Consider the following 72,089-nt stretch of genomic DNA (forward strand, 5'->3'; position numbering starts at 1 on the left):
ATGAGTGCATGGCTTGCAATAGTTCAAGGTCCACATATACCTTACAAAACTGTTGATAATGAGAAAGTTGTCAAGAGTGAAACTGAGTGGACAGAAGATGACCTCAGAAAATTGCAAAATAATGCTTCGGCTATCAATATGCTTCACTGTGCTCTAGATGCTGCAGAATACAATAAGATTTCAGGTTGTGAGTCAGCACAGGAGATCTGGAAGAAACTGGAAGTGACTTATGAAGGCACAATCAAGGTCAAGGAGTCCAAAATAAACCAGCACATACGATTGTATGAACTGTTTGAGATGACTGACAATGAGGACATTTCAGCAATGAATGCCAGGTTTACCAACATAATAAATGAGCTCAAAAGACTCGGGAAGAACTTCACTGAAGAAGAACAAGTGAAGAAAATCTTACGAAGTCTTCCCAAAAGCTGGCAAGCTAAGAAGACAGCTGTAGAGGAAGCTCAGGACCTGACCACATACAAATATGATGAGTTGATCGGTTCCTTGCTGACCCATGAAATTTCCATGAAAAACTTTGAAGCTAAAGAAAAATCTGAGGATAAGAAACAGAAATCACTAGTGATGAAAGCTGACTCCACAGAAGCTGAGTCAACTGATGATGAGGAAATGGCCATATTTACTAGAAAAATGAAAAACCTGTTCAGAAGAAATGAAAGAAATAGTAAGCGGCCATACAAGAGAGGAGACAGATATAAAGCTGAGTCTGGTGACACCAGATACAAAAAGGACAGCTCCAAGCCTATCACATGTTATGAGTGCCATCAAACTGGGCATATTAAGTCAAGCTGTCCTAATCTGAAGAAAGATAAGAATGGAAGCAAAAAGGCAATGGTGGCCACGTGGAGTGACAGTGATGAGTCAACATCATCTGAAGCTGAGCAAAATGAAACAGCCAACATATGTTTCATGGCAGATGATGGAGCTGACCAATCTCAATCTGAGCAAGCTGACCTCTCTGGAGATTCTGAGCAGGAGGAAAACAACAATGAGGTAACATCCTTACTTTTGCTTAGAAACGAAATGGTAAATTCCCTGAGTGACTTATATACACTAACTAAGAAGTGTAACAAAAAGATTAAGGCACTCAGCAGGCGCTGCGACGAGATTGAGGAGGTCAAACTGAGTGATCTTCGATATCTCCTCCAAGACAACTCAACATTGCATAGCAACATAGAAGTTATGCACAAGTTTGTCTTGGAAGTCCAATCAGATTCAAAGAAACTGAAAAAGGACGTCACCACCTTACAGAACCAAATAAAAGGTTCAACTAAGAATAAACCCCATACTGAGTACTCAGGTACTGGTCAGCATAAACAGTTTACTCAATGTAGCTGTTGTGGGAAGAAAGGACACACAAAAGCTGTGTGCTGGCATAACAAACAGACTGTCCAATGTGACTTCTGTGGTAAGAAAGGTCATACTACCAAGGTATGCTGGCATGCTCAGCACAACAATGCTGACCACACTCAACATCACCCTCAAAGGGTAACTCAGTGTGGCTTTTGTGGTAAAAGTGGCCATACTACAAAAGTATGCCGTCACAAACTAAAATATGACTCTGCATCTATTTATACTAAAAAGATAGGACCCAAAAGGAATTGGGTACCTAAAGATGAATAGTTTAAAATGCAGGTCAGCTTGACATGCGTGGAGAAGTCAAAACTTTGGTACATAGACAGCGCATGCTCAAGACACATGACAGGTGATGAAACTCAGTTCATCACACTAGAGCTTAAACGAGGAGGTAGTGTAAGCTTTGGAGACAACAAGAAGGGTAAGATAGTTGGCTCAGGAACTATCGGAGGCAACCCCAGAATTGAGTCAGTCTCCTTAGTTAAGGGTCTCAAATATAATCTTCTAAGTGTAGCTCAGCTTTGCAAGAGTGGAAGAAAGGTTATATTTGATGATACTCAATGTCAAATACTCGAGGGAAAAACAAACGATTTGATTTTAACAGCCCCTCGTGTAGAAAATGTTTATATGTTGAGTTTAGAAAAACAATTTTCAAATAATATATGCTTAGTATCTAAAGACGACAACTCCTGGCTATGGCATAGGAGACTTGGGCATGTCAGCATGGACCTCCTTGCCAAATTAGCTAGAAAGCAATTAGTTATGGGATTACCCAAATTAAAAAATGAAAAAGATCAACTTTGTAATGCTTGTCAGCAAGGTAAACAAACCAAAAAGTCTTTTCATAGTAAAAATGTTGTCTCAACCAAAAGACCATTGGAATTACTACATTTGGATCTTTTCGGACCTATCCAGCCACTCAGCATGGGAGGTAAGAAATTTTCCTTAGTTATTGTAGATGATTTCTCTAGGTATACTTGGATCATCTTGCTGAGTAGCAAAGATGAAACATTTGAGATGTTTACTACATTAGTCAAAAAGCTTGAAAATGACAAAGACCTAAGAGTAGCTCACATTAGAAGTGATAATGGTGGAGAATTCAAAAACCAAATGTTTGATGAATTCTGTGAAACCAATGGTATTGACCACAATTTCTCTGCCCCTAGAACTCCTCAACAGAATGGAGTTATTGAAAGGAAAAATAGGACAGTAGTAGAAATTGCCAGGACAATGCTGAGTGAAAATAGGCTTCCAAAGTATTTTTGGGGAGAAGCTGTCAACACAGCATGTTATATATTGAATAGGGCTTTAGTTAGACCCATATTAAAGAAAACTCCCTATGAACTTTGGAAAGGACGAAAGCCCAACATTGGCTACTTTCGTGCCTTTGGGTGTAAATGTTTCATACTCAATACAAAAGACAATTTGGCAAAATTTGATGCCAAAGCTGACGAAGCAATCTTTTTAGGGTACTCAACAAACAGCAAAGCATATAGAATTTATAATAAAAGAACTCAAGTTGTAGAAGAGTCAGTCCATGTAGATTTCGATGAAACTGACCCTGCAGGTAAGACAACTCAACCCATGGAGGATGAGCCGAACTCAGCTCATACTAACCTAATTGGAGGTGCTGATCCATCAGCACAAGAGCTGACCAAAGGTAAAGTCGAAACTGAAATTACCTTTGCTGACCAATCTGTCCCTGCAGAGATTGTAGAAACACCTGTTCCAAACAACTCAACATTACCCAAGGAGATAAAAATTCCAAGAGGACATTCAGAAAAGTCCATCCTTGATGATGCCAACAACAAAGTAATGACTAGAGACCAGCTTAGGAAATTCCTTTGCAACGTTGCTTTCGTATCAGTTCATGAACCAAAGAACTTTGCTGATGCTGAGCATGATGAGTATTGGATCAATGCTATGCAAGAAGAGCTTGACCAATTCACGAGAAATGAGGTATGGGATTTAGTACCTAAACCTAGGAATAAAAAATCCATAGGAACTAAGTGGGTTTTTAGAAACAAACTAGATGAGCATGGAAATGTAGTTAGGAACAAAGCCCGACTTGTAGCCCAAGGCTATAGTCAGTAAGAGGGCATTGATTATGGTGAAACTTTTGCACCAGTTGCTAGGCTAGAAGCTATACGTATATTGTGTGCATATGCTAGTTTCATGAACTTTAAATTGTATCAAATGGATGTTAAAAGTGCATTTCTTAATGGCTTTATAAACGAAGAGGTATATGTTAATCAACCTCCGGGTTTTGAAGATCCAAAATTTCCAAACCACGTTTATAAACTCAAGAAGGCCTTATATGGCCTGAAGCAAGCTCCAAGAGCTTGGTATGAAAGGTTGACAAACTTCCTGCTGACCAGAAATTATGTCAGAGGAAAAGCTGACACAACCTTGTTCATTAAGAAAAAGGGTAAACATACCCTACTTGCACAAATCTATGTAGATGACATAATATTGGGTGCTACTGACGAATCTTTGTGTCAAGAGTTTAGCAAACAGATGCAGACTGAGTTCGAAATGTCTATGATGGGAGAACTCAGCTTCTTCCTTGGACTTCAGATCAAGCAAGGTAAGAACGACATCTTCATTAGTCAGTCCAAGTACACCAAGGAGATGTTAAAGAAATTCGATATAGAAGATTGTAAGCCCATATCAACCCCTATGGGTACTGATACTGTCCTATGCAAAGATGAGAAAAGTAAGTCAATAGATAGTAAACTTTATCGAGGTATGATAGGCTCCTTACTTTATCTCACTGCTAGTAGACCTGATATACAGTACTCAGTATGTTATTGTGCAAGATATCAAGCTGACCCAAGGGAATCTCACTTAATTGCTGTAAAAAGAATTTTTAGATATTTGCAGAGCTCAGTTGATGCATGTTTGTGGTATCCAACTTCAAATGACTTCACACTCATAGGATACACTGATGCTGACTATGGACGGGATAAGATAGAACGTAAGAGTACTTCAGGAGGATGTCATTTCCTTGGAAGCTGTCTAGTATCCTGGTTCAGCAAGAAGCAGTCATCAGTTGCTCTGTCTACAACTGAAGCTGAGTACATTGCTGCTGGAAGCTGTGTAGCTCAAGTCCTATGGATAAAGCAACAGCTTGAGGATTATGGAGTAAGAACTGAGACAATAGAGATCAAATGTGACAACAAGAGTGCCATTAATCTATCCAAGAATCCTATCCAACACAGCAGGATGAAGCATGTCAGCATAAGGCATCACTTCATCAGAGATCACGTACTAAAGGGTGAGATCAAGCTGACCTATGTGCCAACAAATGAACAGCTTGCAGATATTTTCACCAAGCCTTTGGCTCGTGAGCAATTTAACATACTAAGGGAAGCTATCGGTATGTCTAATCCTCTTCAATAATTCTAAATATTTGAATAAATGTTGAGTGATTGTCATGCTGACTGATATCAATCTAGTAACTACTGCACATTGAGCTTAATAATCTATGCTGAGTAGATACAAATGTTGAGTAAATATTCTGTGCTGAGTAGATAAACATATTGAGTAATCACCTTATGCTGAGTAGATGTACATGCTGAGTGATTAACGTATGTTGAGTTACTAAGAGATAGAAAATCCATCTATGTAGAATTAAATACTCAGTATTATAAACGATTCATATTCTGGCAAACTGAGTAAAAGCCCACTTGTACCAATGAACAATGACACGTGTAACAAATCATACCTAGAAAAACGCAAGTAATAATGAATACCCATGCGCCGAACCTGTCATAAATGGCAGAATCCTTGTCGATTAAAATCCCAAGAAGAAAACGGCTAGTTCATTAATTAGGAATGATTCAAGACTTTATAAGTAGTGGAAGGATCCCCACTCATTACTCTTTACGCTTAAAATCTTCTGAAATCGAATCCTTCTCTCTCCCTAAACCTTAAAACCTTCATCTGTAACAATGGCTTCCGGCAAAAACGAAATCCCTAACTTCACCACTCAGCTTGGCCAAACCTCTGGCAAACCCACTCAAGCTGACCCCGCCGGTTCATCAAAGCCAGTAGAAAGGAACATGATCAAGGTCCATAAGAAGGTCAACAACTTGGAGGTTCTAAAATGCAGATGGTTCTCTCCAGGATTCATCACTTCTGAGAAACCGTTCTGTGACTGGATCGAGAAGAACAAATGGACCGGTCTCTTCTCACTCACCGGAAAAACATACCCTAGGCTGGTCAGAGAGTTCTATTCCAACATGTTTGTTGATGAAGAAGATGCTGACTATTTGGAGACCACGGTCAAAGGACAGAAAATCACCATAACCCCTGCCTATCTAGCTACTCTGCTAAACTTACTAGACGAAGGAATGGAGTTTAGGACAACAAAAGAAAACGTACCAAAGGAAAAGCTTGACCAGATCAAGGGGTTCTGCAAACCCAAGAATCATAAAGGTGAAATACCCAGCACCTGTATGGGGCAAGAACAGAAGATGGCTCACTACGTGCTGACCAACTTTATCTTCCCCAAGCTAAGCTCAGCTTCCTCTGCCTCCAATTTTGAATAGTGCTTCATATGGCACATGTTGACCTACACTCCACTTAACATGCCCGTCTTTCTGGTTGGGGCTCTTCAACGCAGTGGAAAGAAGCTCAGGCTGGGTTCTCTGATCACTAAGATCATTGAGGACCAAAAGATTGAGACAATCAATGAGACTGAAAGCTGGGGGAATGAGATTACAGCCGCCTTGCTGGTTGGGTTACTGTACAATCAGCCGTTAAAAGGATTTGAAGAGGTTGAAGATGAAGAGGAAGAAGATGTTGATACTGAACAGGTTGAAGAACCTAAGTCAGCTGAGCCTGAGAAGAAGAAGAACAAGAGAAAGGCCATTGAAACATGCTCAAAAGACATCAATTCTGTCCCAAAGAAAGTACGACTAGTGTCTCAGGAAAAGAAAACTAAAGCTGACCAGCCTAAGGAGAAATCTGAGTCGGCAGAGAAAAGAAAGAGGCCAGAAGAGCCTGAGGATGAAGAAGAGGAAACTCCGGAATCCCCTTTGATGAAAAAGAAGAAGGTTCATACCTTAAAGACAGTTGAAGCTAATCCCTTGGATTGGATTGTACCTCCAAAAGGCCATAGAATTGACCTAGACCAAACTCATGCTGAGCTGGTCAAGGATGCTGAGCAAGAAACTCCTGTTGAGGAAGAAGTCAATACCGAGCAGGAACAACCTACTGATGTTGAGCAACATCAGGATAATGCTGAGCGGAGAATTGAGGAAGAAGATCATGCTGAGCTTCATGATGCTGAGCAAGTTGAGAACACTAATGCTGACCATGGGGAGCACTCATCTTCAGATTCCAGTAAAGGTATTCAAGCTGACCCTTCATCCCCAAAAGCTCCGAGACGACAGAGACTCAAGAAGAAGGCACAAAAGCACATTGATCTTCTGGATGATTCCCCTCCTTAAGATATGGATGTTGAACTCTCCAAAATTCAGTTCAAATATTTCTCCCATGATGCTGAGCCTGAGTCTCCTCCAACGGATCTTGTGCAAAAATAAGCCTCTGTTACTCAAGATGAGGAACAAGCCAAAACCTTTGAAAATCCAAATCTAACTGCTCAAGATGGAACAAATCCTGCTTCAACTTCACCCACTCAAGATGAGCAGGTCAATATGACTAACCAAACTCCACCTCCAACACAGCATGTTGATAAATCAGCTCCTGAAGCCAGTCTGCATCAAAGTCCTGTCACCAATCAAGATGATCAATCTGGCAAACAGCCAACTCCACCACCATCAAGCTCAATTCCAGCCTCTGAGACAAATGCTGCTCAATTCACATACTTGAATGCTACTGAGTCAAGACGACGAATCATTGCCTCTGCTCAGTCCTTGCTTCAATATTTGAACCCTCCTCAAGCTGATGCTACTAGATCTTCTCATGCTGAGTCCTCCCAACTATCTGGTATCACTCAGCTTCTCAATGAACTAAGAGGACTCAAGGATCTTGTAAGTGTTATGACCACCGTTCAAACTCAGCAACCCAGGCAAGACCAAATAGCAAAGCTGACTGAATTGGCACTCACAATGGTGAACCATCTGAACTCGCTTGAAGGCAAAATCCAACAACTGTCAGAAGTTAATCCAGAGTATGCAACTTCCATTGAGCTTCAAAGCTCTTTTGCTCAGTTAACTGCAGAACTGACCAAATCAAGCGCAACTGGCAATCCTGAGTATGCTACCTCTGCTGAGTTACAAGACTGCTTTGCCAAGCTAACTGCTGAACTGACCAGTACGTGTGAAGTAGTATCTTCTATCTCTCAGTGCACCATTGACCAACTGAGTGAAGCGGTAAGTCTACTTAACGTCAACAAGGCTCAGATGGATGTTGACCCGGTCTCCAATGGTCAACTCTTGAGTTTTTCCCAAGCAATTATGAAGGCAATGCATATCAACAATGCTCAGCGCATGTTTTATGACTCTCCCATGCTGAAGATGTACCACTAATCTTTTGCTCAGCTCACCAGCTCGCTCACCTAGCTTAGCAAATCACATGAATGCCTACTCAACATGATTAGCAGCTCTCTCCGGATTCCTCGCCATGTCCAAGATGACAGTGTACCTGTAATTGATGGCTTACGTGAAAGCACAAAGAGGCTCCAGCGTTACTCAAATGTCCTCTCCACGCACGCTCGCAATGATACCTTCCTTTATAAACCCGATGATGGCAAAACGGGGGAGAAAAGCCAAGAAGGAACTCAGAGCCAAGAAGGAACTCAGATTGCAGGTAATGCCTCAGGAAGTAAAGATAAAGGCAAAGGAGTATATCGAGCTGACCATTAAGCTCAGGTCAATATGAAGGAAAAGAAGAAGAACTAGATATAGCTTAGTCAATGTTTAGAACTTAGCATAGAATCTTTCCTCATATGTTTTCGCTTAATCTATGACAAGTACCATTTTCTCAACCTGGCTGATAAAATTGAACAAACAAATTAAGAAGTAAAACATACTCAGTATACATTAACACTAAAATACTTATGTAATAAACTGAGTAACAACATACTTCTAATATTTTTGAAAACTGACTTAAATCCAATTAGCTCAGATCTTGACAAATCTAACATTAAACTAAGTCAGTATACACAAATGTCTTAAGGTTAATTCAATTAAATCTTGGAAGGTTTAGAATTAAGTTAAGACAATATGTGCAACCCTTACGGGGGAGTTATTTCAAAAATAAATCAATCATGGGGTAACTTATAACTGAGTTCCATAATTATGTATTTTGCCAACATCAAAATGGGGGAGTTTGTTGAAACACATTTCCACAAGATTTTGATTTGACAAAATCATCCATGATTAAGAGGCAATTAAATTTAAATGCTTTGATTTAATTGTACTAATGTGTTTGTTCAATATTGAGTGCAAATATATATATATAAAGTTAGACAGGACAAAAGTCAGCATAAGCCAAGCTGAGTTGAACGGAACTCAGTATGAAAGAATAGAAGTTGAGTGGAGTAGAACTCAGTATCAGAAGACTCCCTCAGAATTGTATAAACAGAACGGAGCTGACTAAGAAGGAACTCAGCATGGAAGTTGAACATTCGAAGATAACGAATGAAGCTGAGTGACAGTCAGGATAGCATGAAGGATCCGTTCACTAAAGGACAAAGTCTGCCAATCTTCTGCACCAATAATTGAAGCCTCGAGAATACACAAAAGACTAATTCCAAGAAACATTGGTCAATAGATTATTGGTAAAAGACAACTGCCACAAAAAGACAAGTTTGTAGGAAGAAGACAAGGCTGACACCTGAAGAAAACAGAGGAAGGGAATGGCCTGTACAGTCTGAAGCTGACCAGAAGATGTTCCCTAAAAGAGCCGTTTTGGTGTTAACAGCTAAAACAATTCAAATGATCCATCTGCAGATTTCCATCTATAAAAGGACAATCAAGAACCTTGGATCATTGCCGAATTAAAAAGAAGAAAAATCCAAAAGAGAAATCTTCAAAGCACTCAAATACAAAGATCTTACACCAAATCTTCTATTCTTTGTGTAAATGCTAGAGTGATTCTGTGTAATCTTCTAAAGTGTTCTTTACTGAAAAGAGAACAAGTGTTTATCAATTGTAATATTGAGAGTGTATGCTGAGTGCTTGGTTGTAAGCATTCAGTGGTAGAAAAATCTAAGTGCTGGGTTGTAGTACTTAGTAGGAGCTGAGTAGACGAATAGAGGACGTACTCTTGCATACTCACTGCCTTGTAAAGGGTTTGTGCTCTACCTTGAAAGAGCTCAGTATTGGATTGAAAATCCCAGGAGGAACTGGGGACTGGACGTAGGCACAGAGGCCGAACCAGGATAAGTCGTGCTGAGTAACTTCTAAACTCTTTCTCTCAATATATATATATATATATGTGTGTGTGTGTGTGTGCATGTGTTGCTTGTGATATTTACTCAGCATATAAATTGTTAAAACTAAAACTGAGTAAATCTGAGTGCTGAGTTGGAAGCTGACCTCTCAAGAGTCAATTCCCAACTCTCAAGTCAAGCAGTCTTAGTCAGCATAGAACTAAAACTGTCTGACTAATCAATCGGTCGTGCTGACCAACACGTTGAGTTAACAAACTCTTAAAATAATATTAAGTCAGCATAATTAAAAGCGAAAAAGTTACATTAGTTCCTACCCCCTCCCCTTGGAACTAATTACTAGGGACCAACACTTTTTTCTTCTTTATTTAATTTGTTCATAAACCATTGTTGATGATTCTGGAATTGATTGATTATCAATATTGATTGTGTTTATGATGTAAAGATTGTTGAGATGTAAATGGGAATTTTTATAGTTATTGTTCAGATTGATTGATTGATTATTGATAAAAATCAATTGATTTTATGGAATTTCTGGAATCAAAATTTTGAAAAAAAAATAGAAGAAAAGAAGAAGAAGAGGAGAGGTGATTTTATGGAATTTCTGGAATCAAAATTTTGGAAAAAAAAATAGAAGAAAAGAAGAAGAAGAGGAGAGGTGATTTTATGGAATTTCTGGAATCAAAATTTTGAAAAAAAAATAGAAGAAAAGAAGAAGAAGATGAGAGGAGGAAGACGAAGAAGAAGAAGAAGAAGAAGAAAAAGAAGAAGAGAGGAGAGAGAGAAGAAGGAAAATAAAAAATGAAAAAGAGATGGAAAAGATGGTATTTTTTATTTTTATTTTTGATTTTGGGGTTTATTTGTGATAATTAGATAATTAGGGGGGTTAATTTATAAAATAAATAAATATAAGGACCAAATTAACTCTTTTCTCTTTGAATTTTAACACCGTTAGTCAATTTAGCCTCTGTTTGCTAACGGTTTGTAACACAGACCTCTGTTTGCAAAAAAAAAAATACCACAGGGCCGAGTTCGCAAATCCGGTATACCACAGGCATTTTTTTGTACTTATCCCTTTAAAATATATATATAGTTATTTTGAGTATAAGTACTTTATGTAGTTGATAATTGCTTACTGAGATTTCTGTCTCACGTTTTCAAATGTTTTAATGTTTTTAGGTAAGAAAGTAAAGGATGTAGAGAAGGTTACCCCCGATTAAGTGAGGATCAGAAGTTGTTGCTTATTGCTAGAATTATAATTAGAACTTTAGTATTTAATTGTAATATGATGAAGTTGGTAAATATGTTGAGGTTTTAATGTAATAGGAATATGGATTTGTTTAGAATATATCTAAGAGGAAGTTTTGAAAAGTGTGATATTTATGACATTTGGATAATTTGGAGACTATTAGGTGTTGATTGTGATCTTTCTATTTCACGCCCGATGCCGATTGAGGTCGTTTAGGATCGGGTGTGACAAGAACCAACCAGAAGAGAAAAAATACACATTCAGTAGCAAATTAGATTAGGCTGCATTGCATTGCATTCAGTAGCATTTCTCCTGGGACAAGCTAGTAAGATATAAAGTTGTTTAAAGCAACATCACACTTCAATAATTCATACTTTTCAATAGATGGTTAAAATAAGAGCCACAAATTGGTTCATCATCCTACTCAATGGTTAAGGTGAAAAATAATGTTCATGTAAAACCACTTTGAAATCACCAAAGAATGATGCAATGCAATGCAGCCTAATCTAATTTACTAAATGGCATCCATATAATTTTTACATTATGGAAGCAGAAAAACGTCTCACTGGGATAAATATTTAATAATCACCGCTCTTTCAAATCACGAAAATCATCTATAATTAAGCCTATACTGAAACTACCAATAATTTCTCTCTCAATATACAGTATTAAATAATATGAAAGATATTCATTTTCCATTCTATTTCAAAACTTCGTTTTCACTATAACCATAGCTAAAAACGATCACTTTGTGGTTGTCATGGAAACATGAAGAGTGAGAATACGAGTCACCACTCTATACACAAGTAGATAAATGTTTGATTTGATAATCTAATACCAACCTTAATGATCAAGAACTTGTAATTTTAAAATATAATTGATCATACAAATTCATAGAAAAGATACTTATTAATAAGGTTTTGAGATTTTCAAGTAGATATCCTTTGTTGGTTTGCATCCTGCATCGAGAAAGGTCCATGTGGATACTCCGACGATCAAGTTAGTGGAGGGAATAGAGATAAAGCAAACAATGAATAAAGATTTCTAGATAGAGTTGGATCCTTTACAAATGGTGTAGCCAGTCTTATTTACAGGGATTGAGCTATACGGTAAATGACTAAAGTGCCCCAATGTCATTGTGGATTTGGTTAGTTGGGACTGAGTGTTATTAGACGGGTTCTTTGATGGCGGTGGATGTGGGCTTCTTGCTCTTTCTTAATATGTGAACCTATATTTTGTGTCAATTAATCCCCCTATTGATTGGTGGGTGATCGAACCATTAAATGTGAGGGGTTGGAACATTAGTGGGTTGAAACCAAACAGTTTGGGACACATGTCCTATGAATTGTTGCCACTTGCTTGGGATTGAGGGAGGAGGCATGCTCTGGTGCAGCACATGCGTCATTGATGGGGCCAGGAGGGATAGCTATGTTAAAGTGACACGTGGTGGACAAGTTGTGCATGTCGTTTCAGTTTTTATGAATTTTGATATGCTGCCATGCGCCTATAAAAACGAAAAAGTTCATTCTGCAATAAATTTTGCCATTCTTGCATATCTTGGTGTGAAAAGGAGAGACGACGATGGCTAGCTTCTATTCCTACTTGTTTTGCGTTGATCATAGTGAAAGTGGTAGGCGAGAGATTTATCGATACTTGCTGCTTGGAGAGGATATTGATGGAAAGAGAGAGGTCAATATCTTATTCCTATCTCATTCTACTTAGAGATTTTTTGGTCTTTTATGTGTGTGGGCCTTCTTTCGGGTAGTTTGGTAGTAGGTTGTTGATCATTTCATGTGAGACAAGCCGGGCGAAAGCAGTAGGTTTATTGGGGGTTGATTTAAGATAGAGGAACTGAAAGATAGTTATGGCGGAGGGTTATCCAGTGGGTGGAGGTAAAATGTTAAAAAAAGTGGTAGCAAAACCGCAAGGAAGCCATCGGTGGCAAATATGACATAATTTCTGCCCCTGTCCTATTGTCGACGTTCAATCGGGTAGGTTATTGGTGGAGGTAACTATGTCAAAAGATTTGCTACAGGGTGGAGAGACTCTGGTATTTGTACGAGAAAATGTGAAAGAAGGTTTGGCCACACAAAGCTAGAGCGTCGATGTCTGATGCTGCTAGGTTCGACCTGGAGAAGAGGCGGAGTGCATCAAACTAAGAATTTGGAAGAACCATGGAGTATCATAATGCAGAAAGATCTGGGGGGTGATAGTGTGGCATTCCACATTAGGGAACCATATGGGTTGACCAATAGTACTGGATTAACTATGGCGAAGTTAGACAAAATTCGTCCGATGTCAAAATTATAAAGGAATTGGACAAAGTTCGTCTAACTTCTTTACGCTCCATGTAACCTAGGCATTCAACCCGGGTTCTAACAGGAAAGTCAGATGAAAGTCAGATGAACTTGATCTGACTTTCTTGTTGGGAAATTTTAGGAAGAGGGACAAAAAGTACTAGAACACGATGTTGTCTGCTACAAAAATGAAAGGTATAGTCACTGATTTTATCATCTTCATGAAAGTGGGGTTCTGCTAATTTTGCACAAATTGAAGAAATTGAGTATTTTTCGTGTCTTTCTTCTTTCTTTCTCCAATAAACCCAACTTCATTAGGGAAATCTAAAAGTTCGTCCACAATGAAATCACCAGAGGAGGAGAAGTTTTGCAGACACAAATCACCAAAAAAAAAATTGTGGGCTAAATTTGAAAGTCATCTTGATAAGCCCAAAATATACCTAAAATAACATACATAATTATGTCAGTTTCGTGTTAAAACTATGTTAATTATATTCTTTTAGAACGATTTTACGTTTGTATTTGTTTCTATTGTGCAAGGTGCTAAATTATTTGGAAAAATCCAAATATGAGCTAAAACGAAGTAAAAACGAGAGAGAAATCAAGTTTTCAGTAAAAGACGCATACGAGATTCAGAGGCCGCGCTGGAGACTAAGCAATCAACCCAAGGAAGAATGTCAAAGTCTCTGTCGCGATCGAGATTCGCGGCACGCGTTTTCATGGGACATAAAAGCGAATTCCAGCCACTTTCTCCCTCACTCCAAAGCCGCGACAGAGATTCTCAATATCTTTACAGAAACAACAACTTATTCAGACACATTTTACATGTTTTAAATCCGAAACGACGCATCCTTTCATCCGGATAGAGACGGCTCTTCACCTACAGACACGTCCCTTCAACACAACTCTTCAACAACTATAAATAAAGGATACATTTCAGCATTCAAGAGAGTTAGAGATTTTTAGTTTCGATTTTGTAAAAAGCATACTTTTTGAACAAGTTGTTCAAATAGTAAGATACAAGATACAGTTATTATAGTTTACATTAGAGTTTTGTACGAAGACAAGTTTATACTCTGTAGTGACCGAGTAGGTTCTATTCCGAGGATTCAGCGAGAGGAACCAGTGTAGGAGGCGCCCCAGGGTCTGACAGACCTACGAAGTTGAGGAAATGATTGACAACCCGAAACTCAATTAGTTAAAATGCTATCCAAGCTTCTTCTTCTCTGTTAATTTGTGACGTTTCAAATCAAACTAATGAATTATCTTTTCAATATAATTCTTTCTTTACTGTTGTTATTTTAAGTCTGATCTAGCGATATTCTTGAAGTAATTTATTTGGTGTTTTCATAAAAACCTTTATAAATAAATCTTATATTTCCATGAAAACTTTGTTGAACACTTAAACAAATTCGGATTTATATTTGCTCATTGCAAGGGATCGATTAATCGGATATAAACACCGAATTTGATTAAGGTTTTCAGTTTTAAACCGAGAGGAAAGATTGACTACAGTTCAAAGCCTATTAAATTGAATTAATTGATGAATTGATATATCTTAATAATCAGATCAAAGTTATAAGTTGTTTTCTTGCTTGGTGTAAATAAGCATTGAATACTACTTTAATCTAAACATAATTTCTATAAATTGTAATCTAAACTATTGGCAAAATTAGAATCAGAATCCATACCATTTAAACCATTTAACGATTTTTCTATTAACCTCGAGAAAACGAATTTAATCTAAATTATAAGTTTTTATTTATCAAAATGTTCCCTGTGGGGTCGATATCTTTTTATTACTACAAAAGAAAGCCGTGCACTTGCGGAAATCGCTCAACACATCTCTTTTCTAATGTTGGTTCTCAAAGCAGATTCAACGCATTCCATTTCCTTTTCAACCTCCAAACAATTAAAAAACATAAAATCAACAATTCATACGACAAAACCCAAAATATCAATTCATAATTTACTCATTTAAAAAAAAGACATAATACCTAAAAATTAGAAGAAGAAGATAATGGTTATGATGAGAAGAGAGGGAAAGAGAAGTAGAGTAAATGGTTGAGGAGAGAAATTGAAAGATAAAAAGGAAGGTGAGTTTGGTAAAGCATTGAATGATACATCTAAAAATAACATCTCACTATATTGAAATACTATACATTCATTCAATTAATATACAATTAATAACTTTTATCCTAACAAATAATTAATTCAATATTTATTATAAATTTCATAAAAAATATTTATTCTATAAACAAATTAATTTAATACTTATTATTATTTGCATAAAATATCTTTAATTTTTATGTATTCTTTTTGTAGTGTGAAATAAGAAATATAATTTATAGATGTTTTTTTTTGAATTATTTAGTAAAGTTTGAAATGTAAAATAACGAAGAAAAAAATAAATAAATGATGGTATTTTCAGATCAACTACGATAAAAAGTATGTTAACAAACTAATATTGTTCGCCACTACTCTAATTGTTATTTGTTAATCAAAAAATTTCAAAGTAACGAGATTTTTATACCCACTAAACTTGCTCTTAGATTACCTAAAATGTAAAGAAATTGGATAAATTTCATAATTCGTCCGACTTCTTTACAAATTTCGTCTGATCTTCAAGTTAACGATATGCTAACAAACTCTTAGAGAAGACAAAATGAAATTGTATTCTTTCTTATTGAAAACAGAATAGTTACAGCAGGTATTTATACAAAATATTCATGACAGCTGTACAAATTTACAGCTGTTAATTTCTGTTCTTCTAGTAACCAGCTCTAACAAACTAGTACCCTTCATGACTCATGTGTTTTATTTTTATCACCCCCTCCTCACGTGAGAAACAGCTGCAGCGTTCATGAAGTTATAGGTAAGAAAACCAAACCCATTTTCTTCAATGTAGGAGCCATTTGATTATAGGACAAGGGCTTAATGAATATATCAGCAGGTTGATTTGCAGAAGAAACAAACGGAGTGGTGATTAATCCTGTTTGCAAATGTTCTCGAACTATGTGGAAATCTATATCTAGATGCTTGGTTCTTTCATGGAACACTGGGTTCTCAGCAATATGTATAGCAGCCTTGTTATCACAAAACAATGATATAGGTTTCTGTACTAAGACAGTTAAGTCTTTTAACAAAAAAGTTAACCACTTCACCTCACAAACAGTTGTTGCCATGGCCCTATATTCTGCTTCAGCAGAAGATTTGATTACAGTTGCTTGTTTTTTTGCCTTCTATGAAATTAAAGAATCCCCTAAAAAAATGCAATAGCCTCCCACAGACTTTCTAGTTTGTTTGCATCTTGCCCAATCAGCATCACTATATGCTGCTACCTTCATCCTGTCTTCCTGTGTCTGAGAATCATTCTTGCAAAATGCCTGAAGTTGTAACTCTGTTCGGGTAGGATAAAACAATCCCATTGTTGCAGTCCCTTTAAGGTACCTGAGGACATGGATAGCTGCCTCCATGTGTAATTGTGTTGGTTTTTATAAAAATTGACTTAGTTGCTGCGTGATATAACACAAATCTGGTCTAGTAAAGCCCAAGTACATCAATTTCCCAATGATCCTTATGTATTGATCACTATGTTTAAGATCAGGACTATCAGCTGTTAGATTTATTCCTGCTGGAAAAGGGCTTGCTGCAACTGAAGCATCCTGCAAACCAGCTTCTTTGATCATATCTCGAATATATTTATGAGGAGATAATATCAACTCCTGTGCTGACCTAGTTAGCTCAATACCTAGGAAATACTTGGCAATTCCTAGATCCTTAATAGTAAAAATCTGATGTAATTGTTGTTTGATATCTGCAATTTGTTGAACTGAAGTTCCAATCAACAAGATATCATCTACATAGACAACTAAGGCTATAAATTCTCCTCCTTGTGTCCTTGTGAACAAACAATAATCATGCACAGATGGTTCAAAACCCATTTTGATCAACACAGTAGTGAATTCTTTATTCCATTGTCTCCCGGCCTGCTTAAGACCATACAGGGACTTCACCAACCTACCAACCTGCCCTTCCTTAGCCTTAGTATAACCTTCTAGTGGTGTCATATACAGTTCTTCCTCAATGAAACCATGCAAATAAGCATTGTTCACATCCACTTGATAGATATCCCAAGCAAAATGAGCTGCCAATGCTAAAAAAAATCTCATTGTCACCACTTTAGCTACTGGGGAAAAACTGTCATGATAGTCTATACCCCACTGCTGGTTGTATCCCTTGGCTACTAACCTGGCTTTATACTTGTCCAGGCTACCATCAGCCTTATACTTTACCTTGAAAATCCATCTGGATGCAATAGGCTTCTTCCCTTTTGGTAAACTAGTTAATTCCCAAGTGCCATTGGTCTCCAATGCTTCTAATTCCATTTTCATAGCTTTGACCCAATGTGAATTAGTACTAGCTGCTTGATATGTTGATGGTTCTGGAATACTAGTCAAATTGCTAAGAAAAGCATATTGTTGATTAGTATAGGCAGGTAAAATGGTTAATTGATTTTTGGCAGTAGTAGACACATAATTAGTGACAAAATCATGAGTCCATTTGGGTGCTTGATGAACTCTAGTTGATCTCCTAATTGGAGTTGGAGATGAAACCACTGGAGATGAATTAGAAGGATGAAATGTGTTTGATGTTTGATCACTTGAAATTTGAGTTTCACTGATTGCCACTGGGGATGTAACAGAAATTGTTGAATTTGAAACTTTTGTGAGTGAAATAGGAGAAGTAGGAGGACAACTAAAATTGTTTGACACAGGAACTGGAAAAACTGCAAGTAAAGGGGAATTTGATATTTCCACAGTAGAAGGGCTAGGATTAGTGTAGAAAAATTGAGACTCAACAAAATGAACATCTCTAGATACGCATATCTTGTGTGTATGAACATTATACAGTTTCCAACCCTTTTTCCCTGGGGAATGACCTAGATAAATGCATTTATGAGACCTATCATCAAATTTGCCTTTACTATTATGATTGACAGCATAAGCAATGCACCCAAATACTCTCAACTTACTGTAATCAGGTTCGTGGTTATGCAGTAACTGATAGGGTGATTTCCAGCTCAAAACTACAGTGGGATGAACATTGATTAAAATTGTAGCCTGCAAAATTGCTTCTCCCCAAAACTTGAGAGGCAATTGTGCCTGTTTTAATAATGCCCTAGCTGTAACCAGCAGACTTCTATGCCTTCTCTCAACAACTCTATTTTGTTGAGGGGTGTATGCACATGATCTATGATGAATGATTCCCAATCTGGAAAAGATAGACTGTGTCTGTTGTCCTGTAAATTCCGTCCCGTTGTCAGATCGCACAATCTTAACAATCGCACCAAATTGTGTCATGAGCAGAAATTGCTCAATTAATCTAGGAACCTGATCCTTAGTTTTGAATAAGATGACCTATAAAGCCCTGGAAAAATCATCTACAATAGTTAAGAAGAATCTATCTCCAGTTAATAATACTTGATTATATGGTCCCCAACAATCCATGTGAACTAAATCAAATGGCTTTAATGATTTAGTAACACTCGTAGAAAAAGAATTCCTAACTTGTTTACTTCTTAAGCAAACATCACAATGAGCAAACTCATTTTTCAATTCATCAACTAAAGTAGAAATACAACTAAGATGCTTCATTCTGTCACTTGACAAGTGACCCAGTCTTTGATGCCAAATGTGTACATTTTGGGCATCTGAGTTCTTATTCCTAACAGAAAAACCACATAATTCTGTATTTACAATGGAAAATGAATTCCTGGAAGTATATTTGATGATTACAGCAGAAGTAAAAGAACTATCATCCAAAAAATACAGCCCATTCTGCATCATGCCCACAGCTATCACTTTCTCACAACTCAGGTCCTGCAAAATACAATACTCAACAAAGAATCTGACTGTGATATTCTGATCCTGTAATAATTTGCTTACTGATAGCAAATTATAATGAAATTCAGGGACAAGTAGTACATTAAGCAGTGTGAAACCAGAAGCAAAAACAATATTGCCTCTGCACGATACCTTTTTGACATCTCCTGTAGGTAGGTACACATTTCTAACTGCATTTAAATTCACTATATCCCTCAAATTTCTTAAATCATAAGTCATATGAATTTTTGCTCCTGAATCTATAATCCAAGCAGTTTGAGAGATAAGAGAAGTACCTGCTACACTGAGTCCTGCAAAAGCAGTGAAATCCTGACCCTTACTTGATTCTTGATGCATCTTGCCTTTTAAAGCTTTCTGAACCTCTTGTTGTACCAAAAACTGCATTTCAGATTTACTATTTTCTTCACCATCAGATCCTGATTCATCAAATGGAGACTGTTGATCTCTTGTTAAATATGCCTGATGTTTAAAACCTGAACCTGAGCCAGATCCTTTTTTTCCTTTGAACCAATCTGGGTATCCAATGATCTTGAAACAACCACTTTTTTCATGTCCACCTTTTTTGCAATGTGTACAAAACTTATCCTCCTTGCTTACATTTTGTGATCCATTTTTCGTCATAGGAGACTTAGAATTCTGCTTGCCATTATGTGATACATTGCCTGAATTTCCTGAAAATCTTTGACTGTTATATGAATTATGAAGAGCATTTGTGGAAGCTGAAATAACATTTGCAAATTCATTCTGTATTTCACTGCCTATATTGCGTTGTTTATCAATGCATATGAGCATGGAGTAGGCTTTGTTTACAGATGGCAAAGGATCCATCAGTAAAATCTGATCTCTGACATGATCGAAATCTGGATGTAAACCAGATAGGAATTGCATCAGTTGTTCCTCCTACAGTTGTTCCTGTGCATTTTTCCTGGATTCTCCACATGTACAACCAAAGATCGGTTTGATAATTGCATATTCATCCCATTTCCTCTTAATTTTGTTGAAAAATTCAACTAAAGTTAAACTTCCTTGAGTCATACTGCAAATCTCTCTCCTTAACTGAAAAAGAAGAGGTCCATTACTCTCTCCATATCTCTGTTCTAACTCTTTCCATAGATCATAAGAGGAGGATGCAAATAAGAAAGCCTCAACTAATTCTTTAGTTAATGCATTTATAATCCAAGAGAAAACAAGATCATCAGTTTCCTTCTATAGAATATACGCATCAGAATCCTCATCTGCAGGTTTATCATTTTTAAGGATAAACTTCGTTTTTCTTTTTGCACTTAACGCAAGAAGCATCGATCTCTTCCAGGGAATGTAATTTCCTCCGCTCAATACAGTACTAACCAAAACTAAACTTGGATTATCATGATTATGTGTATTGAATTGAGATCGCATACCTCCGACATCGGTGAAATCAGAAGAATGCTCTGTATTTGGATTGCGATTTGGATTCTGCATTGGTGAATTACGATTGCGATCACGATCGTGATTTTCACTTCTTTCACTTGATTCGCTTGAATCGATATGAACTTCTGGATCTGTATCTCTAGAATTACGCAATGTATCTGCGTATGACTTGTTCTTGTTCACTTTCCTTGGCGGCATGATTTTTAGGGTTTAACAGACAAAAACCTAATGGATCTACCATTATTGCTCTGATACCATCTTCAAGTTAACGATATGCTAACAAACTCTTAAAGAAGACAAAATGAAATTGTATTCTTTCTTATTGAAAACAGAATAGTTACAGCAGGTATTTATACAAAATATTCATGACAGCTGTACAAATTTACTGCTGTTAATTTCTGTTCTTCTAGTAACCAGCTCTAACAAACTAGTACCCTTCATGACTCACGTGTTTTATTTTTATCATTTGACTCAACACTATTCGAAGAATAATAGTGTCCTAATGCATGCTTTGTTTTAATCCAAGGCTTACTTTGTCAAAAATAAGCATAGCATTTACCTATATATATATATATATATATATATATATATATATATATATAGGGGTGAGATCCAGCGTGACAAGAGCTTAAGTTGTGACAAGGAGCTTATTGTGTGACATAACAAAACTACGTAGTTTTGATGATAATTAAAAAGGGCAAGGTGGCAAACTGGTAAATAAAATGAAAGAGATGATAGAAAAAATTGTTTTATTTCTTTTCTTTAAAATACATTTTTCCGACATCTCTAACATCGTTTTTCGAAATTTTTTATACTATTAGACTCGTCTAAATTAGACGGTCATTTTAAGATCCCTGAAGCTCAAGTAAAAAAAATTCTGGTGAACGGAATCTGGGTGGACGTTTTCCGGCGAGAAAATAAGTGCCCAAAAAATTCTCAACAAATTCCAGAAAATGTAAAACATTATTCTAAGAAACTTTAATTCTTGGGTCAAAACAAGATTTCTTACGGTTTAGTCCCAATAAAACCTTTTCCTTAATTTTATCCATTTTACATGCTTCAACAATTTGTTGGGACTATACCGTAAGAAATCCCGCTTCAACCCGAGAATTAAAGTTTCTTAGAATAATGTTTTACATTTTTTGGATTTTTTTGAGAATTTTCTGGGCACTTTGTTTCTCGCCAGAAAACGCCCACCCGGATTCCGTTCACCGGAATTTTTTTTACTTGAGCTTCAGGGATCTTAAAATGACCGTCTAATTTAGACGAGTCTAATAGTATAAATTTTTTCGAAAAACAAGGTTAGAAATGTCGGGAAAATGTATTTTAAAGAAAAGAAATAAAACATTTTTCTGTTGGAACAATACAAGTATTATGTTCGAATAAATGATACACTGATTTGGAACAAATGGTACACTGATTTGGAACAATGTAAGTAGGGCAAAAAACATGCCCAGAAAATTATCAAAAAATTCGAAAACATGTAAAACATCATTTTAAGAAACTTTAATTCTTGGCTCAAAGCGAAATTACTTACAGTTTTGACCCAATAAATTGTTGAAGCATGTAAAATGGATAAAATTAAGGAACAAGTTTTATTGGGACTAAACCGTAAGAAATACCGCTTCGACCCAAGAATTAAAGTTTCTTAGAATAATGTTTTACATTTTTTGGAATTTTTTTAGAATTTTCTGGGCACTTTTTTTCTTGCCAGAAAACGCCTATTCGGATTCCGTTCACCGGAATTTTTTTAACTTGAGCTTCAGGGATCTTAAAATGACTGTCTAATTTAGACGAGTCTAATAGTATAAAATTTTTCGAAAAACGAGGTTAGAAATGTCAGAAAAATGTATTTTAAAGAAAAGAAATAAAACAATTTTCTGTTGGAACAATATAAGTATTATGTTGGAACAAATGTTACATTGATTTGGAACAACGTAAGTAGGACAAAAAACGTATCCAGAAAATCATCAAAAAATTTCAAAACATGTAAAACATTATTTTAAGAAACTTTAATTCTTGGCTCAAAGCGAGATTCCTTACAGTTTTTACCCAACAAATTATTGAAGCATGTAAAATGGATAAAATTAAGGAAAAAGTTTTATTGGGGCTAAACCGTAAGAAATATCGCTTCAATCCAAGAATTAAAGTTTCTTAGAATAATGTTTTACATTGTTTGGAATTTTTTGAGAATTTTCTAGACACTTTTTTTCTTGCCGGAAAACGCCCACCCGGATTCCGTTCACCGGAATTTTTTTTTTACTTGAGCTTCATGGATCTTAAAATGACCGTTTAATTAAGACGAGTCCAACGGTATAAAATTTTTTGAAAAACGAGGTTGGAAAAGTTGGGAAAATGCATTTTAAAGAAAAAAAATAAAACAATTTTCTCTTTCCTTTTGAGTAGAGAATTTTAAAAAAATGCTGCTACATAGGGGATTCAAACTTGGCACCCCTCAATTGCATTTCACATTGCTTACCACTAAGCCATTTGCTTTCCTTATGTATATTGTCACGCGCTGTTTAATATACCAGTGCCTTTTAGCTTCTATTGTTTAATATTTGACGCATGCATTTATTAATATCGATTAAATATGCAAAATAATGAATTATTAATAGAAAAAAAATAAATTTGCATAATATGAATTATTAATAGAAAAAAAATTCACAAATGCTGAGGATTATAATAGAATTGTCAATGGTGGTCCGTATATTATATCCAATCATGTGTTGGCCTTGAGACCTTGGGTCCCAAATTTTGACCCTCATGACTGTTCAGTGAATAGGATCCTTACCTGGGTTAGATTCCCAGGTCTTCCCTTAGAATATTATAATGAAAGATTCCTAAACAAAATTGGTGGTCTTGTCGGGAAAGTCCACCATGTTGATAAAACCACTGTTGGGGCAGAGCGAGGCAAGTTTGCCAGGGTCTGCATTGATATTGATTTGGCTAAGCCTCTTCTGTCCAAGTTCAACATCCGAAATAAAGTCTTTCATATTGAATATGAAGGGATTCACAATATTTGTTTTGAATGTGGCATGTTTGGTCATACCTTTGAGGGATGCCCTAGGAAATGGAAGGCGGTTGATGAGATGGTGGAACCTATCATAGGTAGAGCTGAGCCTCAGATGGATGAGAAGAATTTTGGTCCTTGGATGCTGGCCAAAAGGACGGTGAGACGTAAGCCTCAGGTTGCTTCTGTTCGTAACCAGAGCTCTGAGATTAGTAAGAAGTTGTACGCTTTGCAGATTAATCCTGAAATCAAGGTTAGACCCCCTGATTCAAGGACTGGTGCTGAGGTTGCTTCTACTTCCGGTTCTGGGTCGAGATTTGGGGTCATGGCTCTTGATGTAAGTTAGGATAATGCTTTATCTAATGGGCATTTGGAGTTAAATTTGCCTAGCCTGGATTCTGCTGAGCAGGACTCCGCCCTGGGTGACTCTATCAATCCTCTTTTTGATCCCAATGCTACTACTAAGGGGAACTCCCTAGTCATTGGCCCTAGAGGTGGAGTAACAACCAGTAAAGTCAATAATTCAAAATCCCATGTGGATTGTCCTTCTTTGAAAGCTATGGGTGTTAACAAGTTGAAATTGAAGAAGCCTAAAGTTAACCCCAAAAAGAGCCAGAATTCTTTGGGATCTTGGGATAAGAGGGGACCTGCGGGTTCCTCCTCTAGGCTCTCAGGAGCCCCTAATAAATACCTTGCTTAAGGTTGGGTCTTGATCAGTTTCCTCTTTTCTGATGGATTTTTGCGTTTGGAATGTTAGGGGTGCGGCTAGTAAGGCTACCCGCATTCATGTAAACGATCTTATCAAGCAGTTTAATCCCTCTTGTTTTGCCCTTCTCGAAACCAAGGTTAGTGGAGTCAAGGCTGATGAGGTGGTGAGTAAATTTAAGTCTTGGAGTTGTATCAGATCAGAGGCCACTGGTCGGGCTGGGGGGATTTGGCTTTTTTGGAAGCCAAATCGGATTAAAATTGATATTATTAATCTTGATAAACAGTGCATCCATAGTAAGGTTTGTTATCCAGGTAATAACCCCTTCTATGTGACTTTTGTTTATGCTGATCCGGTTCTTTCTAACCGTAAACGCCTTTGGGAGCTTTTGTATACTATCAGCACTAGCATGGTGGATGCTTGGATTGTTGCTGGTGACTTTAATGATATTGCCCTCATGAGTGATCAAAAGGGGGGGGGGTAATCATTATGTTAACCGGTGCCTTAATCATAAGCAGAATATGGATCTTTGTGGGCTGTCTGATTTGGGTGCCGCGGGTCATAAATTCACTTGGAAAAGGAATAGTGTGTTTGTGAGACTGGATAAAGCTTATATGAATGTGGCCGCTCTTTACAGATTTCCGGATTTGTATGTGCTGAATCTTCCTTTCCGACACTTTGACCACTGTCCTATCCTGGTTAGAATGGTTAAGAGTAATAAGCTGAAAGGGAACAGGCCTTTTAGGTACCTCGTTGCTTGGGATGCCCATCCTGGGTTTGGTGACTTTGTTAAAGATAATTGGCAACCCCATTCTGATGCTCTTCTGGCAGCGGAGGAGTTCAAAAGGAAGGTGGAAAGATGGAATAAAAACATCTTTGGCCATATTATCCAAAGGAAGAATAAACTGTTGAGTAGGATGGAAGGGATTCAGCGTTGTTTGGAGGTTCGTTTCGACCACAGTATGAGCTGTCAGCTTAGAGCTCTCCAGAATGAGTTGGAAGCGGTGCTCAGACAGGAGGAGCTCCTCTGGTTCCAGAAGTCTATAAAAGCTTGGATTAAGGATGGCGACCGGAACACTAGATTTTTCCATCTTTCTACTATTATCAGGAGGAAGAGGAATCGAATCGATGCTATTAAAGACTCCAATGGTGATTGGATTTATGAGGAGGAAATCATTCGCCGCCTTGCTCTCGATTTCTATAAAGACCTCTTTAAAGCTGATGAGGTGGATCTGAGTAGAGCTCATTCTGGGATTTCCTTTCCAAGACTAGAGGAGGATGTTAGGGAAGAAGCTTTTCGTCCTATTAGCATTAAAGAGATTGATCTCGCCTTTTCTAGTATTGGAGCTACTGAAGCTCCTGGGATCGATGGTATTCCTGCTAGTTTTTACCATAAACACTGGGATACGGTCAAGGATGGCGTTTACAACTTTATCCTAGGGGTGTTTGGGGGCTCCATTGACATCAGTCTGGTTAATAAAACCCTCCTCGTTCTGATCCCTAAAGTTGAGAAACCTTCTCCTTTTTTGCAAATGCGGCCTATCAGTCTTTGTAATGTTATTTATAAAGCTGTCACTAAGATTATAGCCAATAGACTCCGGATTATCCTTCCTGGGGTTATTAGCCAGAACCAGGGTAGCTTTGTCCCTGGCAGGCAAATGATGGATAATGTGGTTATCGCCCAGGAGATGGTTCATTCTATGAAGGTGAGGAAAGGTAAGAAAGGGATTGTGGCTCTTAAGCTTGACTTGGAGAAAGCGTATGATCGCTTTGGAGCTTTCTTATGGATAGCTTAAATAGAGTTGGCATTCCTGAGAGCTGGAGAAGGCTGATTGAAGATTGTATCTCTTCTCCTGTCTTCCGAGTCCTGATTAATGGGGATATGTCGGAGGAGTTCTCTCCTTCTAGGGGTATTCGGCAAGGTGATCCGATGAGCCCTTTTCTCTTTGTGATAGCTATGGAGAGGCTGGCCCTCCTTATTCAAGAAGCAGTGGATAATAGAACCCTCCATCCTGTGTCTATTAATAAGTTTTGCCCTCCTATTTCCCATTTGTTTTTTGCAGACAATGTGATGCTTTTTGTGGAAGGAAATGAGGAGCAAATTGGTGTTATCATGAATATTCTTGATAGTTTCTGCGCTGCCTCGGGCCAAAAGATTAACATCCATAAGTCTCGAATGCTCTGTTCTAAAAATATGGACAGGAGTGTTTGCAAAAGGCTTAGTGATTTGTCTGGTATTCCCCTTACCCACTCCTTGGGGAAGTATTTGGGGGTTCCGCTCCACAGTGATAGAGTGTCCAAAGCTTCCTTTAAGGAGATTCTGGATAGGACTAATGGGTTATGTGCTAGTTGGAAAGCTAATTCTCTCTCCTTTGCTGGCCGCCTTACCTTAGTTCAATCTGTCAATTGTGCGGCTCCCAACCATATCATGCAAGCCTGTAAATTGCCCGAGCCGGTTCTTAGTGACCTGGACAAGATTAATCGTCACTTCCTTTGGGGAGAGTCTAGAGAAGGTAGGAAGATCCACCTGGTTCCCTGGAAGGAGGTTTGCCAGCCTAAATCTATGGGTGGTCTCGGTATTAGACAGGCTAAGGATAATAATAAAGTCTTATTGATGAAGCTCCTTTGGCGTATGTGGCAGTCTCCCTCTTCTCTTTAGGTGCGATTACTCTGTGGTAAATACAGAAAGGATAAGATTTTTGGAGGTCCGAAAGATAGAGTTGCTAATTACTCGTTTACTTGGAAAGGTCTTAGCGCTGTCTTTGCCGAGTTTTGCTCAGGCGTTGGTCTGGATGTGGGGAATGGTAAATCCATTAGCTTTTGGTTTGACTCCTGGATTGGGGATAGACCTCTTATGGAAGTCTGTTGCTCCCCCCCGCCTTCCAGTATCCATAATTGGAGGATTGCTGACGTGGTTGACGCTAATGGGGACTGGAGGTGGCCTATGTTTGAGTCCTTCTTTAGCCTGGATATTCTCCTTAAAATCAGGGGAGTCAAGGTAAGTACTCAGGAGGAAGACATGGATAAGCATTGTTGGGCTCTTTCCAATAATGGTATTTATTCATGTAAGTCTGCTTTTGAAGCCTTCTCCTGTAATGGGTCTGTTCTTCCCTCCATTTCTTGGAAATCCATTTGGGCCATGAAGATCCCTTACAGAATTAGGAGCTTCATTTGGCTGGGAGTGAAGGACAGATTGCTGACCAACGCGGATAGACACAGAAGGCATATTGCGGTCTCAGGTGCTTGTAGTAGGTGTACTGGCCATGTTGAGTCCCTTTGCCATGCTCTTAGGGATTGTTCTAAAAGTATTGAGGTTTGGAAGAAAGTTCTCCCTCCTCACATTCTTCCGTCCTTCCTTGCCCATCCTGAGACTGATTGGTTCCACTCTGGGATGAGTGGGAAGCTTCTGGCCAATTTGGAGCATGGGGATGTTATTTTTGCTATTATTTGCCACCAAATCTGGAAGTGGAGGAATGAGGAAATCTTTGGTGGAAAGGAGATGTATGTTCATAACTTATCTGAGTTTTTCTCGAGAAAGCTCTCTTCAGTTATTGAAAGTTTTAAAGGGGATTCCCTGGCCAGTGCTACTCAGAAAAAAGAGGTGCGTCTTGTCGGTTGGGTTAGGCCTAAGGAAGGGGTGGTTAAGCTTAATACAGATGGTTCCTGTCTTATAAGTGGGAGAATTGCGGCTGGAGGGGTTTTGAGGGATGGAGGGGGAGCCTGGCTGTCTGGTTTCTCTCATAACCTAGGGATGGGCTCGTCTTTTTCGGCGGAGCTGTGGGGTATCCTCTCTGGTATCAAGCTTGCCAAGAGTCTGGGTGTTAAGAGGCTCTCGGTGGAGTCTGATAATAAGGAGGCCATTGATATGATCTCCGATAATCATGCTATTTGTTTTAATAGCCAAAACCTCATTAAAGCCATTAGGAGGCTTGTCTCCGTCTTTGAGTCTGTTGATTTCATACATATCTACAGAGAGCAAAACCGTATTGTTGACCGCCTGGCTGCTGCCGGTCATGAGAGGATGCTGGGAGTTTCCATTCTTGCTAGTCCTCATTCTTTTCTTCATTCCCTTCTTCTTGAAGATAGGGTCGGGGTCAGCTTTCCTAGGCTGATCCCAGGTTAAGTTGTGCTTGTTTTGTCCTTTTTTTTCCTTTCTTTGTTTACCAAAAAAAAATTAATAGAAAAAAATGCATATAATAATGAATTACTAATAGAAAAAAATCCAAGAATATGCTCTAATTTCTTATTTATTTTATTCCTTTATATTTTTGTAATTTATGTTATATAAGAAAATATATTTTTTAAAACATACGTTAGAACATATATTTTAACTTTTAAAACACGAACTATGAAGTTTAGAACGTACAACATATTTTTTAGAACATACGTTATGTTTTTTTAGAACATGCGTTATGTTTTTTCGAACATGAGTTATAAATTATATTATAGAACAAATGAAAAAACGATCCAGATATCTACTGATTTTTTTAGAACATTATACTTAATTTTTGGAACACAAACTATATATTTTTTAAAACAAACGTTAGAACATATATTTTAACTTTTAAAACACGAACTATGAAGTTTAGAACGTACGACATATTTTTTAGAACATACGTTATGTTTTTTTAGAACATGCGTTATCTTTTTTCGAACATGAGTTATAAATTATATTATAGAACAAATGAAAAAACGATTCAGATATTTATCGATTTTTTTTAGAACATTATACTTAATTTTTGGAACATAAACTATATATTTTTTTAAAACAAACTTTAGAACATATATGTTAACTTTTAAAACACGAACTATGAAGTTTAGAACGTACGACATATTTTTTAGAACATACGTTATGTTTTTTAGAACATGTGTTATGTTTTTTCGAACATGAGTTATAAATTATATTATAGAACAAAGAAAAAACGATCGAGATATCTACTAATTTTTTGGAACATTATACTTAATTTTTGGAACACAAAATATAAACTTTAGAACATACGTTATGTTTTTTAGAACATACGGTATGTTATTTAGAATACGTGTTATAAATTATATTATAGAACAAATGCAAAAATGGTATATATATTTATTATTTTTTTAAAACACTATATTTAATTTTTAGAACACAAATTATAAAGTTTAAAACATATGTAACAATATTTAGAACATCGTCCTTAACATTTTAAGATATAAATTACAAAAATATAGAGGAATTAAATAAATAAGAAATTAGAGTATGTTCTTGGATTTTTTTTCTATTAATAATTCATTATTATGCACATTTCTTTTTTTTTCTATTAATAATTTATTATTATACATATTTAATCGATATTAATAAGTGCATGCATCAAATATTAAACAATAGAAGCTAAAAGGAACTGGTATATTAAACAGCGCGTGACAATATACACAAGGAAGGCAATTAACTCAGTGGTAAGTAGTGTGAAGTGTAGTTGAGGAGTGCCAGGTTCGAATCCCCCTATGCAACAACGTTTTTTTAAATTTTTTTACCCAAAACTACGTAGTTTTGGGTAGTTCTCATCTAAGGTGAGTTCTCACCTAGGAAAGGGTTCTCACAAGAGCCCTCTCCTATATATATATATATAAATAAACCAAGAAATAATATATATACGGTTTTTCGTTTCAGAAAAATCATATTCGGACCAGTTTTCGATTTTGAGCAAGATTAATCAATTTATTCGAGGCTTGATCTAATCGACTTAGTGGACTGACTAGAGGCATCACCACTAGAGAAGCTTTAATACCCGGTTGGAATCTACAAGAGGTATTTATTTCAATCTCGTAGTATACATATCAATTTGATTATTAAAGAACTTAGTGATCATGGTTAAGGATTTGGTGTCAAACATATGTTTGACCGTTTATCAGAGTGATCAGATCACACTGATTGTTTGTTTAGAGAAAATTTTTGAAATTCGTTTCCTTTATTTAAATAAAAAAGAATAAGTGCCAAAACATCATTTACTTAAATGTCCTTCAAAATTCTAAACCCACCTAATTGAAAAACAAATAAATAAAAAAATAGTGGGAAAAAGAAAACAACTATAGCAACCGTCAGCAGCTAGGTAGTTAGCGTGCAAAAACAGACACTTGTTGACGCGTGTATTAGTCACCTGCAACTACTCCCCCTACCAGAAACGTTTCGGCAGATTCCGAATTCTGAATCACCAAACACCAGCGTAGCAGAGAACAGTAGATAGAGAGAGAGAAGAAGAAGCATGATTATGCGTCAAAAGCAGGCTTAAGGAAAGGTCTACCAACTGGTTGTTAGGTTTTGAACTCACTTAAGCAATGAATTTGAATTTGAGTTTGATACATTTAACCTTAACCACCATTTGAACTTCCATTAATGGACCTTGGTTTTTCTCACACGTGAGAAACCTGGAATCATTACCAGACAAATATTCTTTAAATTATTGCTTTCTTCTCTTCTTCAATTAAAATATTCTTCCTGTTGTTGTTGGTCCGCATTTCAAGTTTTTATTTTAATATTTCCTTTGATTTATATTGGGTTGGCGTCAATTTCCCAATCATATGCTGGTTGGTTGGTTCTCTTCTGTTTTTAGGGATAGTATCTGTATCTCTTGGGATTGCTTTTTCTTTTTATAAACTACTTCTCTTTTCTACCGCTTTCTGTTCCCTATCCTTGCCGCATCATTTCTGGGCTTCTTCAGGTAATTAATACTCCACTTTATCATTCTTTCTCTTTCAATTATTGCTAATCATTTCTCTTACTGTTTCTGTTTGAGAAATTTTAATTTTTCACGTCTTGGTTAGCAATTCAACACCTACAAACAACTAATTCATGAATGTTTCCTAGCTTAATTTTGGGATTTAAGCATGGAATGCTGCTGTGGGTTTCTGGATTAGGTGTCTTTCTTAATTATGAGCTTTTGACTTTAGTTGTTTTTTTTTTTTTTTTTTTTTTTAATTTCTCTATGATTCCTGTGGTGTTTTTTTTATTTGTGTATCTAATGGTGATGAGTTACTTTTTTGATGATAACAAGGATTGGTGTTAACTAGGTTTCTTGGTTCGTCGTTACATACCCTGTGGCTTTAACTTATTTTGGCGTTTATTGAGATGAAATACCTTGATTTTATTACTCTTTTTAACAGGAATTTCCTCATAAATTTTCTCGCTCTTTGCACATGGATGCAAGTTTTACTGGTTTGATGCACTTCATGTTAAATTGTAATAACAACAATTTCTAATAAATGAAAATTCGAAAACTTTAATGGGTTTGCCGAACTAATGAAGATTATGCAACCTATTGCTGTAGGGTTGGCATTATTTTTGCTTTCTATTTCTAGATTACTATTGATCTTTCCTTTTTCTGGGTTAAGGGAAGGGATGGCTATGGATGTAATGTTGTTTTGATTTTGGTTTTGAACCTCATAAAAACTTGTGTGAATTTTGTGTGTTAACTGTTAACCGAAGGTTAAGGTAGAAGAATTTAGTTGTGAATTTCATTGATAAAGAATTTGAATAATCTCTTATAGAGTTTTTGTTTGTTTTTTCATCAGGGTCTGTTATGTTTGTTATCAGCAGATGAGTAAGGACTAGGAGTGCTTTCTCATTCTTCTCAGAGCATTTGATCTGAGGATTTGAGGCAACAAAAGGTTATGATGGCTGCTTATCACCTCAATTTAAGCAGCCAGGGAGATGACACACAAAATGAATATTCACAAGACCACAAACTTGCTTCTTATGATGAACTGCGCTCCCAACGAAGTAACATGGAATTTTATGTAGACCAAGCATCGGCTGCTGGATCATACTCTGAATTTTTGTCCAGGAGTTCCTTGTCTTCTAACAAATGTGCTGAATTTCTGTCCATTGGAGATAGAAATGAGATGATGTTCATTCCTCCTTCAAGTGACACAATGAATTTGCAATCTATTGATGAGCAGTTTAATACATCACCAGGTAATCCAATTGGCAACCCTGTTGATGGGGATTCCATGGGGGTTTCACGGACCCAGCTTGACATTCTTGATACCGAACATAATTTTCAGTCTCAGGGGTTATCTCTAAGTCTTGGCACAGAGATGCAGTCTGCTGTTTCTCTGCCTTCATTTCAGTACCAGAATTCTAACTTTATTTTGCCATCTTTGTCGAGTCCAAATCTTCCTCTACTGGGGAAGTGGGCACTATCTTGTGAAGGTGATGAAAGTAATCAAAGTAAGGGGTTAAGAAATCCTGAATGCTATTCTGGAGGCGACCATGACCCTATAAAAGCAGAGGTGTCCAATAATCCTCAATGCTTCCAAAGCCACAAAGATTTTCATACTGATTCATATATTTATGAATCTTCAGGTTATGGTAATATCTTAAATGCTAAATACCTTAAACCAGCTCAGCAACTACTTAATGAAGTGGTTAGTATCAAGAAGGCCCTTAAGCAGCCTCAGCCCGGGAAATGTTTTGATCAAAAGAAGGAGACTGATGGTGGACGTAGCAACCAATCCGTCCCTCCCACATCAAGTGGGATGTCATCGAGCCCTCGCGATTCAAGCATGAACTCCTCGTCTGAGGTATCTCCTGCAGAACGACAAGAATTACAGAACAAGAAGACAAAGCTTATGTCCATGTTGGATGAGGTAAATCCAGTTTTCTCTGATTTTATGATCACGGATAGATAATTCAATTTTGATAGTTGCAAAATTTGGATTTTGATCCTTGATGTTTTGACTAAAATTAAAATGCCATTGCTGTATCAATGGATACTAATGAAATCAGACTAAATTTAGACTTTTACAGTATGCTTTGTGAATGAATTTTTATTAAGGGAAGTAGTTTGCTCATTTAGCTTGGGGTGTTTGAGAATGTAGATTAAATAAGTAATATTTGTAAATATGAAGTTAAAGCGATTATGGTTGGAATACGATAGAGAACAATAAATTCAGGTTTGAACTAATATTTTGTTGGAAAACAGCCTATTATTTCTTAATTTCTTTTGTGGATGCTTAGTTATCTTTACTTTTGTCTATGTATATCTACAATTTTTTCTATATATGCTACTTTGTCATTTTTGCCTGCAAATTGTTCAATTTTTCTAATGCTTTCTTGGCAGGTTGACAAACGATACAAGCAGTATTACCATCAAATGCAATTTGTGGAGACATCATTTGACATGTTAGTGGGTCAAGGGGCAGCTAAATCATACACCGCACTTGCACTCCAAACAATTTCTCGTCACTTCCGCTGTTTGCGTGATGCAATAAGCAACCAGATAGAAATCATAAGGAAAAGGCTTGGGGAGGAAGATAACGGTCAAGGACCAATACCACGCCTCCGCTTTGTGGATCAGCAACTCAGACAACAGAGGATGCTTCAGCAACTTGGTGTGATGCGGCATGCTTGGAGGCCTCAAAGGGGTCTTCCTGAGAACTCTGTTTCAGTTCTTCGAGCTTGGCTTTTTGAGCATTTCCTTCATCCGTATGTTCTTGGATGTTTGTTCTTTCAGTTGACCTTTTACCATTAAAATGATTAAACTAATTTTTTCTGATTTCGCATTTGGCCAGCTACCCCAATGATTCAGAAAAAATCATCCTAGCAAAGCAGACAGGATTGACAAGAAACCAGGTAGAGATCTTATTTATTATCTGCCTGATAGATCATCCATATTATTGTATTCATCTATGGATTTTACAATGTGCATGAGATGACTTTAGTTCTTGCAATTTATGAAAGTTGTTTCTGCTCGCTGTCAAGTTTAAGAATCTCTGAGTAGTTTCTTTTACATTTTCCACATAAACGTTTATTACGTTTTGCCTTTTTACCTAATCATAAGCTTCTTGTTTTTCTTCAAAGAAATTATGCAAGATTCTTTTGAATGATGAGCTTGTTTTTTGTGGGTCTCGTGCATATGATGATTATAATTTATTCGGACCAGGTTGCGAATTGGTTCATAAATGCGCGGGTTCGTCTTTGGAAGCCAATGGTTGAGGACATATACAAAGAAGAATTTGGTTATTCAGAAGCAAACTCTAAATCCTCTCAAGATGATGCAAGCAAAGCACATGGAGAGAATCTCTTTGCATCTGAGAGTAGGCTTGAAGAAGTGCAGGACAGTATGACATCAGCAGCTGCTGATGGCTTCATTTCACAGCAAGTTCTCAAAATGCAGTCCGATCACATTCCTGATTCAAAAATGAGCAAATCTAAAGCAAAAACAGCACTTCACAGTAGCTCTGATGGAGATCAAGTCACTGCAAATTCTAGGGTTATAAACTTCCAGCATGACCATTGCTACTATCCAGACAAAAACACAGCACATGATCAACATGGGGAGGAGAGTCTTTTGCCCACTTCCCTTCAATATGACATATCAGCTTTGAGTGGATTTGCAATGGGTAATCAGGTGACACTTGCATTGGGATTGCAACATCATGAAAGTGATGCTTTTTCCATGTCTGATGTAAACCATATTAGAGGTAATAACAGTATTGCAGCTTCCTCTATGGGACCTGACACAGTGGATTTTCATTGCATGGATCCAGGGAAGCAACAGGACAGGTTTGGCAATTCCCATCTGTTACATGATTTTGTAGTTTGAATTTGAAAGAATCTTGCCTCTGGATTCTATCTTTATGCGTCAAAAAATAGTCTTTTGAATACAAGGATGGATCAAGTTTTGAATAACAAGCTAGAAATAGCATGTTTTCTGATGTTATTTTGGCGCCCATTACACTACCTTCTTCATTCTGCTTTGGGTGAAAGATAACCAACGGCACTACACATATATAGATGTACATATTGCCACGTGGCCCACTTGTAAGTTGTAATATACAAATAGATTTGCGTAGCTGTAGACATATTTGTAAAGATACAATAAGATGGTTTGTGGTCTTTTCTACTCTGTTGAATAAGGATTTTTGTACAAATACTCCCTAATTGTGGCACAGATGTGTCATATGATCATCAATTCAGAAATATGTTTTACCGAGCATGTGTAGCAAGAACATAGATAGCATTGCACTATTAATGTCACTTATCACACCATTACATATAATTCTGTTGTTCAATAAAGGATGTATGGCCCATCTAGTATTTGTTTTTCATTACGTTGCATATTTCTTTTGTGGGTAAAATGCAATTTGGCTCCTCAACTTTGGTCTTACTAACATAATTACTCTTGAACTTCAAAAACCGGACATAGAAGTCCTTGAATTTTGACATATACTAACATAAAAGCCCAAATAACCATTGACCATGTTATTTACCGGTTGACCACGTGAGAGGCTATCATGTTAATAACCCCAAAGTTTAGGGGCCATGGATGCGTTTACTGGAAATATTCACGTGGTCAACCGGTATATATCAAAGTTCGGTAACTTTTATGTCCAATTTTGAAGTTCAAAGACCATCGTGCTAATAACGCCAAAGTGGACAAGGGCCATGGTTATATTTTGTCCTTTCTTTTGGCTGTTAATGATATCACTTTGAGCATCCTCTGGTTCAGGTTTTGCTGATACAATTTAACTTGGAAGGGAAATTAAAGGATATTTATGCTGTGTCTTCACAGGAGTCAGACTAAGTTGTGGTCCAACATTATGTGGCTACTGCCCTCTTGTTTATTGGATCCTAATAATATTTGAAAGACGTTTGTCCTTTTCATAAACCACGTTTACTGGTGTAATCTGAGCATTCTGCTTCCTGCTTTAATATGCACCTTTTGGTTTTGCCTGTTGCTTGAATCATCTATCTTTTCCTTTCTGGTAATTATAGTCTTTATAGCATTAATCATATGTGCCTTCCCAATAGTTGATATCATCCCCACTATACCACCAAATCAAAGATGATTTTCTGAAATATAGATTGAAGGCTCTCTCTCCAATGGTGTAGCAGACTGTAATTCCATGTTTGTAGATCATAATTCAATACGATGGAATCACATTCCCGTTAAAAGTCCCCTCGGGGAAGTGTAATTATACTCTTAATGTTCTTGAGAATGCAACTTTACCTAGTCTTTTTTACTCTTTTCCTTTTCAAGAGATTCTTCCATTGTAAAAGACGAAAACGTTAAGAACATAATTGCACCTACCAAAATAGGTGAGACTATTTTTGACTCTAATCTCCTTCATTTTTTCCAAATTGATGCTTGTTTTAGGTAGAAGTAAAATTTGAGGGAGGTAGTTCAAGGAAAGCACAACTTACCTGGTTGAAATTTACTAGAATGTTTTAGATATCACACAGATGCCTTTAATCAGTCTTGTGAGGATGTGGGGTCTTCAGGTCCTATAAGGCAAGAACAACGTTACAGAAAGAGACAATGACAAGTGATGGAGCCAAAGGAACAAAAATGACAATCATTACTAAAGCTATCCCAAAAATTACATCTAGAAATCAGTCTAATCAGCACACCAAACCAAACCAAACCCTTTTCTCTCTCTCTCATCTCTTTCTAATTGAGAGCAAAAAGAAACCATTTTTATATTTCTAGATTGTTGATATTCAGTGTCCTTTCAACATCAACATCCATGATTACAACACCCAACAGAGAAAAAAAGGTTTACATATTCCCATATGGTTACAGTATCAGAAACAGACAACCTCAAAACTGAGAGTGTGCAAAAGTTAGCCCACTTTTTACCATTTTATAGATTACAGAAACCCAATGAACACAACAGTTTAACACATTAAAGAGATAGAGAGATAGAGAGAGAATTTCATTCAAAGTGCTTTTGAGTTTCCCAAAGATTGATGCTTTATTAGTTGGGGGGGACCAGCTTTTGCTGTCTCTGTTACTCGGCCAATGAACTTTCTTACTTTGAAGAGCTGAGCTAGCAAAAAGAGCTATGTTTTTTTTAAGTCATTATAGCTTTACTAGACCTGCTCTCTGCTCTCTCTCTCTCTCTCTCTCTGTTTATATTTCAAAGATGGAAGAAAGGAAAGAATAAAGATCCGTGCTTTTTATCATAATGTGAACAGAACAGGGTTGGCCCTTTGCCCTTCATTTTTCATGCATATACTCAAGTATAAGGATTTCTATTTTAGATTTTTAGGTGTTTCTTAAACTATGTTAAGGAACAGAGCAAAAGACTAATTAAGATATTGGTTTTGTCCTGTTTTCTCTTCTCCTGGTTCTGTACTTTCACCTCCTTTTTTATGTTTTCCACAAACTGTAACTCATTGTTTCTTTTCTCCCTTCATTTCCTCATACTCTCTGTAATGAAATATTTCAATTAGCTTTAGAATCTTGATCATTCATGCCGGGTTTGAGATTTCATTTGCTACCTTTTCTTAAACTAGAAGTTGAATAAGTCTTTCTTCTGGATATACACCATACAATGGTTTCACAAGATTCACCCCCAAATCAATTCCTTGTCCCTGATTGTATCACTAATCAAAACCAATACGAAAGCCATAGCTTCGATGCCTATGGTTCGAGTCTAAGAAGCTGCAACGCTTTCCCTCAGTCTCTTGGTGTATTGCCTAGCATACAGACTCTCGGAGAAAGAATGTGTAGGTCAATAGACCTTGTTGAATCTCCTTCAGCAACACAAGAATCGGAGGCTAGCCATACCCGACATCTAATGGATCTTCTCGGAGCTGCAAATGCGAGCAATATGAATCAACAAGCTCAGGGATTGTCTCTGTCCCTTGGTTCTCAGATGCTTGCTCCACAAGTCCAGTACAGGCAGAGAACTATTAATTCTCATCTATTCAGTCCCGGCTATTTGATTCCCGCAGAAGACGAAAGGAAAGATTGTAACCCGGACGTCGAACAAGTAAACAATGATTATTCCTTCACTGATAATGCATTTGCTTCATCATCAAACTTGCTAAGCAGATTTTCTTCCAATTGTTATGGAACAGAATCTTTTGGCATTGCTATAAAGGATTCCAGATATCTGAAGCCTACTCAGATTCTGTTAGAAGAAATTGTTAGTCTTGGCAGTAAGGCGATTGAAATTAGCAACGAAAAATATGTAGGGAAGTTATTTCCGGGCAACAGAAGAGGATCTCTAGGATTTTACTCTGAATTAAAAGCAGAATTATGCTGTAATAGTCCCTTATCAGCTGATAGACATGATCTCCAAGTTAAAATTGCAAAGCTTATAGCTTTGCTCGAGGAGGTGCGTCTTGTCCGCCTTTTGAATTACTATTATTATTATTATGATCCATTAAAACCAATGTTGAATTCATAATTTCAGATAGAGGGGAGATATGAGAAGTACTACCATCAAATGGAAGACGTAGTATCATCATTTGAAGAGGTAGCAGGTTTAGGAGCAGCCAAATCTTACACTGCTCTAGCACTCCAAGCAATGTCCAGGCATTTCTGCAATCTAAGAGATGCCATAGTGTCTCAAATTAATGCAGCAAGAAGAAAAATTTCACAAGATTTACCGAAAATCAGTAGCGGAATGTCTCGACTTAGCCTGATCGATAGGGAGAGTGGAAATAACAGGATTTCTCTTCATCAGCTTGGAATGATTAACAGCCAAAGGCAAGCATGGAGACCCATCAGGGGCTTGCCAGAAACTTCTGTAACGATACTCCGGACTTGGCTTTTCGAACACTTTTTGCACCCGTAAGTGCTTTCAAAAAATGAATCATTGGATAGCTAATTATTAGCTTAAAATGAATTCCTGTTGATGAATTCTGACAACAGGTATCCAAATGATTCCGAGAAGCTAATGCTGGCGTCGCAGACGGGGTTAACTAAGAATCAAGTTAGTGTTGCATAATCTTTGTTTTTGTTTTTGATAAATTTCGGTTTGATTTTTGATACTTTTTGTATAATGTTATTGCTTCAGGTTTCGAATTGGTTCATAAATGCTCGAGTTCGGCTTTGGAAGCCAATGATTGAAGAAATGTACAAAGAGGAATTTGCAGACTCATCTGAAGACTCAAATCCATCATTGAATTGCGGTTCCATGACAAAGGAAGGTGTTGCTGCTGATCATGATCATTCTGATGATTGAATTGAAGATGTAGCTAGGATTTTGTAGTTCATATGATTGTTGGTTTTTCTTCAACTCAAGTTTTCTTGTTACTTTAATCTTACAGGAAGATAAAAAAAAAAAAAATCCTCTATAATCATTCCTTTAATGCAACATAATTTAAAGCATACAACTCTCATTTGTTTGGCCTTAAAGTTCAGTGACATTTTTGTTTTAAGTTGAAGTTTAAGGGTTTTTATGCTATATTTATCAGAGTTGGAGGACATTCTATAGGATTAACCACACTTTGTGTGTTCAATGGTGCCAAATACATGTAAATTAAATAATAGTAGAATGGCTAAATGACTTCCAATTAAAGTAAAAGGGTCAAAGAATCAAATAATGTATTTTGACATTTTTATTTGAGTGGACTTTTTAATAGTGCTATCAAAATGGATAAGAACATGATAATATGATTCACCATAACCTGTATATTAAATAAGGGGTTAATTTCAAAATAATAAAAATAACTTTGTGGTTTAATGTTTTCGCAAATTGGTATCGGTGGATTTTTTCTTCTTAAAAATAATTTTGGGGTTTGCACAGTTAACAAAATAAAGACAAATAATTATCGATAGATTGTTGATATGACAACAGAGTATTTTTGGAGAAAAATTGACTTTGAAAAGTAAAAAAAAAAAAAACACTTCTTCTTCTGGATATCGGACAATAGGCAATTTGTTATATCAGGTCCAATAAGAATACCCATGAGGAGAATGTGATCGTCAGGATACGTGGACCAATGAAGGAAGCACGCCAACTTATAAAGTTGTCATCATCCTAACACACGATTTGCAGTTAAAATGCCCTAAATCCCAATAGTCCACCACAAGATATAATTGTCCTTACATCCCTACATGTGTCCTTGACATAGGCTAGGGCATAAAACTAACAGTAGTCCCAAACTACCCTTTGTATCTTAAATAAAGTGATTTGCTTCACGCCACCCCTTAATTCCCACATACCGCCTCCAAATTACACTTTTGCCCCTTCCCTTATATTTGAAATATTAAGTTCAAATTCAATTTCTAACTCCCAAACACTTTAGTTCAAACCAAAAGAAAACCCGAACTAATTATGGCTGGACGTGGAGGTAAAGGAAAGGCAATCGGGCTCCTTTCGGTACGTGTTTCTAATTTTTTTCATTTTTTTTTTTAAAGTTTTCTGTCCCGAAATTCGGGACAGAAAACACAAGTTTTCCAAGCGTGGCGGGTCCAGGACCCGCGATGGACAAAAGCGTGGCGGGTCCAGGACAATGCTCAAAACCATGGCGGGTCCTGGACCCGCCATGGTTTTGTTAATGGCGGGTCCTGGACCCGCCATGCTTTTGTCCATGGCGGGTCCTGGACCCGCCATGGTCTTAATGCTGGCGGGTCCTGGACCCGCCCGTCAAGAGATAGCGGCGGGTCCTGGACCCGCCGATGTAATGCCGAAGTCGTTTTCTGTCCCGATTTTCGGGACAGAAAACTAACAACTAAAAAAAAATTTAGAAATATTTAGCGCATTTATTTTAGAAATATTAACGTGTTTTTTAGAATATATTTAGCGTAACTTTTTTAGAAATATTAACGTGTTGTTTTTAGAACATATTTAGTGTATTTTTTTTTGTAGAACTTTAAAGTGTAGTTTTTGTAAATATTTAGGGATTGTATTTAGCGCATTTAGCTTGCTCTTTTGCGAAATTTAGCGTATTGCTTTTAGTAACTGTTGAATGTTTATTTTCCAGCGTGACATTGAAGAGGGTTCCGGACCTCGCCATCCTGCTAGACGTGGTGTTACAGCATCTGTTCGGAGGGACCGAGAAGCCGAGAAGCTCATGGCGGATGCTCAAAGGGCGCACGTGACAGTACAGCGGCCCATGAGTGACGATGAGGATTATGCTACCATGGATGATGGTGAGGACCTTCCCGAGAGCGATCCTAGCCCAATTCGTCGGGCGTCGAAGGGGAAGGGTGGTCGTGCCGAGTCATCTGGTAAATAATTTACATTTTTATCATAATTTTTATTTATTAATTTACTTTACTATAGAAAAATGGTATAAATGTTATATGTTTAATACTATATTGTAGGAAGTAGTAAGCGCTCGAGGAATGTTGTAGAGGATGATTGGATTGTCACGGATCCGGTCCCCGGTGGACCAATTGATGGTACTGTGATTCCCAGCTTCTTGGGACATTTCGCTTCTACCATATGGACCGGACAGCTGAGGTCGGAGCTCAGGGGCCACACTAGAGGGACATTCTGCAGGAAATTAAATGACTGGTATAAGAGTGCTCGTCCAGAGGTCAGGGCGCTTATACGGGGATCGCAACTATCACACCTCCCATCTACCATGTACACACACATTGATATGCCCCTTATATGTGCTTTTGTGGAGCGGTGGCAGCCAGATACGTCATCATTTCACATGCCATTTGGGGAGATGACGATTATGCTGCATGACGTCTGGGAGATTCTACGTATCCCAGTGGAGGGGCGGCTGGTGTCTGATAGCATTGGTGGGGAACAGCTTCAGTCGGTAGTGATGGAGGTGTTTGGGGTGAATAGAAATGAGCTGCTGGCTACCCATTGGAAAGGTGGCGGGGTATTCTGCAATTCAGTTGTCTCTTTATGCTCTGTAGGTCGGATGTCTGAGTTTGAGGCTATCGGGTGGATGTTTTTGATGTTCGGTACCACCTTGTTTATAGACAAGAGTAGTGACCGAATCCGACCCGCGTGCGTACTAGAGGTGCAGGATAGGGTAGAGGATGTGGCTGGCTACTCCTGGGGCACAGCTACACTAGCATACCTATACCGGCAGCTAGGTGTTGCTAGTAGAGGAGATTGTGGATAGATAGCGGGTTGTTTGACTCTTTTGCAAGCGTGGATATACGAGTATTTTCCGTGTTTCAGACCTCAGCGAGAGGGACTCACACCCCATTCGGAGGCTCCCCGAGCTCGTATCTGGATCACGACACAGCAGTCCAGGACAGAGACTCGTTTGAGAGATTTGCGTCGCCGTCTTGATAGATTGACAGCGGCGGAGGTACGATTTCTACTTGTACAGTAATCAACTTTTTAGGAAGATATTAATTTACTTTTATAATAATTAACTTTTGACATTTGTAGGTGATGTGGATGCCATACGGTCCTGACATAGTGACCCGCACTCCTAGGACTATCTATAGAGGATGGATACGATACCGGGATGTCATGGAGCCGTATATGCCTGATAGATGTCTCCGTCAGTTGGGGTATATCCAGATTGTACCCATGCCTGCTTTCAGGGGCATGAAGGTTGTACGTCCTTGGAATAGCAGTCGGTATCGGTTAGAGCATCCAGTTGTGGTTGCTGACGATAGTTGGTCATTTTTCCCAGCAGCATCGACGCTCATGTTGTTGATATACACTCTTGCTCAGATTCCATCAGCATGTGATGAGACATACATGGAGTGGTACACTAGATATTCGCATCCACACATCATGCCCGACATGGATGCACACCCACAGACGGTTCTCACTCGTTCCAATAGTAAGATTGTAAGTAATTTTGATTTTATCAAGTTAATACGAGTTTCTAACATTAATATTAATTAAGAAATTTTGTTTTGTGTTTTTTTTTTGCAGTGGGTTAATCGGTGGACTACTGTGGGCACTGGCATGTTAGCAGCTCTTCGACGCGTAGATGAAGATACGGCAGAGATGTGGGCGCAGGAAGTGGATAAGCTTATGAATGATTGGCATTTGGCCAAATGATTATTGATGTTTAAACAGTATTACTAGTATGTTTATTTTAGTTGTTTCATTCGTACTAAACAGTAATATTAGTATGTAATAGACATATTTTTAGTATGTTTATTTTAGTCATTAGTAATTCCAATTAAACAGTAATTCCAATTAAATAGTCATTCCAATTAAACAGTAATTCCAATTAAACAGTAATATGCAGTTAAGTAATTTCAATTAAACAGTAATTCCAATGTTTGACACTAAACAGTAAGTTCACTAAAAAGTAATGACACTAAATGCCATATCCTGCAGCTCTTGATAATCTATCCCACTGTATTCGCCGATCTGCATACAAAAGGTCCCATCCTTCGACACTATTGTCACGACATATGTTGCAGTTAAGTAGTATCGGCGGCATTGGAAAATCGTTGGATAAGTCCAGCCGAATATAATGTTCACACCGACGACCTAAATGAGCAATGACAATTTCTCGTTGTGGTCGTGTAGCAGTTGCGGGTGCATACAGTGGCAGCATAGTACCACATGAAAATAAGCTCCCTCCATTCCCATATCCGAAAAAGAATACAACAGCATTATATAATGACGCAATCGGATACAGATCATCAAAAGTTATCATCCAATGGTCATCTGTACAATTCCCACCATCCCAAGCAATCCGCTTAACTGCCGCTGCAATCCCATCATAGTAAATTGGCTCGTATAAAGAACGTTTAGCAATTATTTCATTCACTATAGCCGTTCTAACAAAATACCAACTCTCTTCATCATCGAATACTCGGTCTGCCACAACACGGAACCCACAGTTACCATCACCCTTGACATCGAGATAGGATTCAATATAAGGCTTTATGATTTCAACGATTTTGTCATAATTATGGTAATTAGTAATATCACATTCAATGGCAGCAGAACCTATAATAATATAGATCTGGACTTAATAAACATTTAATAGTAAAAGGAACACAAATGATTCTATACACAATTATTACGTAAATTAAAAATACCTGCTGATCGGTTAGAAGAGCGCCCACGACTCCGAGACGAACTGGAATTCCGAGCCCGTCCACGACGACTGTCACGATACTCCCACGCACTGGGCATACGTTTGGTTGATGATCCTGTTGGTCGTCCTCGAACATCGGCTTTGACTTCCGGTTCACAATACCTAGCTTCGTCTGGATGAAGTTGCCGGTGAATAAATTGAGAAACATTGCGTATAAAGGTTGGATCACTTTTATCGACCTCGTCAACAAGAGAGTGAAAGTATTCCCGCTCTTCGGTCCCATGAACATACTCCAAATTGCCACTAGTATCAGGTTGACCAATGACAAGTGTTTTCCAAAATGGATGTATCTTTGAAATACTTACCGATTTACCTGAATGACACGCTCGGCTAATCTCGCATGCACACGGAATCTGGTAAGAGGTCCTCAACATATGATCGCAACGTTCGTCCACTTCATAACTCAACTTTTTCATTCGCAAATATTCAGTACCAAGCAACACCAAACAGTGGTGGGAAACTTTGCACGACAACATTTCGAACGGAGGTCCGGAATGCGATACAAGCTTTTTCTGTCTTGAAGCTTCAAGAGTGCCTCTGATACGAAGAAACATATAGTATGAATCAAAATACATATTACTAAATTCAAATATAATAATAACAGTAAGGAAATGGAATAAATTTATACTTGATTTTGACGACTTGCAAATCAATTTCATGGTGAACCTTGGCCCAAACTGTATCGAGGGATCCAGTAGAGGAATTCAGCCATCTCTTTAAAGAAGAATGTTCACTCTCCACTCTACAGGTTGTTGTGTTGCCAAAATGTAAGAAATCTTTAGTCCACGCAACAACAAACTTCTCTTTATGGACTAACCATGTATTCTCAACATAAGCTACCACATTACCTATCCTTCCCATTGTATCCTTCATCTTGGCCACTTCCAACTCATATTCCTCTACTGTTTGAGAATTTATTATTTTCTTCCATCTGCCATTCTTGAATTTTGAAGCAAAAGTCATGTCTCCACCCATGAGTTTGTAGACTCTGTTTTCTACATCCTTGTTAATATGCCAAGTACACAACATGTGTGCAGAATCTGGAAAAACCTCTCTAACAGGCCTCATCAATCCCAACTCTCTATCAGTCAAAATAACTGTCGGGTTCATGTCAAATCCAATCAAATTCCTCAAACACTCCATAACCCAACGGTAGCTAGATTCGGTCTCATCCTGCATAATCGCATACGCGATTTTGAAATTGTTGTTGCATGGAGTCATCCCAACAATTTCGAAGAATGGCATTCTGTACTTGTTGGTCTTGTATGTTGAATCCATGCCAATATACCAGTGGTACGTCCGTAGTAATTCAACAGAAGCTGGATGTGCCATAAATACATGTGTTAACACATTAGTTTCTGAATCAGCAAGCGAAGCATGATAATACTTGTTCGTGACGGCAAGGTGGAAAAACTGACTAATCATATCTCTGTTGAAATACCTTTCCACATAATTTTGATTTGACAAAATTGTTTAAATATAAATTATAACACATATCCTAAACACACTAAGTTTAAATGCTTTGATTTATTCTACTAATGTGTTTGTTCAATGTTGAGTATAAATGTTATAAGTCATAAGGATTGGAAGGCCCAGGCCCAATACGGAAACCAAGGCCCAAGTTAAACAACTCAGTACACTCGGCCCGCGTATGTCAAGACGCTGCCGTTTTTGTTCAAAACGCAACTCAGCAATCGGAAGGATCTAGAAGACCTTCGGGAACAACTTCAAGATGAAGCTGCTGAGTAGTCTCGACAAAGTGTACAAGACAGCAGCTGGCAAAGGAAAACTTCCAGACAAAGTGTTTCCTCTTTTGGCAAACTTCAGACGACACAGTATGCTGTCCAGTTGACTTTACCATAAAAGGAGAGACTATCTGCTGTGCTGACCGAGGACAGAAGATACACGATTATGATTGGCCGAGAGCTCTGTGCAAGTCAGGATGACAACGACATATAGCCGTTTCCCTCCAACGGTTATTTCGAAATTCGAAATGACCGAATGACCAGACGTCTCTATAAATAGTGCCATCACAAGCTTCACAACACACAGAACTTGATCAAGCCATTACGCTGACCAAATCTCTACAAGTTCTGCAAGCAAGAAGCAAAGCAAATTTCTTACACTACATTTTCATATTTGTGTAAAAGTCTAGAGTGATTGTAAATCGTCTAAAGTGTCTTAGCACATATTTGTATTAGGACAAAAACACTTATCATTTCTAAAAATAGAAAGGAGAGGCTGAGTACTCGGTTTTAAGTACTCAGCGGAGAGATTAGGATTGAGTAGAAGTATAGAGGAAGGTACTCTTATCATACTCAATTGCTGATATTGTAAAAGGTTTGAGGCTCTACCTTTAAAGAGCTCAGTAGAGGATTCGAAATCTCGGAAGTGTTCCGGGGACAGGACGTAGGCTTAGAAGAAGCCGAACCTGGATAAATCTGCTGAGTGAAGTATTTCTAAACCTTAACTCCTAATTTATATTGCTTGCTTTAAATAATCAAAACTGACCAAGTAAAGAGGTCAAGTTGAGTTGTGCGCGTTGAACGTCTGAGTTCAGGAATAGACTCCAAGTGCTATCTCCTGACTCAAGCTGAGGAACTGACCTAGTCACCTGTTGACTAAGCCAGTATCTTGCTGTTTACTCAGCGCCGCTGTTCAAACCTTTTTCTTTAGAAAAAGAAGTCTGCCTAAATTGCGAAAAAAGTTTAAATAGTTCCTAACCCCCCCTTGGAACTATACTTGCAACTAAACAAGAGACCAACAATCTCTACCCTCAAACCCATCCTTCCTCAACCGGTCTCTATAATTGTATACATGCTTTATTGTTGGGTTATCTTCTGGATGTTTCGTACGAAGTGCCGTCATAATAGCACACGACTTTGCTTGATACGAACTCATGTCACGCACAATTAGCTTCGCTGCTGGACTAAGCCCGCTAATCTGTCGGTGTCCCTCCGCATAAACTATCATTTCATGATTTTGCGTACTCTGCTCCCCAGCATTAGCAACGATCTGCCAACCCGAAAAATCTTGCAACTGCCTGACTTTTAGCCGAAATGGACAGCCACACACTTTAGTTTTTGTTTTCCTACTTAAACCATCTTCTAAGGGAATAGGCAATCCTCTATACCGTTCGCCACGTGAACATCTCAGAAGACTTTGTTTACCTCCGTGTTTATGCGAAGAAATAATGATCTCGAAACCATTTTTGATTGCAATGTTTTTTGCCCATTGAATTGCTTCCACACTTGTTTGAAATACCGTGCTCGTTATGAAATAAGGACTATAGCCGTTTCCCTCCAACGGTTATTTCGAAATTCGAAATGACCGAATGACCAGACGTCTCTATAAATAGTGCCATCACAAGCTTCACAACACACAGAACTTGATCAAGCCATTACGCTGACCAAATCTCTACAAGTTCTGCAAGCAAGAAGCAAAGCAAATTTCTTACACTACATTTTCATATTTGTGTAAAAGTCTAGAGTGATTGTAAATCGTCTAAAGTGTCTTAGCACATCTTTGTATTAGGACAAAAACACTTATCATTTCTAGAAATAGAAAGGAGAGGCTGAGTACTCGGTTTTAAGTACTCAGCGGAGAGATTAGGATTGAGTAGAAGTATAGAGGAAGGTACTCTTGTCATACTCAATTGCTGATATTGTAAAAGGTTTGAGGCTCTACCTTTAAAGAGCTCAGTAGAGGATTCGAAATCTCGGAAGTGTTCCGGGGACAGGACGTAGGCTTAGAAGAAGCCGAACCTGGATAAATCTGCTGAGTGAAGTATTTCTAAACCTTAACTCCTAATTTATATTGCTTGCTTTAAATAATCAAAACTGACCAAGTAAAGAGGTCAAGTTGAGTTGTGCGCGTTGAACGTCTGAGTTCAGGAATAGACTCCAAGTGCTATCTCCTGACTCAAGCTGAGGAACTGACCTAGTCACCTGTTGACTAAGCCAGTATCTTGCTGTTTACTCAGCGCCGTTGTTCAAACCTTTTTCTTTAGAAAAAGAAGTCTGCCTAAATTGCGAAAAAAGTTTAAATAGTTCCTAACCCCCCCTTGGAACTATACTTGCAACTAAACAAGGGACCAACAATCTCTACCCTCAAACCCATCCTTCCTCAACCGGTCTCTATAATTGTATACATGCTTTATTGTTGGGTTATCTTCTGGATGTTTCGTACGAAGTGCCGTCATAATAGCACACGACTTTGCTTGATACGAACTTATGTCACGCACAATTAGCTTCGCTGCTGGACTAAGCCCGCTAATCTGTCGGTGTCCCTCCGCATAAACTATCATTTCATGATTATGCGTACTCTGCTCCCCAGCATTAGCAACGATCTGCCAACCCGAAAAATCTTGCAACTGCCTGACTTTTAGCCGAAATGGATAGCCACACACTTTAGTTTTTGTTTTCTTACTTAAACCATCTTCTAAGGGAATAGGCAATCCTCTATACCGTTCGCCACGTGAACATCTCAGAAGACTTTGTTTACCTCCGTGTTTATGCGAAGAAATAATGATCTCGAAACCATTTTTGATTGCAATGTTTTTTGCCCATTGAATTGCTTCCACACTTGTTTGAAATACCGTGCTCGTTATGAAATAAGGACTATAATCGATTCCGTCTCCAACCCAAACTCTAGCTGCCTCCTGAAAATATGTGCAAAAAGGACTAAAGTTAGATTAGTCGCAAAACGGGTCCTTGGACCTCCTGCACATAGGCAGGCGGGTCCAGGACCCGCCAACATTTAAAGGGAGGCGGGTCCTGAATCCGCCTCCATTCAGACGCTGGCGGGTCACGGACCCACCCCCCTTCAGACGAGGGCGGGTCCATGACCCGCCCCCCTTCAGATGTGGGCGGGTCCTGGACCCGCCTGCGTCTAAACAGGGGCGGGTCCTGGACCCGCCAACGTCTGAAGGAGGGCAGGTCCATGACCCGCCCCTCACAAAATTAAAAAAAAAACAGAAATTTAATACTTAAGTTTTAAAAATTTAAAAATATATTAAATCATTACCTCGTCTTCGGAGTTTTCGTGTTCCGACGTTCTCGGATCCATAATTTTTTTTACGTGCTTTATTCGGGTGAGAGAGAGAGAGAAGGGTGATTTCAAATTTTTTTAAAAAATAATGGAAGGGGCATAATGGGTATGTAAGGGGCGGGGGCTGTAAAAAAGGGGCGGTGTACGGTAACACCCTAAATAAAACAAGATGACTACATTGCGAAGGTACACCTTTGTTGAACCCTAAAGTTCGTTATTCTTCCTTCACTTGATCTCTTTTTTATTTTATCTCGGGTGATTCGTTGACTGATAACACATCTAGAAGTTCCTCTTAAGATCCTCTCATTGTATAAATAATAAATAATTCCCTATGTCCCACCCTTCGGTAGTCGACAAATTTTAATGAAAATCATTCTAGTTTGCATTTAGAATTATCTAGATTGGTCTATCATAATTGTTTGCAAAATCATTATGAATTCACTTCATTCTTTACATATGAGTTTAATAACTTTGATTACATTAAGTTAAACACTTCGAGATAAAATTTGATTAAAGCTGGATATCGGTTCAATCACAAATCATAAAATCGAAGTAAGAAACTTAATAAAACTAGTTAATACTTGGATTAAAAATAGCACTACGTGATTTCGTTAATTTTAAAAATATAAAAGTACATTATCATTCAAAGACGAGGCTCCGAAAGTTCTCCTTTAAAGGGGAATTCATCTGCCTCCTAGTTATCATTCAGAGGGAATACAATCACCTAAAAGGAGAAGTGTGCATCCGAATACTCCTCTCTTATTTCCCTAAGAACAAAAAATTAGTATCTATTTAGCACTGACAACTTCATTCTTGGCCTTGTCAAGTTCCTCTTGAAGAGCGTTGACATGAGCCAAAGCCGCATTCAGATTGTGGGCTTGCTCATCCAGCTTTTTCCTTTGGTACATGAAAGCTTTCAGCTAGTAGGACACCTCTATTGTAGCTACCATATCCCACCAACACAAAAAAAGAACAAAAAATAGGCTAGAAAATTAGGGGAAAACGAAGCAATAGAACTTACCCGAGCAGATCGCAACATGGTCAGATTCGTCATCCTCTGAACTAATAGCTTTTGGATGTAAATATGTTCCACTGGGACCAAAGAGAAATGTCCCAAATCCTGCACCACTTTACAACGAAGTAGGCTGACCTTCAGAGCATACATTCACTCGTAGAACTGGTAAAAGGCATAAAAAAAGGTAGGAATACAAATACAAAACTTGGTAGTTGTGAGCGTTCGCGGGACCCGAACTACCTTACTCTCCCCTACTTTAGGAGGGGGTTTCGGCAAGTTGGATTCCATTTTTACATAATACCGTCACTTACCATTTTTAAGGATGACGCTAGGTGTATCCCTTCCAGTGTATGCATTCTTTTGACTATGTGCCTGCTTTCTTAGCTCTTCAACAGAAGCGAATCCTTTACCCTCCTTGGATACTATGAGCTTTTTCCTTGTAGCTCATTTTTAGAGTCGTCTCAAATCTCTAATGATAGCCATATTAATCTCCTTACAAAGGAACCTACACAATAGTAAAAGAACTTGCATTAATTTTTTAATTTAATTTCATACATGTACTTGATTCTATTCTATTCTATGCATGCTCTAATAACTATTTACCATCACAGATCTTGAAGAACTCATCAAATTCCAACCTTACATTGAGTTGGTATTCGAGATTATGATCCATTGTTATTCACACTGATGCCTCATACCATCAGGGGAATATCGATATTGGTGGCGCCATACATCAGATAGGAAGTTTGCAAGGTGGGTTCTACCAATCCCTAGGTGTAGATTGGGGTGGGAAACCGGGTACCTAAAAAATATGGATTTGGGAGAGACCTTTGGTATTAGGACAGCTATTGAATTGGTATTTGATAGAGTTATAGCTTACTCCCTAAAATCACCTAGTCTAATCTTAAGAACAGATTGTGAAAAGGTAGCCTCCTTTTTGAACCGTAAACGTGCTAACTCCAAAAATATGCACAAGGACAATAATTTCATGCAATGCTTGCCTCATCTTAAGGTCTGTTGGGAGCTCATAGTAAGAATCCTCAAGACAAGGTTCCCGCTTATTACAATGGAGAGCACCCATTCAGCATTGAATGAAACTGCACATGCATTAGCAAGCTACGCAACTGGCTTAGGGACGAAAGATGAATCTGTGACAATATTGCCATATATGCCAGTTTAAGAGAATTATGATCTCCGTTCTACTTGGAAGATCGATTTTTCGTTGTAAGGATAATTGTTAAAGTTTAACCAAAAATTTCATTTAGAATAATAAAATTGTTTGTTGAAGTTTAATTTATATGTTTTTAGGAAGGATGGAAGTGTTCTTAGAAAGGACGAAATTATTATTGAAGAGCATGAGCCATGGGAAATCGATTTTCCACGGTAAGGATAATTGTTGAAGTTCAACCAGAAGTTTCATTCAGAATAATAAACATGTTTGTTGAAGTTCAACTATTTGTTGAAGTTTAACTAATATGTTTTCAGGAAGTGTTCTCAAAAGTTCCATTCAGAATAATAAAATTGTTTGTTGAAGTTTGATTAATATGTTTTCAGGAAGGACGAAAGTGTAAGTTTCATTCAGAATAATCAAATTGTTTATTAAAGTTTAATTAATATGTTTTCAGGAAAGATGAAAGTGTTCTCAGAAAGAAGGAAAGTGTTGTGGAGCAGCAACTGATAGAGACGTTTTATCCCTATCTTTTGGGTTAATTTACGGTTTATTTTTAAGCTAAATTGTTAGGTTTAGTGCTAGTTTATTGCATATTTCAATAAATTAGCAACAAGTAATAAATTATGTACCTTTAGTTGATTTTCGTCATTTTTAATAAATAAAATAAATAAATAAATCAAGTAATCTCGGTGTTCATAATTGTGCTTTACAGGACAAACCTATAAGACGGAAAAGGCGATGAATAAACGTCCACGCGGAGCGCAACATGTACCACGCGGAGCTTAAATCAGTGAGAAGTGTTCGATAAGCGTCAATAAATCATTTACGCAGAGCGTGACCCTTTCCACGCGGAGCGTGGACCTTCTAGAGGACAAAAATATGACTTCAGAAGCTCATCTACGCGGAGCGTAGGTGTCAGGTCACCTTTTTCACATTGAGGACAGATTTGACACATTTTCGTATTTTCATCTATCTCCCTCATACGAACTCGGATTGAGGCGATTCAAAATGAGTTGGAAAGCTAAGAGAAAGATGAACAAGTGACTAATAATGGGTAAATTTCATCAATGGTGTACAACCTTTACACCTTTTCACACTTTGGTGTACAACCTTTATTTTGTCTTACTAATATGTATGACCTTATGGGTGACCTCCCAATATGGTGTACATCAGGTAAAAATGACCCGTCAACGCAAAGTCAACACGCCACGTCAGCAGTTTGACCGGTCAAAAAGTCAAAAATTGACCTACTATATATATAATTACTAAAATACCCTCATTTGGTTTTCTTCCCACAATTACCTTTCTCTCTCTTAAAGCCTTTCCATAGATCCACCATTTCTCTCTCTCTAAAACCAATTCTAACCTCTCTCTCTAACTCTCCTAATTGATCCTCAACGGCACCTGATTGTAAATAAATTGTAAATCCAACCAAAAGGACACGAATACGGTTTCAAGTAAATATCATCTACAATATTGTAACTAATCTGGTTCTTCATGCCAATACATCGTCCTTGGTACCTGCAACAGTTGGCTGAGATGCTCCAACAGCCATGCTTGTTCCCTGCATCAGTTAAATTATCACATTTCTAATGACTCTATCAGCTCATGAATAACAGGGACCACAAGAATTAGTTTCAGAAAGTCCAAAGCAACTATATCTAGCAGCTCATCTCATTTAGGAAATGTGCAATTGTAAAATAAAATTTCAACATGAAAGCACAAGTTTGGAATTATGAACTATAACTAAACTCATTTTTTCATAATTTAATAACATGGTTTAATAAGAAGCATATATTCAATAATAATACATGTATTGTATTCATGAGGTTGCAACTGCTTGGCACGGGTCTTATCAACTAACTCCTTCCACTTCATTGACAATGAATAAATGTCAACCAGAAATATGTGCCAACGAAATCAATTGTAAATCGTTGAGGTTCTGCTGAAAATAATTGGGAGGTTAGACAGTGAGGATTTAGCAGGAACTTTGCTGGATATCCTCAGATTTTTGGTGAGATTTGAAGAAGGATTGAAGGCACTGATTTTGATTTTAGATGTGATAAAGGATTTTTAAAAGCAGGTGCTCAGTTGGTTTTAGAGAGAAAATCAGAGTTAGAGAGGGAGAGGCTAGAACTGGTTTTAGAGAGAGAGAGAGAAATGGTGGATCTATGGAAAGGCTTTAAGAGAGAGAAAGGTAATTATAGGAAGAAAACCAAATGAGGGTATTTTAGTAATTATATATATGGTAGGTCAATTTTTGACTTTTTGACCGGTCAAATTGCTGACGTGGCATGTTGATTTTGTGTTGACCTGTCATTTTTATCTGATGTACACCATATTGGGAGGTCACCTATAAAGTCGTACATATTAATGAGACAAAATGAAGGTTGTACACCAAAATGTGAAAATGTGCAAAGGTTGTACACCATTGATGAAATTTACCCGACTAATAATAGCATCTCCAAATTCGCAGCGTAACAGGCTCAAATAATTAATCTAAGTTGCTGGACGTGTTGAAGCTTAGGAAATATTCCATGGGTGTGAAATATGCAAGGGAGAAAATAAGAAAATAATGAAACATCACATGCTTCATTATTCTACATCAAATTCAAAGTCTTCCTACCACTTTTACACACATTCAAGATCTCCATTCACATTGAAAGTCTTCATTCAAACTCTTTTCTTCACACTATGTAATTACAATTATGACCCAAGATTGATTTGTGTATAAATAGGAGTGTTTGGCACTCATTTAGTATGTAGTATGCAGTATGTAGATGTAGTTTTAGTTTTAGATTCAGATTTTGTGTAGCCAAACTCTACCACCTTGAGAGCTTGTACATTCATTCCGTCACTCCATCAAAGTTACGTTCGATCCGTATCCACCAAGCTCGAGAGTTCCACCTCCAAGTCCTACGAGACGGCTTTGAGTCTGGTTAGCTAGTCCTAAGGGACGATTCTTCTTCCCTTTCTACTTGTTAACTAGCTTGTACTCTTCCTATGTACTAGGCTTGGTTGTATTCCGCTTTTATACATTCCACATTTATAATATATGATTTACGATTTCATTTCCTCTATACGTGTTGGTATTTATTGCTTGCTTTGATACTTATAATTGATTATTGTGTAGGTCGCTTACGAGCCCTGAAATCTATTAGGATTCACATAGGTGTTGCCTTACCAGAGTTGACAAACCGGAAACCGTAGGAAGTGACAAGCCACGGAACTTACGGGCCCTAGTTTCTGATCCTAAGAATTAGAGTCGCCTTAAGAGGAAATCACGACCCTAGAACCTCACGGAGTTGTTCGGTCTATAAATAATCGTCTTTGCAAGAGTAAAGTATTAATCGTAATACGTTTTGAGTTATTTATCATATGTTATAACTTATCATCACCTGTAACACTTCATTAAGAGTTTGAATTACATGAGTCTGTTTCACCGTAGTTTAGGAGTAGTTTGTAGTTGTCACCCAAACCAAACTAAAGTATTCACCGCTTAGATAATGTGTAGAACTGAGTAGTTTAATACTTGTAGATATAAATCCCGTGGATTTGATACCCGGTCTTAACCGGATTATTACTTGATATGACGGGGTGCACTTGCCCCTAAGTAGTAGTGTCTAGTAGAGTTAAAGCACTTAGAAAGATCATATCCATAACCATAGCACACTCATATCACATATTATTATATCCACTCTATTTAGGCGCCACGCATCAGCAACCACTACGATTTCATGGTGGATTTCATGACCACGAACGAGTTGCTGTTAAACACATACTGCATCGAGTTAGTAAGGAGCTAGCATATGGCAATACTGAGCTTACCATCAGATTGTTATTTGAAGAAAAGATTCTTCAAATAATTCTTCCATTTCAGGTATACTGTTGATTTCTAGATTTGATATAACTCCATCCAACATAACTCAGTGTGATGACGTCTGATATAATAACTCTGGCTGGTGACTTCTTGCAGGATGCTTATCTTCAGGCTGATTTTCAGAGATCACAAAAACCTCAGACAAATATGCTTTTGGTAACTTCTCTTACCATATTTTATATTCCGATAGTTATGATTTCAACTATAAGTTATGTTGATAAAAGAAGAGAAGGAGTTGAAACTGGGAGATAAGAATTACCCCATGAAAAGATAAGATTGTCTAGGCCTAACATAAGGTCTACTAAGATTGATAAGCTTAGAATTTTGGTTGTGCATTATAAGTAGTTTAAATATTGTAATTTTTTTTAAAAAAATCGATAATATGGCCATTATTACCGATAATATGACAACTGTACGTAAGTAGACTTTCTTGATTTTTGGAGAAACAATATGCTTTTGGTAACACTTCTGCTTAACTGTTTAATATTACCTCAAATATTTGCCACTATTTAATCTTATTTAATGTTTAATCTTCTCCATTATATAGAATTAACACTTTTGGTTAACTGCTTAAGATTATTTCAAATCTTTTCCATTATATAATTTTATTTAATGTTTAATCTTCTTTTTATATAAGTGTTGGTCCAAAATAAAATAAATTTTATTTTCATGTATATAGAAAGCTTGGGTTTAATTTTAGGATATAATTTACATTTCATCTGGAAAATAATAAAAATAAAAAGTATACATTAATAAATTCACTCCAAATACGCGAGGCGTATATTTTTATATGCGGGGCGTATACCACTTCCGAAGACGTTCAACTTCAGAGACTCAACTACGCGGGGCGTAGTTGCCGATACGCAGGGCGTAAACAAGGCGTCTAGAGAGATCAGACTTCAGAACTCCGATACGCAGAGCGTCCTTCATTTTACGCGGGGCGTACTTGCTTACGCGGGACGTACTCGCCAATACGCCACACGTCAGACGCATCCGCAGAGTGTTCCAAGATCAGAAGCTCCAATACGCAGGGCGTATCCACCAACACGCAGGGCGTACTCCTTCACGCGGGACGTGACACAAGAGACGCCACGCGTATGCACCATCAACAAAACGCGCCAACTCTAGAAGCTACACTACGCGGGGCGTAGTCGGACATACACGGGGCGTAAACTCTCTCTCGGCAGCAGTTGGAATTGGTCAATGGAAGTTAATGGAAGTTGAGGTAGTGGGATGATGTGGCATTGGTAGTTGGAGGAAGTTGAGGAAGTTAAGGAGTTAGTTAAGTTAGTTGGTCACTAATTACCAAAATACCACTTAATAATTACCAAAATGCCACTCCAAAATACTATAAATAGACCCCCTCCCCTTCATAAAAAATCACACTCAACACAAACACAAACCCCTCTCCAAAGGTCCCTTTCAATGCTCTCTCTTTTCTAGTTCTTAGTTTCAAGTTCTTAGCTCCTAAGTTCTTTAAGTTCTTCAAGTTCTTCCTTTTGTTCTTCATTTTTTCTTAGCTTCAATCCTCCTTTTAAGCTTCCTTTAGCCTTAATTCAAGTTTCTTTTCAAGTTTCCCAATTCAAGCTAGCATTCCAAGCCTTTAATTTGTTCAATTCCTAGCCAAAACTCTGTTTTCAAATTAATTTTCCAGATTCGTCCAACTACTTTTAAGGCCCGATTTCGTCCATTTAAAATCATTTTTTGCTTTCAATCCCTTCGACAAAGTTGTTCCTGACGTCCTTAATTTCAATCTAGCCTTTTGATTCACTCAATTCCATATCCAGAAACTCCGTTTCCAAATTAATCTTTGCACCCGAAATTCTTTTAGCTATTCTGTCCAGAATTTTCCAGATTCGTCCAGTCATTTTCAAAGCCAGATTCCGTCCATTAGAATCCGTTTTAGCCTTCGATCCCTTATACAAAATTGTTCCTCACTTCCTGAAGTTAAATCTAGCCTACTTAATCGTCCAATTCCGTGTTCGTAAGCACCCAAACGAGCCTCCCGAAGTTAAGGTCTAAATCTGCCCCATTTGCGTACCAACGTTTTGCCATTGCACAAAGCACATACCGTACGGGCCCGACCGATTGCAGCTCTCCAAGGACCTCACGCCGACACCAAAATTCAACGTCAATCCGAGATAGCTATTGTGGCTCCGAGTTTGTTGTTGAATTCCAATTTTTATTTTAATTGCATTTCAATTCCTTGTATTTGATTTGCCTTTCCAATTCAATTGAATTAACTATATGTTTAGTATAGGAGTTCTTCAATTGTAGTTCATTTCCAGCTTCATGTTTCAAACACTTATTCAATCAATAAAATACCAATTTTCATCAAATCTTGTGTCAATTTCGCACTTTAAATTCCTTTATTTTCTCGTCTTCAATTTACCCGCATTAGCTTAAATAAAATAATTTATCTAGCAAAGTTTTTATAACGGCGCTAGAGACCCAAGAGGGATTTTTTCAATCCTTGCGTCCCTCGCCAATCGCTTCGTTTAAGATTTCAAGTTTTGGTGCGTAATTTCATAAACTTAACCGTCTTTAATATTTTGAGAAATAATTTCTCTGGCACGCCCGCACCCTAACCACACGTGACAAGGTTGAAATTAGCATATTCGCAAAATATCGCTAACAATTTTTGGCACGCCCAGTGGGACCTTTATTTAAGCTTTGCCAAAAGTTTCAATACCCTTTTTATATAAACACGACTTATTTTTTTTTCTCGCCCCACTTTACCTTACCAAAATTTATTAGCTAACGCTAACAATTTTTGGCACGCCCAGTGGGACCCTATTTTCTTCCATAATTTTTTTTTCTATATCACATTTATTTTTCATTATCCCACTTCCACTTTACCAAAATTTATTAGCTAAAGCTAACAATTTTTGGCACGCCCAGTGGGACCTGTTTTAAGCTTTGCCAAAAAATTTCAATACCCTTTTTTTTACTCATTTTTTTCGTCACGATTCATTTTTTTTCTCACATTCAACTTTTTCAATTTAGCTTATTATTTTCCATGCTCTTATGCAATTTTACTCGCTTTATTTTCATAATAAATTTAACTTAATCATTTTTTCTATTATTCGAGGAGAATGCCTCTGAATATCGATAGGTGCAAAGCAATCAGACCATGACGAGGACAACATACGAAGATGCAAGGGATGCTACGATACCGGTATATTTTGGTGGTTTCAATCGAGATCGACATTTCACAATAAGTGCAACCGGATTGTGGGTCCATTGGTACACCGTCTTTAGATGCTACGACGATGGCTATGTTCAGTTTATTCATAGCGACGAACATAATATCGACTGCAAATGTTGTGCTTACGTTTAAACCGCGTCATTCTATGATGATCAATATGGTTGCTACGTGGAGCAAGTCCAGGAATCCCATGAAAATCCACATGGTCCTGATTATATCGAGGTATGGGAGCACCTTCGAATGAGTAATCCTCATTGCCGAGGTAGTTATATTTGCAATTATAGTGATGAAAACCTCCATTTCCATCGTCCTTGTCGGCAATCTTGCTTCGAAAGAAGCACGATCATTGCACCCGTCGAGCATACAACCTATGACAAGTTTGAGTGCCCCGCTATGAGCTACGACCAAAATTCTTTCGAGGATTCTAGTCTTGTTGTAAATATGGAGGCGGTCCCAGTTGTTGAGGATGATGGAGAAATCAAATCATTACTTATGAAGGCGGAGCGATCAATAGATGATGCATATCAACAACTTGCGGATCAACTCGAGAAACAGACGGCTAATATCGCAGCTTCTTTCAGAACCTGCATTGAAGGCTGTATCGAGGCCATCCAAGATGCAGTACTTCATCATAATGCAAAGTTAGAAGCATACACCACACGCCCAACTCTTCCAAAAACGAAGATTCCTAACAGTGAACCGGCAATAGGAAGTCAAGAGGATGGAGACGATCCCTATGACTATGATTCTAGGTCCATGCAAGAGGATGACGCCGCTTCCAATGATCTTGATTTGGGGGGCATCCACGAAACTCCTATAGAAATCCAAGAAGAAGAAGGAGATGTTCTTAGGAGCTATGACTCAGAATCCAACGAAGAGGACGATGTTGTGTCTAGTGATATTGGTTTGGGGGGCATCGAAGAGGGAGTAACTCAATAAGAACCCACTCTAGAAGTACTGCCCATATATGCAAATCCCCAAAGGTCAATGGGATTTTTATGGAGCCTCGACATGAACGAGAAGGAAGTTGTGCAAACCCAAAACAAGGATGGAGATGTATCTCATGACCTCAATTCAGGTTTCAGCCAGGACGATGATGGCCTATCAGATACTCCGAACTCGGGGGGCATCCACGAAACTCTTATAGCAATTCAAGAAGAAGAAGGATATGTTTCTAGGAACCATTAATCAGAATCCAACGAAGAGGACAATGTTGTGTCTAGTGATCTCGGTTTAGGGGGCATCGAAGAGGAAGCGATTCAGCAAGAACCCACTCTAGAAGTGTTGCCCAGAGATACAAATACCCCAAAGACAATGGAAGTTCTATGGAGTCCTGAAATGAACAAGAAGGCAGTTATACTAGCCCAGGAAGAGAATGAAGATATATCTCATGATCTCAATTCGGATTTCAGTCGGGAGGGTGACGACCCATCAAGCACTTCTAACTCGGGGGGCATCCATGAAGCACCTGTAGAAATTCAAGAAGATGAGGAAGATGTTTCTTGGAGCTATGATTCAGAATCCAATCAAGACGATGAGGTATCCAACCCGAGGGGCATCCAACCGGAAGAGGTTCAACAAGAATTTACTCTAGAAGAATCTCTCATTCTTGTGAATTCTTTAAAATCAGAAGATTTTATGAAAACTTGTGATATCGAAGAAGAAGTGGCTTCAGAAACACATGAAGAAGTTTTCTATGATTGTAATTCGCAACTCGGTCATGATGAAGAAAACTTCCATGATCATGGTTTGGGGGGCAGTCAAGATCGAGAAGTTAATCGAGAATCCACCCCAGAAATACTTCTAATGATTCTTCCAACAACTCATGTTTTTCCAGAGCCTATGATCACCATGAAGTTTGTTAACTCAAATTGGGGACCAAGTTTGCAGACCATGATTCTCCTTTTCGCCAGTCTACTTCAACTTTCCTACCATTCGAACAAGTCACGAGGTTTCTGCTTCTTAACCTTGTTTATTTATGTAGACTCTAGTTTACCAATACTTTTTATTATGCGGAAAGAGAGTCATGAAAATAAGAATCTAGACATGGAAACTCATATCCCTCTTGTAGAGATGTTACTGAGCGTTTTATTGTATGAGGCGATAACATAATGTTGTACTTACAACATAGCCCATAAGACCATTTATGGTCAAAATAAGTTGGTGCTTTTGCCAGCACAAAAAAAAAGAGAGAATGAAAAAATATTTCAGTTTTCAAAATAAATTATTTATGTTCATTTGGTTCATATTTTCTACTTTTGTTTTCGCATCTTCTTCATTTGCTTCAAACTCTAACCCGCAAACCAGAACACTCAATCATTACCATTTCTAAATCGTACTTGTTATCTATTAGTTGATTCCGGTTAATTAAAATATCCAGAACCAAGCTTTTGGAAATTATTGATCTCAAAATCATAATTTCCATCAAACAACTGTTCTGGTTAGCTTTTTTCCCAAAATTGATTTCATCCGTCTTAAACCGCCTTTTCCTTCAAAACCAATCTCAATTTCTTCGTTGATATCCAAATCATAACTATCAACTTTCATTTGGTTCAAAACGATTTCCTATAACCTCAATTTCCTCACTCGAAATCACCCCATTGCCATTTGATTTTTCTTACATCGGATATTGTAAAATGATTCCGACACGTCCAATTTCTCCAATTCGACAAATTCCAATCTGATTATTCTAGAAGTCCATTTAGCTTAGATAAACATTATCCACTCCTCAATTCGAGCCAGTTGTGTCCAAATTTATCATTATTATAGCTTCAAGTTATTTTTCATTATTACGAGCCATTCTCTTGTTGCAAACCATTTCCATACCTTTTTCAAAAGCAATCCGTGATTCTAAAGTACCAATTATCTCAGAACCAAGCTTTTGGTATTTATTTGATCTGAATCAAATGTAATCCCATCAAACAACTGTTCTGAACAACTGTTTTGATCTCAAACCATTCATCGGTCACGAGGTCAAGTTTGTTATTATTTATTTATTTTTGTACACTTATCTCCAATAATTTCGGCGTACATATTGCTTTGTAATTTTCCTGCTTTATTTCTCACATCTTCACAAAAAAAAGGGGTTCAAAAATACATTCTTTTGTGTACAAATTTTCAATTCTAGTCAATTTATACACAAAAGAGGGGGGCAATTGTTGGCCCAAAATAAAATAAATTTTATTTTCATGTATATAGAAAGCTTGGGTTTAATTTTAGGATATAGTTTACATTTCATCTGGAAAATAATAAAAATAAAAAGTATACATTAATAAATTCACTCCAAATACACGAGGCGTATATTTTTATACGCGGGGCGTATACCACTTCCGAAGACGTTCAACTTCAGAGACTCAACTACACGGGGCGTAGTTGCCGATACGCAGGGCGTAAACAAGGCGTCTAGAGAGATCAGACTTCAGAACTTCGATACGCATAGCGTCCTTCATTTTACGCGGGGCGTACTTGCTTACGCGGGACGTACTTGCCAATACACCACACGTAAGACGCATCCGCAGAGTGTTCCAAGATCAGAAGCTCCAATACACAGGGCGTATCCACCAACACGCAGGGCGTACTCCTTCATGCGGGACGTGACACAAGAGACGCCACGCGTATGCACCATCAACAAAACGCGCCAACTCTAGAAGCTGCACTACGCGGGGCGTAGTCGGACATACGCGGGGCGTAAACTCTCTCTCGGCAGCAGTTGGAATTGGTCAATGGAAGTTAATGGAAGTTGAGGTAGTGGGATGATGTGGCATTGGTAGTTGGAGGAAGTTGAGGAAGTTAAGGAGTTAGTTAAGTTAGTTGGTCACTAATTACCAAAATACCACTTAATAATTACCAAAATGCCACTCCAAAATACTATAAATAGACCCCCTCCCCTTCATAAAAAATCACACTCAACACAAACACAAACCCCTCTCCAAAGGTCCCTTTCAATGCTCTCTCTTTTCTAGTTCTTAGTTTCAAGTTCTTAGCTCCTAAGTTCTTTAAGTTCTTCAAGTTCTTCCTTTTGTTCTTCATTTTTTCTTAGCTTCAATCCTCCTTTTAAGCTTCCTTTAGCCTTAATTCAAGTTTCTTTTCAAGTTTCCCAATTCAAGCTAGCATTCCAAGCCTTTAATTTGTTCAATTCCTAGCCAAAACTCTGTTTTCAAATTAATTTTCCAGATTCGTCCAACTACTTTCAAGGCCCGATTTCGTCCATTTAAAATCATTTTTTGCTTTCAATCCCTTCGACAAAGTTGTTCCTGACGTCCTGAATTTCAATCTAGCCTTTTGATTCACTCAATTCCGTGTCCAGAAACTCCGTTTCCAAATTAATCTTTGCACCCCAAATTCTTTTAGCTATTCTGTCCAGAATTTTCCAGATTCATCCAGTCATTTTCAAAGCCAGATTCCGTCCATTTAGAGTCCGTTTTAGCCTTCGATCCCTTATACAAAATTGTTCCTCACTTCCTGAAGTTAAATCTAGCCTACTTAATCGTCCAATTCCGTGTTCGTAAGTACCCAAACGAGCCTCCCGAAGTTAAGGTCTAAATCTGCCCCATTTGCATACCAACGTTTTGCCATTGCACAAAGCACATACCGTATGGGCCCGACCGATTGCAGCTCTCCAAGGACCTCACGCCGACACCAAAATTCAACGTCAATCCGAGATAGCTATTGTGGCTCCGAGTTTGTTGTTGAATTCCAATTTTTATTTTAATTGCATTTCAATTCCTTGTATTTGATTTGCCTTTCCAATTCAATTGAATTAGCTATATGTTTAGTATAGGAGTTCTTCAATTGTAGTTCATTTCCAGCTTCATGTTTCAAACACTTATTCAATCAATAAAATACCAATTTTCATCAAATCTTGTGTCAATTTCGCACTTTAAATTCCTTTATTTTCTCGTCTTCAATTTACCTGCATTAGATTAAATAAAATAATTTATCTAGCAAAGTTTTTATAACGACGCTAGAGACCCAAGAGGGATTTTTTCAATCATTGCGTCCCTCGCCAATCGCTTCGTTTAAGATTTCAAGTTTTGGCGCGCAATTCCATAAACTTAACCGTCTTTAATATTTTGAGAAATAATTTCTCTGGCACGCCCGCACCCTAACCACACGTGAAAAGGTTGAAATTAGCATATTCGCAAAATATCGCTAACAATAAGAATAACACTTCTGCTAAACTGCTTAATATTAGCTCAAATCTTTTCCATTATTTAACTTTATTTAATGTTTATTCTTCTCCATTATATAAGATTAACGCTTCTACTTAACTACTTAAAATTACCTCAAATCGTTTCCATTATGTAATCTTATTTAGTGTTTAATCTTTTCCATTATTTAATCTTATTGCAGTCCCTTCTTCGTAAATTGGACACATATTTTGGGCCTGAAAGACCATGCCATGACAGTTTATGGTGAATGAGTTTTCTAAAAAGAAAATACATTATCACCCTTATTGTACTAATTAGGTCTATTTTTTCGGCAGGGTTGCTTTGTTGGCTTTCCACAAAGTGTTATTGGACAAGCCTAAAGAGCCTTTGGTTGTTATGGTGTTTTGTGCTGTTGATGGCAGAAATTTTTTGGCCGCCTTAGGCTATTGGAGGGAATGGATCAGCAAACTTCATGCCAAAAAAATTTCCGAGTTGGAAGTAACAACAAAAACAAGGAATGACGTGATTAGGGAGGTACTTGGCCTGTCAATTTGCATGAGACAAAGTTTTTTTTATGATGACAGACAAGGATTCAATTTCTAAGGCAACTAAACAATATTCTGAATTGGTAAGTTCATTTTAAATCTCCATTTTAAATGTTGGTGGCTTAATTATAGGGTTGAAGTTGACAGTTACTAAAGTCTAATTCTTTGCAGGTATTACCAAAGAATTGCATGATCAAGCATGCGTGATTTTTCAGCATATGAATCATGGTGTAGAGGGGAGATATATCCACAAGCCAAGTGACAACATAAATTATGAGTCACTTGTTTTAGAATTCATCCAGGAACTCCGGTACATATTTAGTAAGATCATTTATGAGACTATATAGTCTCATATCCTACCAATATATAGTCTCATAAATGATCTTACTAAATATGTATCGGAGTTCCTGGATGCTTTCTAAAGCAAGTGACTAATAATTTATGTTGTCACTTGGCTTGAGGATATATCTTCCTTCTACACCATTATTTATGTGCTGAAAAATCATGCTTGCTTGATCATGGAATTCTTTGGTAATGAATACATGCAAAGAATTAGACTTTAGTAACTGTCAACTTCAACCCTATAATTAAGCCACCAACATTTAAAATGGAGATTTAAAATGAACTTACCAATTCAGAATATTGTTTAGTTGCCTTAGAAACTGAATCCTTTGTTGGTCCCTTGTAAGGTTGCAAATATAGTTCCAAGGGGGGGTTAGGAACTATTTTACCTTTTTAAAATGATTAGGGCAGATTTCTTTCCTTTGAGAAAAGATTATATAACAGCGGCACTTAGCAATCAGCAAGACACTGGCTTAGTCAACTAGTGACTAGGTCAGCTTCGTTGCTTAGGTCAGGAAATAACACTTAGAGTCTATTCCTGAACTAACTCGTTGGTAGCGCACAACTCAGGTTGACCTCTTTTACTTGGTCAGTTTTAGTTTGTTTTAAGCAAGCAATATATTAAGGAGTTAAGGGTTAGAAATACTTCACTCAGCGGAGTTATCCAGGTTCGGCTTCTTCTAAGCCTACGTCCTGTCCCCGGAACACGTTCCGAGATTTCCAATTCACTACTGAGCTCTTTAAAGGTAGAGACTCGAAAACCCTTTACAAGTCAGAAGCTGAGTATAACAAGAGTACCTTCCTCTATACCTCTACTCACTTCTATTCTACTTCACTAAGTACTAAAACCGAGTACTTAGCTTCTCCTTTCTATTCCTAGAAATGATTAAGATTTGTCCTAAACAACAATTGCTAGAACACCTTAGATGATTAAGAATCAATCACTCTAGACTTTTACACAAATGAATAAGCTTGTAGTGTAAGAATTTGCTTTGCTTTTGATGGAGAACTTTTATACACGTTTGGTCAGCGTAACGGCTTTAGCTCAAAGTTCTCTGTTGAATGTGGATTCTGAATGCTCTATTTATAGAGAGCTGTGAGAGCTTCTGGTTATTTCGAATTTCGAAATAACCGTTGGAGGGAAACGGCTCCAGGTCGTTTTCACTCAGTCTGTCAGCAGTTCTCTTGGCCAATCAGATTCCAGCATCTTCTGTTCTTCGGTCAGTGTGACAGTATGTTCCTCCATTTTAGGTAACGTCAACCAGACAGCTTGCTGCGTCTTCTGATCTTTACTAAAAGAGGAAATACTTTGTCTGGAAGCTGTCTTGTGGTCAGCGGCTGTCTTGTATGTTTTGTCGAGACAGCTCAGCAGCTTCTAGCCGAAGTTGTCTACGTGGATCTTCTAGATCCTTCTTTGCTCAGCATGCGTTTCATCACTTCAACGGCAGCGTTTTGAAATACGCGGGCTGAGTGATCTTGGGCTTGTTTGACTTGGGCCTTGACTTCCATATAGGGCTTGAGCCTTATGATCTTTATGTCTTATAATAAATTATAAACTCAACATTGAACAAACACATTAGTAACAATAAATCAAAGCATTTAAACTTAGTGTGTTGTAGAATATTTAATTTCACTTAATTAATTTTGTCAAATCAAAATCCTGTGGAAAGGTGTTTCAACAAACTCCCCCATTTTGATGTTGGCAAAACTAATCAGCAAGGAACTCAGTGTTGAGCTCCCCCATGATAGTTGACCTTTTTGATTAAGTGAACTCCCCCATCAGGGCTGAGCTACTGACTTAGTTTTATTCTAAACATTCTAAGGTTTAATTGAATAAGTCTAAGATCAGTTTTCAGGTATAGGTCAGCTTATGGGACATATTCTATTTTACTCAGTATTCAGCGGAAGTAATGTATAGTGACAGAGCGCTGAGTAATTTATTTGTTCAATGGTTTAGTTTAGACAGGTTCAAACATTAATTTCTACGCAGCATGCATTCAGATAATACTTAGCATTTGAAAGGATGAATAACAAAAGAAGTTAGGCATATTGAATTGCTTGAATAAAAATAAAAATAAAAGGACATTCATAGGGAATTCCTAACTTCTAAATTCTTCCCTAACTTCTAACTTTGAGTTCCTTCTCCTGAATTGCCACTTTTCTCCCCCATTTTGCCAGCATCAACAGTAGGCAAATTCCCGGTAGGGGCAGTGGACTTGGTGAGTTCTTGCAGCAGACGAATTTGACCCTCCAAAGAATTCATGTGATTGACCATAGTCAACATGAGTTCGGTCATTTTGGTCATTTGAGTTTGGGTTGGTTGCTGCGCCTGAACCGAAGAGAAGTGGTTGATCAGGTCATGGATTTCACGCAGAATTTGGTGAGTTACAGATGGATGAGAGGACCGATCTTGAGTGGACTGGTTATGGTTTGGTGGAGGATGAACTTGTTCTTTAAGCAGAGTGTGAGCTGAGGCAATGACACGCCGTCCTGATTCAGTAGCACCTAGGTGTGCAAATTGGGTAGGAGTGGGCTCGCACTGAGTGCCTTGAGTAGCAACAGGACTACGGGGTGTGTTGACTTCAGGTGCTGAGTTGCTCTGGTATTGAGTTGAAGGTGGAATTTGAGCTTCTTTTGGACTAGCAGGGTTTTTGGCTTGTTTCTCATTTTGAGTAACAGAGGCTTGTTTTTGTGGAGAATCCTCTTGAGTGATGTTGGGCTCAAGAACAGTTTCTTCTTCCTTATCCATATCTCCTGCTGTTCTCATTTTCTTCTGAGCTGACTCAGCTATTTCCTGATCAGCTTTCTTCTTGTTTCTTTGCATTAGCCTTACTTTTCTTGGGACAGTACGAATATCCTTCGAGCAGGTTCCCTTTTTCTTCTCCTTCTCAGCTTGAGCAATCTCAGATGGCACAGTAGAAGTATACTCAGTTTTAGGTTCATTTGTTGGTTCTGTACCCTCATCAGATTGAGCAGTTTCAGAAGACTGCTCCAGATCTGTTAGATTTTCCATTTCTCCAATGGCTTGCTCAATCTCAGCCATAATATCCTCCTTCTCGGTGTTTCAATTTCCGTCATATCCTTTCAAGGGTTGACTATGTGATAGTCCATTCAACAGACCTGCAGTGATAGCATTTCCTGATGAACTTATTTCACCTATAGTCTCTATATTCTTGTCCTGTATTATCTTTGTGATGAGATAACCCAAACGGGGCTTCCTTCCACTTTGTTGAAAAGCTCCGACCAAAAAGACAAGAAGATTGAATGGAGTGATGGTCAGCATATGCCAGATGAAACATTGTTCAAAGTTGGAGGCGGATGAGGGTGAGCTGAGTTTAGGAAAGATGAAGTTGGTCAGCATTAAGTGGACCATCTTCTGATTTTTGCCCATGCAGGTGCTGGGTACTTCTCCTTTGTGGTCTCTGGGTTTACAGAACCCCTTCATCTTTTCTGCGATGGCTTTTGGTATTGGCTCCTTTGTTGTCCTGAACTGGATCCCTGTGTTTGGTATATCTAGCAGTGTTGCTAGATAATCAGGAGTTATCACTATCTTTTGACCTTTAACTGTGGTCTCTAAGTAGTCAGAGTCATCTGCATCAATGTGCAGGTTGGAGTAGAATTCTCTCACTATCGCGGGATAGGTTTGTCCGGAAAGAGAGAAGAGACCTTTCCATTTGTTCTTTTCGATCCATTCACAGAATGGTTTCTCAAAAGAGACGAAACCAGAAGGAAGTATCGGCTCCTTAGTACTTCTTGATTCTTGGCCCAAGAGTGTACCTTAATCATCCTTCTTATCATGCTAGTTGAAGGACCAGCTTGATTAGTGGTTTTGAGGGTTGGAGAGAAGGTACTTTTGCTATAGGACATTTTTGAAGTTCTGAAGTTCTTAAGTGCTTAAGGAAAATTCTGAAGCTTTCTAAAGTTCAGTACGCGTAGAGAGAAGGTAGTGGGGAAATACCCACTATTTATAGATGTTTTAACTTAGGTTTCTGTTTGAATTTAGGTCGATTTTGCCCTTGGGTTGTCCAATCGGCAGAAACCCTGACATTTATGACACTTTAAGACGTATTCGGCGCATGCGCAGTACAGGTGTCATTACGCGTGTGGTGGCATTAAATGCTAATAATTACTTTTACTCAGCGTGTGTTGTTATAAACGTTTCATTTTCTGAGTAGTCAGTTTTGTTCAACGGATAGTTATAGAGATTAGTTACTCGGCATGAGATAACTCACTCAGTGTGCATTTATTTCTGGGCATGTGATTTTGAATGAAAATCTTTAGGCACTCAGCATGGCATCACTCATTCAGCATGCATCATATCACATTTTTACTTAGGAATTTTAAGACAGTGGATTAAACATACCAATGGCTTCTCTCAGTATGCTGAATTGCTCTCGTGCTAGAGGCTTTGTAAAGATATCAGCAAGCTGCTCATCTGTTGGCACATAAGTCAGCTTAATTTCTTTCTTGAGTACATGATCTCTGATGAAGTGATGTCTTATGCTGACATGCTTCATCCTGCTGTGCTGAATTGTGTTCTTTGAGAGGTCAATTGCACTTTTGTTGTCGCATTTGACTTCAATTGTCTTTGTTTGAACACCATAATCTTCAAGCTATTGTTTAATCCATAGGACTTGAGCAACACAGCTTCCAGCAGCAATGTACTCAGCTTCAGTTGTGGACAGGGCTACTGACGCCTGCTTCTTGCTGAACCAAGATACAAGACAGCTTCCTAGGAAATGGCATCCTCCAGAGGTGCTTTTTCTTTCGAGCTTGTCCCGTCCATAGTCAGCGTCAGTGTATCCAATGAGTGTAAAGTCATGAGTATTTGGATACCACAAACCTGCATTTACTGAGCTTTGCAAATATCTAAGGATCCTTTTTACAGCTATGTAATGGGATTCCTTAGGGTTAGCCTGATATCTAGCACAATAACATACTGAGAACTGAATGTCCGGCCTACTTGCTGTTAAGTAAAGTAAAGAGCCAATCATACCTCGGTACAACTTGCTGTCTACTGACTTACCATTCTCATCAGCACAGAGGACAGTGTTAGTGCCCATAGGAGTGGATATTGGCTTACAATGTTCTAGTTCATATTTCTTCAATATCTCCTTGGCATATTTAGCTTGACTGATGAATATGCCATTCTTTCCTTGTTTAATTTGAAGTCCAAGGAAGAAGTTGAGTTCTCCCATCATTAACATTTCGAATTCAGTCTGCATTTGCTTGCTAAATTCCTTGCACATAGATTCATTAGTAGCACCAAATATGATGTCATCTACATATATTTGTGCCAGCAGGGTATCTTTACCCTTTCTCTTAATGAATAAGGTTGTATCAGCTTGACATCTGACATAATTTCTAGTTAGTAAGAAGTTGGTCAGCCTCTCATACCAAGCACGTGGTGCTTGCTTGAGACCATACAAAGCCTTTTTGAGTTTGTAAACGTGGTTTGGGAACTTAGAATCCTCAAACCCTGGAGGCTGATTGACATAGACCTCCTCGTTTATTACTCCATTAAGAAATGCACTTTTAACATCCATTTGAAACAGTTTAAAATTCATATAAGATGCATATGCACATAAAATCCTAATTGCTTCTAGCCTTGCCACTGGGGCAAAGGTCTCACCGTAGTCAATACCTTCTTGCTGACTGTAGCCCTGAGCTACAAGTCTTGCCTTGTTTCTGACTACGTTTCCTTGTTCATCCAGCTTGTTCCTGAAGACCCATCTCGTTCCAATGGTCTTTTGGCTCCTTGGATGTGGCACTAGCTCCCATACATTATTCCTCCTGAATTGGTTGAGTTCCTCTTGCATGGCATTCATCCAGAATTCGTCATGCTCAGCTTCGGCAAAGTTCTTCGGCTCCTGAACTGAGACGAAAGCTACATTGCCGAGATACTTCCTTAGTTGATTCCTTGTCATCAGCGTATTTCCAGCTGAGTCAAGAATTGCATTTTCTGAATGCCCTCTTGGGACTCTTATCTCCTTGGGTAGATTCGTGTCTTGTTCTATTTGTGTTTCAACATTCTCTGGAGAAGTAGATGGGTTAGTGAAAGTAATTTTAGGTTCACTCTTACTCTTGGTCAGCCGTTTTGTGAAGGACTCAGTAGCTGGTTCTTGATCAGCAGGTGCTGAGTTTGGTTCATCTTCTATCAGCGGCTGGTATCTTCCTGCAGGGTCAGTTTCATCGAATTGCACATGTATAGATTCTTCTAATACTTGAGTTCTCTTATTAAAAACTCTGTATGCTTTGATGTTTGTTGAGTAGCCTAGAAAGATAGCCTCATCAGCTTTTGAATCAAATTTGGCTAAGCTATCTTTGGTATTTAAAATAAAACATCTACAGCCAAAGGCACGAAAGTATCCAATGTTGGGCTTTCGTCCTTTCCAAAGTTCATAGGGGGTTTTCTTAAGTATAGGTCTAACTAGAGCCCTATTCAGAATATAGCATGATGTGTTAACAGCTTCTCCCCAAAAATACTTTGGAAGCCTATGCTCATCCAGCATTGTCCTGGCAATCTCAACCAGAGTTCTGTTCTTCCTTTCAACAACCCCATTTTGCTGAGGCGTTCTAGGAGCAGAGAAGTTATGGTCAATGCCGCTGGCTTCACAGAATTCAACAAACTTTTGGTTTTTGAATTCTCCACCGTTATCACTACGGATATGAGCTAATTTTAGGTCTTTCTCATTTTCAATTTTTCTAACCAAGTTTGAAAATGTCTCAAAGGTCTCATCCTTGCTGGTCAGCAAGATAACCCATGTATACCGAGAGAAGTCATCTACAATGACCAAGGAAAATCTTCTTCCACCCAGACTCAGCGGCTGGACTGGACCAAAGAGATCCAAGTGTAGTAACTCTAACGGACGTTTAGTTGAGACAATGTTTTTACTATGAAAAGATTGTTTGGTTTGTTTTCCAGCTTGGCAAGCATGGCATAGTTGATCTTTTTGAAATTTAAGTTCAGGCAGTCCCTCAACCAATTGCTTTCTTGCTAATTTGGCCAGGAGGTCCATGCTTATATAACCAAGTCTCCTGTGCCATAGCCAGGAATTTTATTCCTTTGTGACTAAGCATACAGTTTTTGAAAACTTCTTTTCTAGGTTCAGCATGAAGACATTGTCTATCCGAGGGGCAGTTAAGATTAACTCATTTGTTTTTCCCTCATATATTTTACATCCAGTATCATCAAATATAACTTTTCTCCCATTATCACATAGCTGAGCTACGCTGAGTAAGTTATATTTGAGTCCGCTGACTAGGGAGATAGATTCAATAATGGGATTACCTCCAACGGTGCCTGATCCTACTATCTTACCCTTTCTGTTGTCTCCAAAACTTACGCTTCCTCCTCGTTTACGTTCAAACGTGATGAACTGAGTTTCATCACCCGTCATATGCCTTGAGCATGCGCTGTCAATATACCACATTTTTGACTTCTCGGCACATCTCAGGCTTACCTGCATTGTGATCAGTTTCCTTTAGGTACCCAATTCTTTTTGGGTCCTGACTTGTTAGGTTCAACAGGTAAAGCATCATATTTTATTTTGTGGCGACATATATTGATAGTATGGCCACTTTTTCCACAGAAGTCACAACTGACTTTCTGTTTAGGATTCTTTACTGACTTGTCAGCACCCCAGT

The 72,089-nt window shown here is 38.0% G+C and overlaps 2 protein-coding genes across 4 annotated transcripts; both read left to right on the plus strand.

The window, feature by feature from the left end:
- Positions 1-30,434: 30,434 nt before the first annotated feature.
- LOC136235256 (BEL1-like homeodomain protein 3) lies at positions 30,435-35,287 on the plus strand. 3 transcript variants are annotated; one of them, XM_066024849.1, is made up of 5 exons: positions 30,435-31,012; positions 31,863-32,939; positions 33,413-33,777; positions 33,864-33,924; positions 34,235-35,287. In XM_066024849.1, exons 2-5 carry the CDS (start codon positions 31,962-31,964, stop codon positions 34,895-34,897), a joined length of 2,067 nt encoding a protein of 688 aa, XP_065880921.1. In that variant the 5' UTR covers positions 30,435-31,012; positions 31,863-31,961; the 3' UTR covers positions 34,898-35,287. The 3 variants fall into 3 exon arrangements, with proteins under 3 accessions (XP_065880921.1, XP_065880922.1, XP_065880923.1); XM_066024850.1 differs by having other exon boundaries at positions 30,435-30,609; XM_066024851.1 differs by lacking the exon at positions 30,435-31,012 and adding an exon at positions 31,036-31,208.
- A 1,087-nt stretch (positions 35,288-36,374) lies between these two features.
- LOC136235258 (BEL1-like homeodomain protein 11) lies at positions 36,375-39,417 on the plus strand. Its single transcript, XM_066024852.1, has 4 exons — positions 36,375-38,420; positions 38,499-38,878; positions 38,960-39,020; positions 39,105-39,417. Exons 1-4 carry the CDS (start codon positions 37,632-37,634, stop codon positions 39,270-39,272), a joined length of 1,398 nt encoding a protein of 465 aa, XP_065880924.1. The 5' UTR covers positions 36,375-37,631; the 3' UTR covers positions 39,273-39,417.
- Positions 39,418-72,089: the final 32,672 nt, after the last annotated feature.

The sequence above is a fragment of the Euphorbia lathyris genome, chromosome 7 (genome assembly GCF_963576675.1).
Source record: "Euphorbia lathyris chromosome 7, ddEupLath1.1, whole genome shotgun sequence".
In the NCBI taxonomy this organism is placed as follows: domain Eukaryota; kingdom Viridiplantae; phylum Streptophyta; class Magnoliopsida; order Malpighiales; family Euphorbiaceae; genus Euphorbia; species Euphorbia lathyris.

Bases quoted from the DNA above. Each gene is read 5' to 3' on its own strand.
- LOC136235256 (XM_066024849.1), top strand. From the start codon at position 31,962: ATGATGGCTGCTTATCACCTCAATTTAAGCAGCCAGGGAGATGACACA. The intron at 32,940-33,412 runs GTAAATCCAGTT...CTTTCTTGGCAG, and splicing joins TTATGTCCATGTTGGATGAG to GTTGACAAACGATACAAGCA. The intron at 33,925-34,234 runs GTAGAGATCTTA...TATTCGGACCAG, and splicing joins CAGGATTGACAAGAAACCAG to GTTGCGAATTGGTTCATAAA.
- LOC136235258 (XM_066024852.1), top strand. From the start codon at position 37,632: ATGGTTTCACAAGATTCACCCCCAAATCAATTCCTTGTCCCTGATTGT. The intron at 38,421-38,498 runs GTGCGTCTTGTC...TCATAATTTCAG, and splicing joins TTATAGCTTTGCTCGAGGAG to ATAGAGGGGAGATATGAGAA. The intron at 38,879-38,959 runs GTAAGTGCTTTC...TTCTGACAACAG, and splicing joins TTCGAACACTTTTTGCACCC to GTATCCAAATGATTCCGAGA.